We start from the raw sequence: 72089 nt of genomic DNA on the forward strand, positions 1-72089 counted from the left end.
ATTAGTATTTTATTTAGATAGTTTTTTTAGATAGTTTTTTATTATAGTTTTTGATATATGTTAGATTAAAATGTATTATCTATTACTAGTTTATCTAATTTCATGTTAGATTTATTTAATTGGATTTAGTAATTATATATTCTATCTCTATATATATATTATATCTAGAGAGAGATTCTATATGTATACATATGTACTTAATTATTTCTATATGTATATATACATGTACTTATTTTCATGTGTTGAGAGAGAGAGAAAATTGTATCTAGAGAGACATTCTATGTGTATCACATACATATCTAGAGATATAGACATATGCACTTATTTCTATGTGTTGAGAGAGAGAGAAAATATATTGTATCATTCTATGTGTATATATATACATGTACTTATTTCGATGTTTTTGGATCAAAAGTGTTTTTGATTCGATTCCAAAGCCTATACCTTATTATTGTTTATCCTTATGAAATATTATGTGTTATTATATTTAATTGGATTTAGTAATTCTATATGTGTTATCACATGTACTTATGTTATGTACCATAGTAATTCTATCTATGTGTTATCTTGAAGATACAAATGGCTGCTCCGGATGATAACTTGAGTGATGACATAATGGCGGATATTATCAACACCGGCACCAATGTGGATATAGATGACACGAGTCAGTACTTTGCTGATTATGAGGATATCCTGAATATGCCGGTGGTTGAAGATCAACAAATTGTCGCGCAAGAAAATACTGCGAGGTATATTCGATTATCTATCATCTCTTATAGATGCATGCATACGTATATTTGTTGTTAATCGTTGTGTTTCTACTCATGTAGCCGGTCTCTGGATCTACATCAACCACTGACAAAAGTAGGAAAGTCCGAGGGCCAAAAAAGCCATTAGAGGGCCGTTTCATAATATCAGAATTCGACACCGACACTGGCAAACCATTGGGACCACATGCTTAGACATATGTCAATCAATGTGGGTTTATTGTAAGGGATAGGATCCCAGTTAGTGCTCGTGAATGGAAGCAGAAGATATCCGCTCCTAATGTTAGTTTTGTATCTGATCGTGACAAGAACCTAGCTTGGAGAGATATCACTCAGCATTTCACATTACAAGCAGATGATGCTTTGAAGGAGCTAGTGAGGGATTGGACAATGAAGAAGATGGCAACATTGTTCCAGAGTTGGAAGAAGACATTGTATAAAAAGTTTATCTTGAAGAATGCTACGCCGGATTTCAATGCTAAGGCGTTTGTCAAGTTGGAGTCCCATTGGGATACCTTCGTAGAATACAAGACATCTCAAGACAGTGAGGAATGTGTGATGAGGAATCGGCAGAATGCCCGACAGAAGCAATACCATCATCGCATGGGATCAGGTGGTTATAGGAGTGCTATTCCCAAGTGGTAGAACCTAGAAGCAGAGATTACTGCCAAGGGAATCATACCTGAAACAATAGAAAAGAACTGGCCTCAACGCGCGAAGAATTGGTTCTACGCTCATGGGGGAAGCCTAGACCCAGACACTGGCAAGCTAATTTTCGGCCAAAAAATTGAGAGAGCAACACAGAGACTAGCTCGTGCTAGGGAAGAAGCTGATAGTGGTGTTTTCAAGCCCAACAGAGAGAAGGATGAATTGACATATGCCCTAGAGAACCCCGAACACGGTGGTCGAACAAGAGGCTATGGGGCAGTTCTGTGGCTACACGCATTCCCAGCAGACAAGGATACCTACAGAAGCCGCCAGAGAAAGAAGGATGAGGAGGCAGAACGAATTCGTGCATTGGAGCAATTTGTTGATGAGTCACGACAAGCATTGCTTGAATCACGTGAACGAGAAAAATCTCTTGAGGCAAGAATGCAGGAGGAGATCAAGAGGCAAGTGCAGCTAGCAATGAGTCAAATGCAATCGCAATCAACGCCGGGAGTCACCATTAGCCCCGTTGGTCAGATGAAAAGCAGTTGTGCTTCTACAGAGCTGCCAGTTATTCAAGACGACGCTGGGTTGCGCTTCCCTGTTGATGACATTACCGAGCCTCTAACAACATGTGAGCTGCACATTCCAGATGGTAATAATGCATCAATCATGGTGGCTGTCGGGGTTGTATCTCCAATAGACCGAACGAAGACACCAAGAATCCATGGGTCAGTTATTCAACCTGGATATGCTAGCGTCTCGGTCGATAGAGTGCTCAAAGGTTACAGCAATGTTCCTCTTGACATTGAAGGCGGTGATGGGGAGAAGACACTAGGAGAAGCAGAGAAGACATTTATTCAATGGCGCAAATGCTTCATCATCATTCCTGGGGTGCCACCGCTTCCCCTACCTCACCCTAGGTATGAATGAAAGTGAATGAAATATTATTTTCCATTAATTTTCTATTGGCTTCAAAAATAATTGACACACAACTTGTTTTTGTAGCAGGGTCTTCCCCCAACCTAGCCTAATCATTCATTCCCCATCTCATCACAGCGTCGCGGGGGGCGAGACGACTTCATCCCCACGGCGATCGCCAACTCCTACACCGGCCCCATTGCCTCCACAATAATCTCCAACTCCTACACCGGCCCCACCGCCTCCACAACGATCTCCAATGCCTCCACGCCGGTCTCCACCAACACCGCCCACATCGCCTCCACGCTGGTCTCCAACACCGCCCCCACCCCCTCCACAGCGACGCACTACAAAGACGTCTAAGGTCCTGGCGGCAAAGAAGACCCCGAGAAAAAGAGTTATTTCTCAAGAAATTCTTCCTAAAAAGACTGATGAGCAAATAGCAGCTGAAGAAGACAAAAAAGTGAAAGATTTTTTTATAGATACCAAAAACAAGAATCAAGCGAAGCTTAAGGAGAAGCCGTACTTTTACCTACCACGAGAGGTGCTGAGGCAGAAGGTCGATGCTCACAAGAAAAAGATGATTGAACTTTGTAAGCCTTCGCCACTATCAGACTATGACCGCTCCCTCGTGAAGTCACATGATGCAGATAAGAAAAGGAAAAGAGCATCAGGGAAGGATGTCCCACAGCTCGGACAACAGAAGCAGCCAATGCAAAATCTTGTTGTTGCTAATGAATATGGTTCCAACATAGAAGTCTATCGACCAGACAACTCTGGAGAAGTGTCGGTTCAAGCCCTTAATGTTTTTTTTCAAGATACTGGTTTAACCTTGGATCAATTGACGGGCAAAGCTCCAATCCAGAACCTGGAAGTTGATACCTGGAAGACTTATAAATATGGCAAAAGTCTGTACAACCCTGCGGCTCTGAATGAATTGGGTACGCAAATGTACTTGCTCAACAAGTGGTACATGCAGGCGTGTGGCAGGGGTGAGTAGTGGATCTTTGTCAGATTTAGAGACCATCATTACTTCCGTGGCGATGACATCTTACATATTAGTTTCGAAGAATTGCATCAACTATACCACATGGACGCTCTGGACAAATCAATCATTAGCTCCTTTTGTTTGTAAGTGATTCTTACTTTTATTTAATAAACTCACTTCCATGCGTACGTGTATATAATTATCCTCATATGTAACTTATATTTATATACAGATTCCAGATGTCAGAGCTCCAAAGAATACAAGACACCAGTGTTAGCTTCATTGATCCTTATATCGTATTCAAAACCGGTATTATTGTCAAGGAGCGGTGGGTATCTGAAGCACAGGAGAATATCATGATGTTCTTCGTGAAGTAGCACGACAAGACAACAATACTTTTCCCGTACAACTTTGAGTAAGTGTTAATAATAATGTAGTCTACATATTTTATGTAATATCAATACAACTTATATGCATATACGTGTGTGTATAAACCAATGCAGGTTTCACTGGATACTCATTGTCATTGAGTTAAACTCAAGTCGGTTAGTAATCTTTGACTCGTTGAGAAAAGAGCGGGCACTATACCAAGATATGATAGACATTATCCAGGGGTAATTTCGATCTCTCGCGCACAACTATTATTGAATAGACTTTGCCATAATTTATTAACGATCGTACATTATTGGTCGCACGGGGTTTGGAAAGAGTTTATTCGGCAACATCGCAAGGATTGCAAGGCACCACTTAATGTAGTTGAAATACCAGTAAGTTGTACTATATACACTTCCCCACGTGTTTAATTACTATATCGTACTTCAATTTACGTGTGAGATGATGAGAATAATCTTCTTCTCGTATAGTGGTGTTTGCGGCAGGAACCAGGTAATAACTTGTGTGGATACTACGTTTGTGAATTTATTACTGCGCACGTAAGAAGAACTCCTAAAGATGTCCTCAGAGTACGTATATATCAATTTTTTATTTATTTTTAAATGAATATATATATATATGTATTAATACTTTTTCTTTTATTTCAAATGCAAGACTGAATGGTTGAAACGAAGGGTCATGCAAAAAGACCATCTGAAAGCCGTTCAAGAGTCAATAGCAGGATATCTTCTAGAAAAAGTGCTAAATCCCAACGGCGAGTTCTACTTTGATCCTAAGGAATAAATGATGTAAATTAAATGTTTATTGATATCGTTATTTTCGAGAACAAGATTATGAAAGTGTTGTATATATACATATATATATCTATAATATATATAGGTTCATACTTTATTCGAATATAATAATGCTCGAGATGAGAATTAGATGTAATTATATGTGTGCGTGTATTTATATTAGCAGCGTAGAATACGTACATAAAAACATATTATATATTAAACAAATACGTGTAACTGAACTGAAAACAAATTAAACAAAAAAAAGAAAAAGAAAAGGAACCTTTAGTCCCGGTTGGGGTTACCAACCGGGACTAAAGGGTGCGGCCATGTTTGCTCGGCTGGAGGGCCTTTAGTCCTGGTTGGTAACACCAACCGGGACTAAAGGTCCCTCTTTAGTCCCGGCTCGATGACCCGGGACTAAAGGTGGCACCTTTAGTCCCGGGATCGTTGTCCTGGCGCGGTAACCGGGACTAAAGGCCGTTACCGCCCGGGACAACAAGTCCATTCTGTAGTAGTGATCAATGCCTTATTCCCTCTTTACATGGAACATTTGTGTCTCTCGAGTATGCGTTTAGTTAAACTATTGTGGCTTTTGTTGTTGTCCATATCTTAAGAGGCCATGAATCTATATTTTGTTTTTCAAATTTTAATCTTGTTTGTTGCTACAAATTTTTGACCCTCAAGTGTTAGGTTGAAACTCTTGTGCTTGGTGTATCTTTTATCAAATCTCCTTTTGTGTATTCCATTAAAAATAAGGACTTTAGTTTCTAAACTCCACTCTTAAGTATTCAGTTATTTAAAACCTGCACCACATCACTTAAGATCAGTAGTAGAGCTTGAACTAAGATCTTGGATGCGTACTGATGCTAACTTCAAGAGGTTCTTAAAATTTAAGCCTTACAATTATTATTTGCTCCAAAAGAATTTCAAAGGCCAAGTAGATATACTTACATATAGTTTGCAATAACCTCTCCCACTTCTCAAGACATTTAAATTATCTTTTCATGAACTATATGTGTAGTAATTTTTCATTATTGCTACTACACAAATGATTTCGCGAGGCACTACTCATTTATTAATGCAGGCGGGAAGACTGGGCGGCCGCCTCCATTAATCGGTGGCAGGGCTCGTGGCTGAGCGCCCGCGTGTGTTATCCATTAACGGAGGAGGGCAGCTTTAGACATCTACCTCTGTTAATCGAATACCCGAGGTGGGCACCATAAGGCGACTGCCTCCGTTAATGGACTATTAATGGAGGTGGACGACTTCCTCGGTTAACCGATTAACGGAGGCGGTTGAGCTAAGGCGGTCGCCTCCGTTAATGAGCGATTAACAGAGGCGACCGCCCTTATATTGCCTGCCTCCGTTAATCAATGGCTATAAATGCAGCCCCAACCACCCCCACCTTCTTCCTCCACGAGCTCAACCTCTCTATTTGACGTGTTTGAGCTCCAAAACTTCAAAAATTCACCATTTTTTAGAGGGAGGAGTTTTGCTCTTGGATTCCTTGAAGGAGAACAGCACAGGAGGTTGTTATGCACTCCCACATCCTTATTCTGCTCTCTTTTTGAAGATTTGGGTGATCTAGATCTAGATCTAGAACTAGTTCTTCATGGAGGAGAGATAAAACATATCTAGTTCTTGATCTGCTGTAATTTCTTTGTAATACTGATACACTTATGTTTTGTTCACTGCATGTGTAAGGTTCGATGGCATGGAAAGTTCAGAATGGATGTACCAGACATCGAGGCTATCACCGGCCTACATAGGTTAGGTGAAAAAGTTTGTTGACACAGCTCAAAAGCATAGTCTGACTGTGAAGCGGCAGGGAATCATATGTCCGTGTTCTCATAGCAAGAGTAAGCTTGCCCATGAAGGCTGCGTGGTGCAATCTCACAGGATCAGGTTTGGTTTCATCCAGGAATACATGGTCTGGAAGTTTCATGGCGAAGTAGATGCGAGTGGAAGCTGGAGGAAACTCATCGTCGACGACAGTGAATGCAGACCATGCAAGAGAACCCTCATCATCATCAACCGGCGGGCACGGCGTTGCTGGCGACAATGCTGATTTTATCATGATGGATGATTTAGTCCAAGACATGGTCGACGGTGGGGGCGAAGTGGATGGTGAACCCGGCTGTGGTGTAGCCCGAGGATGCGGAGCTTTTTGAGGAATTAATTAACCACCTTGATAATGACCATGTTCTGCTTCGGAGCATGAGGTGGCAAGAGAATTTCTAAGATATGAAGCAGGCGGCAATTGATTCACTCTATAAGGACTGTCAGAAGCAATGGAGGGCGTTGCATTTTGATCTCTAGATGCTAATGTCGAAGGCTCGTTTTGGCTGGTCTTACACTAGCTTCAACGACCTATTACGTATCCTTGGTTCAGTGCTTCCAAAGGATAACAAGGTGCCCAACAATACTTATCAGGCAAAGAAGCTGATCCGACTAGTGACGCTGAATTTTCAAAGGTTCCATGCTTGCGCTAACCACTTTATCCTGTATCAGGGCCAGTATGCGAGCTTGCAGAGCTATCCGCACTATGGCTCGAGTCGATATAAGAGGAATGCCAATTTTCATGTGGATGCAAACGATAAGGGAGCCTCGGGTTTGCTGAAGAAGAAGCTAGCCAAGAAGAGTAGTGCGAAGCAGATCTTGTCTCATGAGGGGAAGAGGGTTACACGCAGAGGAGAATTCCTGCCCTATCGATGTGGTACTTGCTCGTGATCAATCGCATGCATTGTATATTCGAGAACCCCAAGGATGCCTAGCTGATGTCCTAGCATGCATCTGGTGATCGCACGAAGGACGATGGCAAGCTACAACACACTACCAATGCCCTATAGTGGAAGCGTTTTGACGCCACATTCCCAGAGTTTGGCAAGGAGGCGAGGAATGTCAGGTTTACGATGAGTACCGATGGGATGAATCCGCTCGGTGACCCCGACAGTTCGCATAGCACTTGGCCAACCATCCTTAGCATCTACAACCTACCTCGTTGGCTGTGTCAGAAGCGTAGGTATCTTTTGCTAACCATCCTTATTTTCGGACCGAAGCAGCACGACTTTGATATAGATGTGTTCCTAGAGCATGGAGTACATGAAGCTACTATTGGAGAAAGGGGTCGAGATAATGGATGCATCCCAAATAATAAAGAAGCTCACTCTCAAAGCCACCATCTTTGTCACCATCATCGATTTCCCTGGTCTTTTCACTGTTGGGGCAGATCAAAGGGAAGATCGGCTGTGCAATTTGCCTTGATGGTACCTGCTATGCTTACCTTAAGGGATCCAATAAGATGGTGCACATGAGGCACATGCAATTCCTCGCTAGAGGGCATAGGTACTGATCAGGTGTGATGAATAAGTACTTCGACGACAAGGATGAGCCACAAACTGCCGAACCAACGCGGGAAAAGATGAGGTATGGGTAACGGGTGTTTGGCATGGTGAAGGACATAGAGGTCAAGTTTAGAAAGAAGAAGAAAGAGGGGAACACGAGAATGAAGAGAAAGTGGGATAAGATGGAGGAACCACCTGTCATCGTTCCTTTCAAGAAGTCAAGTTTCTTCAAGTAACTGTCGTACTGGAAGGAGCTGGATACGCCCCCATGCTATCGACTGCATGCACTTGGAGAAGAATGTCTTCGAAAGCACGATTCGCGTCTTGCTAGACATCACGGGAAAGATGAAGGATTGATGTCCTTGCCGCCACCAGTTCGGATAAGTCAAAAGGCTACTTTAAGCGTATCACTACTACAGAATGGACCTGTTGTCCCGGGCGGTAACAGCCTTTAGTCCCGGTTACCGCGCCGGGACAACGATCCCGGGACTAAAGGTGGAACCTTCAGTCCCGGGTCATCGAGCCGGGATTAAAGAGGGACCTTTAGTCCCGGTTGGTAACACCAACCGGGACTAAAGGACCTCCAGCCGAGCGAACCTGGCGCACCCTTTAGTCCCGGTTGGGGTTACCAACCGGGACTAATGGTTCACCCTTTAGTCCCGGTTGGTAACCCCAACCGGGACTAACGGTTCCTTTTCTTTTTCTTTTTTTTTGTTTAATTTGTTTTCAGTTCAGTTACACGTATTTGTTTAATATATAATATGTTTTTATGTACGTATTCTACGTTGCTAATATAAATACACGCATGCATATAATTACATCTAATTCACATCTTGAGCATTATTATATTCGAATAAAGTATGAAACTATATATATTATAGATATATATATATATATATGTGTATATACAACACTTTCATAATCTTGTTCTCGAAAATAACGATATCAATAAACATTTAATTTACATCATTTATTCCTTAAGATCAAAGTAGAACTCGCCGTTGGGATTTAGCACTTTTTCTAGAAGATATCCTGCTATTGACTCTTGAACTGCTTTCAGATGGTCTTTTTGCATGACCCTTCGTTTCAACCATTCAGTCTTGCATTTGAAATAAAAGGAAAAGTATTAATACACATATATGTATATATATTCTTTTAAAAATAAATAAATATTGATATATACGTACTCTGAGGACATCTTCAGGAGTTCTTCTTATGTGCGCAGTGATAAATTCACAAACGTAGTATCCACACAAGTTATTACCTGGTTCCTGCCGCAAACACCACTGTACGAGAAGAAGATTATTCTCATCATCTCACACGTAAATTGAAGTACGATATAGTAATTAAACACGTGGGGAAGTGTATATAGTACAACTTACTGGTATTTCAACTACATTAAGTGGTGCCTTGCAATCTTTGCGATGTTGCCGAATAAACTCTTTCCAAACCCTGTGCGACCAATAATGTACGATCGTTAATAAATTATGGCAAAGTCTATTCAATAATAGTTGTGCGCGAGAGATCGAAATTACCCCTGGATAATATCTATCATATCTTGGTATAGTGCCCGTTCTTTTCTCAACGAGTCAAAGATTAGTAACCGACTTGAGTTTAACTCAATGACAATGAGTATCCAGTGAAAACTGCATTGGTTTATACACACACGTACATGCATATAAGTTGTATTGATATTACATAAAATGTGTAGACTACATTATTATTAACACTTACTCAAAGTTGTACGGGAAAAGTATTGTTGTCTTGTCGTGCTGCTTCACGAAGAACTTCATGATATTCCTCTGTGCTTCAGATACCCAGTGGTCCTTGACAATAATATCGGTTTTGAATACGATATAAGGATCAATGAAGCCAACACTGGTGTCTTGTATTCTTTGGAGCTCTGACATCTGGAATCTATATATAAATATAAGTTACATGTGAGGATAATTATATACACGTACGCATGGAAGTGAGTTTATTAAATAAAAGTAAGAATCACTTACAAACAAAAGGAGCTCATGATTGATTTGTCCAGAGCGTCCAAGTGGAATAGTTGATGCAATTCTTCGAAACTAATATGTAAGATGTCATCGCCACGGAAGTAATGATGGTCTCTAAATCTGACAAAGATCCACTGCTCACCCCTGCCACACGCCTGCATGTACCACTTGTTGAGCAAGTACATTTGCGTACCCAATTCATTCAGAGCCGCAGGGTTGTACAGACTTTTGCCATATTTATAAGTCTTCCAGGTATCAACTTCCAGGTTCTGGATTGGAGCTTTGCCCGTCAATTGATCCAAGGTTAAACCAGTATCTTTAAAAAAAGCATTAAGGGCTTGAACCGACACTTCTCCAGAGTTGTCTGGTCGATAGACTTCTATGTTGGAACCATATTCATTAGCAACAACAAGATTTTGCATTGGTTGCTTCTGTTGTCCGAGCTGTGGGACATCCTTCCCTGATGCTCTTTTCCTTTTCTTATCTGCATCATGTGACTTCACGAGGGAGCGGTCATAGTCTGATAGTGGCGAAGGCTTACGAAGTTCAATCAACTTTTTCTTGTGAGCATCGACCTTCTGCCTCAGCACATCTCGTGGTATGTAAAAGTACGGCTTCTCCTTAAGCTTTGCTTGACTCTTGTTTTTGATATCTATAAAAAAATCTTTTACTTTTTTGTCTTCTTCAGCTGCTATTTGCTCATCAGTCTTTTCAGGAAGTATTTCTTGAGAAATAACTCTTTTTCTTGGGGTCTTCTTTGCCGCCGGGACCTTAGACGTCTTTGTAGTGCGTCGCTGTGGAGGGGGTGGGGGCGGTGTTGGAGATTGGCGTGGAGGCGATGAGGCCAGTGTTGGTGGAGACCGGCGTGGAGACGTTGGAGATCGTTGTGGAGGCGGTGGGGCCGGTGTAGGAGTTGGAGATCGTTGTGGAGGCGATGGGGCCGGTGTAGGAGTTGGAGATCGTTGTGGAGGCGATGGGGCCGGTGTAGGAGTTGGCGATCGCCGTGGGGATGAAGTCGTCTCGCCCCCCGCGACGCTGTGATGAGATGGGGAATGAATGATTAGGCTAGGCTGGGGAGAGACCCTGCTATAAAAACAATTTGTGTGTCAATTATTTTTGAAGCCAATAGAAAATTAATGGAAAATAATATTTCATTCACTTTCATTCGTACCTAGGGTGAGGTAGGGGAAGCGGTGGCGCCCCAGGAATGATGATGAAGCGTTTGCGCCATTGAATAAATGTCTTCTCTGTTTCTCCTAGTGTCTTCTCCCCATCACCACCTTCAATGTCAAGAGGAACATTGCTGTAACCTTTGAGCACTCTATCGACCGAGACGCTAGCATATCCAGGTTGAATAACTGATCCATGGATTCTTGGTGTCTTCGTTCGGTCTATTGGAGATACAACCCCGACAGCCACCATGATTGATGCATTACCATCTGGAATGTGCAGCTCACATTTTGTTAGAGGCTCGGTAATGTCATCAACAGGGAAGCGCAACCCAGCGTCGTCTTGAATAACTGGCAGCTCCGTAGAAGCACAACTGCTTTTCATCTGACCAACGGGGCTAATGGTGACTCCCGGCGTTGATTGCGATTGCATTTGACTCATTGCTAGCTGCACTTGCCTCTTGATCTCCTCCTGCATTCTTGCCTCAAGAGATTTTTCTCGTTCACGTGATTCAAGCAATGCTTGTCGTGACTCATCAACAAATTGCTCCAATGCACGAATTCGTTCTGCCTCCTCATCCTTCTTTCTCTGGCGGCTTCTGTAGGTATCCTTGTCTGCTGGGAATGCGTGTAGCCACGGAACCGCCCCATAGCCTCTTGTTCGACCACCGTGTTCGGGATTCTCTAGGGCATATGTCAATTCATCCTTCTCTCTGTTGGGCTTGAAAACACCACTATCAGCTTCTTCCCTAGCACGAGCTAGTCTCTGTGTTGCTCTCTCAATTTTTTGGCCGAAAATTAGCTTGCCAGTGTCTGGGTCTAGGCTTCCCCCATGAGCGTAGAACCAATTCTTCGCGCGTTGAGGCCAGTTCTTTTCTATTGTTTCAGGTATGATTCCCTTGGCAGTAATCTCTGCTTCTAGGTTCTGCCACTTGGGAATAGCACTCCTATAACCACCTGATCCCATGCGATGATGGTATTGCTTCTGTCGGGCATTCTGCCGATTCCTCATCACACGTTCCTCACTGTCTTGAGATGTCTTGTATTCTACGAAGGCATCCCAATGGGACTCCAACTTGACAAACGCCTTAGCATTGAAATTCGGCGTAGCATTCTTCAAGATAAACTTTTTATACAATGTCTTCTTCCAACTCTGGAACAATGTTGCCATCTTCTTCATTGTCCAATCCCTCACTAGCTCCTTCAAAGCATCATCTGCTTGTAATGTGAAATGCTGAGTGATATCTCTCCAAGCTAGGTTCTTATCACGATCAGATACAAAACTAACATTAGGAGCGGATATCTTCTGCTTCCATTCACGAGCACTAACTGGGATCCTATCCCTTACAATGAACCCACATTGATTGACATATGTCTGAGCATGTGGTCCCAATGGTTTGCCGGTGTCGGTGTCGAATTCTGATATTATGAAACGGCCCTCTAATGGCTTTTTTGGCCCTCGGACTTTCCTACTTTTGTCGGTGGTTGATGTAGATCCAGAGACCGGCTACATGAGTAGAAACACAACGATTAACAACAAATATACGTACGCATGCATCTATAAGAGATGATAGATAATCGAATATACCTCGCCAGTATTTTCTTGCGCGACAATTTGTTGATCTTCAACCACCGGCATATTCAGGATATCATCATAATCAGCAAAGTACTGACTCGTGTCATCTACATCCACATTGGTGCCGGCGTTGATAATATCCGCCATTATGTCATCACTCAAGTTATCATCCGGAGCAGCCATTTGTATCTTCAAGATAACACATAGATAGAATTATTATGGTACATAACATAAGTACATGTGATAACACATATAGAATTACTAAATCCAATTAAATATAATAACACATAATATTTCATAAGGATAAACAATAATAAGGTATAGGCTTTGGAATCGAATCAAAAACACTTTCGATCCAAAAACATGGAAATAAGTACATGTATATATATACACATAGAATGATACAATATATTTTCTCTCTCTCTCAACACATAGAAATAAGTGCATATGTCTATATCTCTAGATATGCATGTGATAACACATTGAATGTCTCTCTAGATACAATTTTCTCTCTCTCTCAACACATGAAAATAAGTACATGTATATATACATATAGAAATAATTAAGTACATATGTATACCATATAGAATCTCTCTCTAGATATATATAAGAGATAGAATATATAATTACTAAATCCAATTAAATAAATCCAACATGAAATTAGATAAACTAGTAATAGATAATACATTTTAAAAAATCTAACTAACTAAAAAATTACCTAAAAAACTAACATATATCACCTAACAATCTAACTAACATATATCAATTATCTAATAAATCTAACTAACTAAAAATCTAACTAACATATATCAATTATCTAATAAATCTAACTAACTAAAAAATCTAACTAACATATATCAAAAACTATCTAAAAAACTAACTAAAAAACTAAATAACTACTAAATATTGTTTATTAGTATTATCTAAAAAAACAATGAAAAATCCAACATTATAATCGATCGACGACGGCAGTGAGGCCGGGCGGGCGGGCGAGTTCGACGACGAGGCCGGGCGGGCGGGGCTCGACGACGGTAGACGAGGCCGGGCGGGCGAGGCTCGACGACGGCAGCCGATCGAGAGCGCAGTAGAGATCGAGTTCGACGGCGGTGGGCGCGCGGGAAGCCTCGGCGACGGAGGGTGGGATCGGGTGCAGCGGCGGAGACGGGATGCGGCGCGATGCGGGCCGGGAGAATGGCGCGGCCGGGTGGGGGTAGACGACGACGGCGGCGCGGCAGGACGAGCTCGACGACGGCGGATGGCGCGGCCGAGACGAGATCGAAGATGAACAGAACAGACGTTCGATATATATAGGCCGGGACCCTTTAGTCCCGGCTAGTAACACCAACCGGGACTAAAAACCCTTTAGTCCCGGCTGGTATTACCAGCCGGGACTAAAGGCCGAACCCTTTAGTCCCGGCTCGCCTTACAAGCCGGGACTAAAGGCTTTTAGTCCCGGTTGGTTTGACCAGCCGGGACTAAAGGTATTTTTGGGCGCGCAACGAAATTGCCGCCCACCCTTTAGTCCCGGTTCTTAGTCTGGGCCGGGACTGAAGGCCTAAAAGTTTTGGCAACCCGCCAGCGTAATTGGCCTGGGGTTTTGATTTTGTTTAATACTAGGTTAAACAATTAATTCCATATCAACTTCAATACTTTGCAATATTTATTTTAAAAAATACTATTGATTAACTAATTATTTATTGTAAATAGGAAAATTTTGTAACCTAAAGTTTTTAATTTCTTTTATGAATATAGAATATAAATGTTACTAATACTAAGTATTTTGTTAATGCAAAAATATATTTGTAACTTAAAATTAATAAAACTAATATTATTCGATAGGAAATTTATTATCACATTATTGTAACGTCAATGTTTCAATTTTTTTTCGGTTTTTGACCAAAATTGACAGGAAATTTTTGTTAAACCTATAAAAATAAAGAAAATATAGTATTTTTTGTTGTACAACTTTTTCAAATGAAAAAATGGCCTATATAAGGATTGTTGTTTTTTCAATTCGACCAAAATTAACAAACTTGGTATTCAAAACTTTTCAATTCGAAGTCATTTAGAGTCCATAATACTAGGGACAAAGTGTTGTTTTTTCATTTGACCAAATTTGACTTGGTCAAACTTGCTCAAATGAGACACTAAATGACCTCAGATGAAAAAACTCTGAATACCAAGTTTGATCATCTCAGCAAGATCTACAATTGTTACATAGATCATTTTCCCATTTGAGAAATTTTTATCAAACACTAGTCACAATTTTCCTTATCTCTTATAGACTTCTAAAACTATGTCACACACTTGTGAAAATTGAACTACATTTTGTTCAAGCTTTCTCAAATGAAAAAATGGTCTATATAAGGATTGTAGATATTGATGATATGAACAAACTTGGTATTCAAAACTTTTCAATTTTAGACAATCTAGGGTTCCGAAAACTAGTTTGTAGGCGTTGAAATTTAAAAATCATAAATTTGAACCGTCCAAACTTTCTCAAATGGAAAGTTGACCAAAACAACAATTGTAGATCTTTTTGAGTTTAACAAACTTGGTATTCAAAACTTTTCAATTCGAAGTCATTTAGAGTCCATAATACTAGGGTCAAAGTGTTGTTTTTTCATTTGACCAAATTTGACTTGGTCAAACTTGCTCAAATGAGACACTAAATGACCTCAGATGAAAAAACTCTGAATACCAAGTTTGATCATCTCAGCAAGATCTACAATTGTTACATAGATCATTTTCCCATTTGAGAAATTTTTATCAAACACTAGTCACAATTTTCCTTATCTCTTATAGACTTTCTAAAACTATGTCACACACTTGTGAAAATTGAACTACATTTTATTCAAGCTTTCTCAAATGAAAAAATGGTCTATATAAGGATTGTAGATATTGATGATATGAACAAACTTGGTATTCAAAACTTTTCAATTTTAGACAATCTAGGGTTCCGAAAACATATTACATAATATCCGTCTCTAAAACATAATATATTAAACATGCATCGTTGTATCATGCGGGCACAACAGTGAATTTCTTCTTGACGTATGACCCTTGGTTATGATCTTGTCGTAACCATGGAGTGTCTTCATCATTTAACATGATGCTTGGATCTTTCTTCACTATGAAGGGTGGAATTCGGACATTTCTTTCGTAATCTTCGGACATGTCTGACTTGTCTTCAATTCCTACTATATTTATTTTCCCAGAAAGAATTATGTGGCGCTTTGGCTCATTGATCATTGAGTTGATGTCTTCGTTTTTTCCTCTCTTTGATTTTGTAGACATGTCTTTCACATAGAACACCTGACTCACATCGGCAGCAAGGACGAATGGTTCCTCTTTGTATCCAATATTGTTGAGGTCCACTGTTGTCATTCCATACTCTTTGTCGACTGTTACCCCTCCTCCGGTCAGCTTCACCCATTGGCACCGGAACAAAGGGACTTTAAAATTAGGTGCGTAGTCTAGTTCCCATATCTCTTCTATGCGGCCATAATATGTTTGTATATTCCCATTTGGATCTGTGCCATCTATGCGAACACCACTATTTTGATTGGTGCTCCTTTTATCTTGGGCAACTGTGTAAAATGTATTCCCATTTATCTCGTACCCTTGGTACGTGAGGATATGCCACGATGGCTGCCTAGCCAACAAATACAGTTGCTCATCAATATTGTCATCGCCTTGACATTCTTTTCGCAACCAACCACTGAAACTTTTCATGTGCTGACGCCTAATCCAAGCTTCAGTCTTCCCTAGAAACTTGGATCGTAAGAACTCCTTATGTATCTCGATGTACGGATGCACCAATGACGAGTTCTGAAGAACTGTGTAGTGTGCTTTATTGAAATAATCGTCTTCCATGCCAATATATGTTTTCTTCCCTAAAGTTCCTTTACCACTGAGTCTCCCCTCATGTCGTGATTCGGGAACGCCAATCGGAGCAATGTCAGGAATAAAGTCAACACAGAACTCAATGACCTCCTCTGTTCCATAGCCCTGGGCGATGCTTCCTTCAGGCTTAGAACGGACTTTCACATATTTCTTCAAGACTCCCATAAACCTCTCGAAGGGGAACATGTTATGTAAGAACACAGGTCCAAGAATACTAATCTCCTTCACCAAATGAACTAGGATGTGTGTCATGATATTAAAGAAGGATGGAGGGAACACCAACTCAAAGCTGACAAGACATTGAACCACATCGTTCTGTAGAGTAGCTAGTTCCACTGGATTGATTGCCTTCTGAGAAATTGCATTGAGAAATGCACATAGCTTCACGGTGGCTAGACGTACATGTGGAGGTAGAATTCCTCTTAAAGCAACTGGAAGCAATTGCGTCATAAGCACGTGGCAGTCGTGGGACTTTAAGTTTAGGAATTTTTTATCTGGCACATTTATTATACCCTTTATATTGGAGGAGAATCCCGATGGGACCTTGATGCTGCTTAGACATTCGAACATGCTTGTCCCTCTCTTCTTTGCTAAGCGTGTAGCTAGCAGGACTTAAGTAATGACGTCCATCACCTGTCTTCTCTGGATGAAGGTTGTCTCGTTCTTTCATGCACTGCAAGTCCTGGCGTGCTTCAAGTGAATCCTTTGGCTTCCCGTACACACCCATGAATCCTAACAGGTTCACACAAAGATTCTTTGTCAGGTGCATCACGTCGATTGCGTTGCGGACCTCTAGGACTTGCCAATAGGGTAGCTCCCAAAAGATGGACTTCTTCTTCCACATGGGTGCATGTCCATTAGCATCTTTGGGAACAGATTCACTGCCTTGTCCCTTTCCAAATACTACTTTCACATCCTTGACCATTGCGAGTACATCTTCCCCGGTTCGGTTATGAGGCTTCTTCCGGTGGTCTGGCTTACCTTTAAAATGCTTCCCTTTCTTTCTTACTTGGTGGTTCAAAGGAAGGAATCGACGATGGCCAAGGTACACGACCTTTCGACATCTTTTCAAATATATACTGTCAAGGTCATCAAAACAATGTGTGCATGCATTATATCCTTTGTTTGTCTGACCTGAAAGATTACTTAAAGCAGGCCAATCATTGATGGTTACGAACAACATTGCTCGTAGGTCAAAGTGTTCTTGTTTGTACTCATCCCAGACACGTACACCTGGTTTGTTCCATAAAACTAGAAGTTCTTCAACTAATGGCTTCAGATATACATCAATATCGTTGCCAGGTTGCCTCGGACCTTGGATGAGGATCGGCATCATAATGAACTTCCGCTTCATGCATAACCATGGAGGAAGGTTGTAGATACATAGAGTAACTGGCCAAGTGCTATGACTAGTGCTCTGCTGTCCAAAAGGATTCATACCATCTGTACTTAAGGCGAACCTTAAGTTTCTAACCTCATTTGCAAACTCTGAAAATTCTCTATCTATCGCTCTCCACTGGGACCCATCAGCTGGGTGTCTCAGCATATTGTCTACCTTACGGTCTTCTTTATACCACCGCAACAACTTTGCGTGGTCTTTATTTCTGAACAAACGTTTTAAGCGTGGTATTATAGGAGCATACCACATAACCTTGGCAGGGATTTTCTTTCTAGGACGTTGTTCACCCTCGACGTCACCAGGATCATCGCGCCTGATCTTATACCGCGATGCTTTACATACCGGGCATTCATCCAAATTCTCGTATTCATTGCCATGGTAGAGGATACAGTCATTAGGACATGCATGTATCTTCTGGATTTTTAATCCCAAAGGGCAGACAACCTTTTTTGCTTCGTACGTAGTGGTGGGCAATTCATTTGGCTTCGGAAGCATCTTCTTTATGAGGTTTAATAAATTCCCAAATGCCTTATCGGATACACCATTCTTTGCCTTCCACTGTAGCAATTCCAGTGTTGTACCCAGCTTTTTTTGCCCCTCTTCGGCCATCGGGTATAGCAACTTCCTATGATCCTCAAGCATGCGCTCCAACTTAACTTTCTCTTTTTCACTTTCCCATTCTTGTTGTGCATCACGAATGGCATCGCCAAGAGCATCACCGAGATCATCTTCTACCGCTACCTCTTCTTCATCTCCCCCCATTGTAGTATCATCAAAGGCACCATACTGAGCAATAATGTCATCAATGTCTAAATCTTCTCCTTCACCTTCTTTCATCATGACCCCGCTTTCTCCATGCTTAGTCCAACATATATAGTTTGACATGAAACCTGACTTAAGCAAATGTGAATGAAGACTCATTGAGCTTGAATATTCCTTTAAATTCTTACATAGGGCACATGGACAGCATATGAAACCATCCCGCTTATTTGCCTCGGCCACACCTAAGAAATAGTGCAAGCCCTCTATAAAGTCTTGGGAGCGACGATCGGCATTGTACATCCAATGGCGTGACATAATCTGTATTACACGACAAATTATGAAAACCTTGAACATAATTAAGTATTTTATTACACAACATAAATGACACACACACGGTTGATTAATTAACTAAGCCTGGCTACAACGTAAGCAATCCCAACTATCATTAAACAAACTAAAACTACAATGCACTTCAGTAACATAATTATTTTGTGATCGTACGCAACTAAAACAGACAAATCATTCTTCTGTTGAATATCAATAAGCTTCTCCTGCTGGCTCACTGCCTCATCAGCAGCATCCGCTACCTCAAGCGCACCCAAATTCTGCACGTATGTAGCATAATCTTCCTCCCAGTACCAACCATCGCATCCATTGCCCTCCCACTGAAATTAAAGCCAAAAAATATTTAGTCAAAAATATTCAAGAAAAGCAGGTCAATTAGCCATAATTATAAAATGCGTAAGAAACTCACATCGCGATCCGGGCACTTGTAGAAAACACGACCCTTGTTGGGTCCCTGTCTCTTGACTCGGTACTCCATCACAATCTTCTGCTTACACTTGCCGCAGATAATGAGAGGGAGTTCTGGCCTCAGTCGTTTCGCAACCGAACGAGAGGCCGAGGATCCAGTAACAGTTGTCATCTACTTTCTATACTTATTTTTGCAAACTAGTGTAAATTTCATATTTTCAAATATTCATCAAATTATAGCTCAAAAACATGTTTCAATAAATAACCATCCGTACTAGTTGACCTTGCTTACGTGATCATCTCGACGAGCATTTCTCCACCGGACGGCACCGTACTTGGCCAAGGAAGAGCTCCGATTCTACGAGAAAGGGAACACGGTCTTCCACGACCGTTGCCGCTCTCCCTCGTAGAATCAAAGCTCCTCCTTGACGTCCGTTACCGCTCGGCAGAGAACATGCTCGCCGACATGAACACGGTCCGCAAGTTCAACTAGTGCGGATTTTCTACAATTTTCTAACAATTTTCTAAGTTTTTCATTTCATGGAAAAATTAATTCTAAGATCACGTAAGCCACCGGGGACGAGAATGGCGCGTGCTCCAGCGAGGACGAGCGAGGCGTGATTTTGATGAACTAATTTAACTTTTGTTTATCCAAACATATATGCAAATCATCATGTGATTTTGAGCTAAAAATGACATATAAAATCATAATAAAGTCCAACATATAAAGTTACACATGCATCTACATCGCAAAATGAGATAAGCTACTGATAAAACATAAGAGGATTAAGTTTGTTACCTCCAAAATCGAAGAGCAACACCAATGGAGGGGGAGAGTGCAAGAACAACAGCAAGCTGAAGAACAGAGGCAGTGAGTTTGAATAATGGAATGGCTCGGGCTCGGGGAGGAAGAATTGAGCAGAATTATAGGCCGGGATAATTAGTCCCGGTTAGGGGTCCAAACCGGGACTAAATATTAATCTTTATTCCCGGGGCATAACTCAAACCGGGACTAAAAGCTTTAGTCCCGGCTGGTATTACCAACCTTTAGTCCCGGTTGGTAATACCAGCCGGGACTAAAGATCCCTGCCCCGCGGACGACCGTTGGGCAGGGACCTTTAGTCCCGGTTGGTATTCCTAACCGGGACTAAAGGGTCCTTTAGTCCCGGGGGCAAAAAATGCCGAGGCTAATGCTAAATTGGGACATCGCTCTAAAGTCTGTTCTCTAGTAGTGTATATTTAGCTACTAGGATCACCCCTTTTGATATTTGATGATTTGAAACTTGTATTGTTTGAATGGTGCAGTGAGGGCGTCATGGGCCACTAGATTGCATTTCAAATGTATCCTTAGTCTGGAGCAGCCATTTTTTTGACTCTTTGGATACTCCAAAAGAAGGGTACATGCTAAATTTGCCATTGATTCCTATGGTTTTCGTATAGTGCTTACAGGATGTACTTCGAGATTCCTGAATCCCTCGATTTAAGATCCGAGAAGAAGAATGGCAACAGAATAAAAGTCAGGCACAACTTCTCGGTAGGTATCAAAAGTCGTATGTGCTATTATATCGTGCATGCTCTCTATATGTTCTAATCGATTGTGTATTATATATCATGTAGTGCTTCAACAACCTATAGGTACACTATTACATGGATACTACGTTTGCGAGTACCTCAGACACTAAGGCAAGTTCAGCATCAGCTACAAGGAGCTCATGAATGCATAATGTGGATGGGTTTTAATCTAGCTTTGGCGGGCATGCTTAAGATATGTTTTGAACTTCAAATGATATATGAAAATCTTAAAAGCTTTAGGCTTTGTTTGGCTGCACTCCAACGCATCTCAATCCATATGTATTGGAGTGGATTGAGGTGGAAAATCAACTAATTTTTACTCCAATCTACTTCAAGCACGTAAATTGAGGTGGATATGAAAGCAACCAAACAAGCTCTAATTGCATAATAAAGAGGGGGGAAATCTTTTCTCTAGAAAAGATGGTGGCGGTAGTGTCCATGGTCATGCTGTTGGTGATATGGCAACAGCTGTGGAGCGAGTTAGCAAATGGTTGTGCTCTTGCATTACGCGCCATCTAACAATTGTTAAACGTGGGGGCATGATACTTTTGCATCGCACGAGGATCATGTGGCTCATAGAGTATCTCTAGATAGTAATGATAAGAAAGCTTATCTATGAACGTGGAACCACAATAGAAGAAGATCGTAATGGTGGCTAGGAGCAAGGAGGGTCAGCCAGTCGGCAGCTGAGAAACTCCTATGGGGCCAGGGCAAAGATCTGCATTGTCGCGTGTGGTCCCAAGGATGATGACGACAAGATGAATGGTTGCAACACATAGATTGGCCAGGCAGCGGATTGAGAGCTAGGACCACGAGGGGCGATGGTGGTGGTGGCTCGCATCGCTCGCTTCTTCCCTTCCGCTCGTCTGGATCCACACGCCGTGGATGCCAGATCCGCTGCCTGGGCTTCCCATGCGCCACTGTAGGGAGGACGGCACCACCAGAGATGGTCGCCGCCGCCACCGGTGGAGGGGGGTCGCCACTGTCACCGTCGGGGTGGGGTAGGATGGCCGCGGCCACCGTTAGGGCAGGGGAGGGGGCACTGTTGTGGGAGTGAGGGGCGCCGCCGCTACACTAGCCGTCACGGGTGAAGGAGAGAGGGAGCGCCCAGATGTGTCATTGCTGGTGTACGGGGAGAGGGCCGCGGGGGGCGCCGCCGCCATGTGCATGTCCGGCACTCCGGATGCTCCACCTGGGCTGCCTGTGCGCCACCGCGGGGAGTGCGCCATGGATGCCATCGGGTGGGGAAGAAATGTCGTGGCCGCTGTGGGAGGAAGATCCACCGGAGCAGTCGTCGAGATTGGCGAAGGGGTCAGGATCTCGCCGTCTATTGAGGAGGCTGGGAGGGGCACCACCGCCACCAGCATGGGAGGAGAGAGAAAACAGCTAGAGAGAAATGAGAGGCAACTTGGGTATAAATGAGGGGTAGCATGGTCCAATGATTTGAATTAGCTGGTGGATCCAAACACTCCAGCTAGCTAAACTTTAGCTGAGGTGGATCCAAACAAGCCCTAAAAAGTAACGGCAAGAGAGCTTATCTATGAACGTGGAACGCACAATGCCTGCAAGAGTGCCCTGCATAGCACGATCCGTAGTTGACGGCTTGACACGTTCACACACGTTCCGAGAGAGAGGCCGGCCGGCCGGATGACGATATGATGCGTGCTTCTTTAGTATAATATAAGTACTATATGTTTTTATGAAATAACTTTATTTATCTATGTCTAGCTGATTGCAATATGCCTCTATCTTGCTGACAACGACTTAAACACACCATGAGCTCCATCTCGGCATTAGTTTTTTTAGTCATAGTCCGTGTATTGCTTATAAGATGCATCGGAGTGATGGAACCTTCCTGGGCAAACTAATTCTTTATAGGGTACGAGTTAATCAACCCATGCTCCTGCCTAGAATCTCGTTACATGAGTATTAAAAGTTCAGTGATTAATTTGACTGATTCAGACACTCGACAATCCTATCTAGTTGTCATAAATTAATTTACCATTTATTTTATATGTGTAGGGGTATTATTTTATTATTGGAATAGGGTACATATATTAATACGATTTTAAATGAATTATCAATAGAGTCCGTTTGTTAGGAGAACATTCTTTCTCATAATCTGTCTCAAAATCGATTAAGCAAGAAAAATATATACATATGTGCACTACTACAAAAAGGTCACCACCACTGGTTCGGAACCTTCCACCGCTGCCGGTACTGACCCTCGGCGGTGAACTGTCGACCGTGATAGCCAAGGATATCACTGCCGGTTCAAAACCTATGGTGGTAATCTGCTACCACCAGCCGGTTCACCATTTTATCTACCTGTGACAACGGCTAGGTCATCGTCAGGTTTGAAGTTTGAACCGACGTTGCTGATCATGTACGTTGTTGGTTTATAGCATGAGCCGGTGGTGACGATCATTCGATCACTGCTGGTCGGATGTGCACTCTTGTGGTGGTTAGCGTTTGGTCACCACCAGTCAGTGATTCAACCCGGCGATGATGAACAATTGATCAACATCATATCATGCATTTACCAGGTGGTGATCACTATTAGTTCACCACCAGTAACTAATTTTGGTTCAGCGTCGATGATCTTCTACATCACTGGAATATTATTGCATCTGGCTATGATATTGCATTTTCAAAATATTTATTGAGATGAATCCTAATAGCAAATTCAACAAGCCATACACATATAATCTTTTGGGTTGGGTTGGGCCCGAGGTCTTGGTTTGTTGACCTGGACTGAGAGGCGCCGGCTCGTGGGTATAGCAAGATAGGCCGAATCTGCTCTGGACTGTAACCGGTGGTATTCAAGCCCATTGTTGTTAAACCTAGAAAATCTCAGGGGGTCAAATAGTGATGGGGGAGCTCGTTAACCTCTTGGAGGATCATAAGGTTTGTGTGTAGCATGAGGGTGTTTGACTCAGAGCCTGGATTACATCTTCCGGAGATCGCATAGAATTGTGTGATATGAAGAGTTGAGCTCGACGTGTGATGGGATAGAGTGTCAGGTTTAGTTTCACATCGATAATTCATGGGGGGGGGGGGGGGGGACAACATATATAGTAGGGGTAGCCCTCACCTAGCAAGGCTAGTCTTTTGAGTTAAGTTAGGCCCGAGACCTTGGTTTGTTGTGGGCTCCAGTGAACCTGAGCGTGGGGTTCTCGCTCGTCGGTTTAGCGAGTTAGGCAGATCCGCTGTGCAATCTAACAAATTTAGGGATTGTTTGGATCTTAAGTTTTGTGAAAACCGGAATCCTTAAATCTCATTTTTAGTTTGTTATCTGGAAAACAATGTTTGTTTTCTTCAACTAACTTGGAGACAAGTAAAAACAGTTTCTAGTAAACTCGGAGTACCGAGTTTTACAAGAAACTACTGCTAGATGTTTTTATTTTTATAGAAACCGGAAAGCATAGCCAGTTTCTCCTGCCATAAATCTCACATCTTCATAGTTATTTGATTTAAAGAGAGAAGCATAATATATAAATTAAAAATAACAGAATACCTACTTAAAACAGGTCAACCTAAAATTCATGGTAAAACCTATTTTCTAAAAACAGATTTTAAATGATGATATCTAAACAACCAGTTAACTTGATTGACACGTTTTCATGGCAGAAGGTCCTAAATCATACTACTTCGAAGGTCTTTAATTGCATTCAGTGGCTAAAATTAACCCTACAAATATTGATTTATTGCAGCTGGACGTGGGAAGAAATATATGGTCAATACAAGAGCTCACGTCGTCCTACAAGAGTGCACGTCGTCTTACACTGCTTCTCTGTCTGTACAAGCTAAGTGCCTATATATATACGCTGTTGCTCCATCTCCCATCACACAAAACCACTTCATCCCTATTAAAAGCTGCCAGCTACATTTTGCAACTACAATCTCTTTATTCCCCGCTACTCACAGCTCCATTGTAAAAGCAGATAGCAAAGAAACAATGGCGTCCCAGGCAATGGAGTGCCACCGTGCTGGTGCAGAGGTCTTCACCGGAGACGCCACGTGCAGGAAGAAGTCCGTGGAGCTGCTGGAGGAGCTCGGCCTCCCCAAGGGCCTCCTTCCACTGGAGGACATCCAGGAGTTCGGGTACAACCGCGACTCGGGCTTCATTTGGCTGGTGCAGGGAAAGAAGGGTGGAGCACACCTTCAAGAAAATCATGCAGAAGGTGTCGTACGACACCGAGGTCACGGCGTTCATCGAGAATGGCAGGCTGAGGAAGATCACTGGCATCAAGACCAACGCGATGATGCTGTGGATTAGCATCAATGAGGTGTTCGTCCCAGAGGCCTTGCCGGAGAAGGTCACCTTCAAGTCCGGCAACGGCCTCTCCAGGACCTTCGATGCCGCTGCCTTTGCGCTTGGGGAATGAGGGATCACCAAATGAGGCAGAAAATTATGGGCACATCAAATCCTCAGCCGGTTTAATGCTAAAAACAACCATGCTCCATGATCTTATATGATCCTTTTAAAACAATAATAAATCTGTATAATTGCTTGTTGGCTCTGTATGTTTTTTCTCCTTTTCCCTTTCTTGGAATAATGATGTTCTTTATTAAATATAAACCAAAATGATTGTTTGGCTCTGCTAGTTCAATACTAGCGCCTCCCATGCTACTTCGCTAGCCCACGGACAAGGAAGGTCAAGGCACATACGATGTGTTCCATGCTGGCAAGCGCCCAGCGGGCTACGGCCGCCGCGGCTATGTCTACTACCCGTGGGGAACAACTCATTTGAGACATGTTCCACAAACACGTGTCTCTAATCATACATTACAGTCGCATCTAGAATACATGTCAATAATAAATGGGGTGTCTCCTTTGTACACATAGGATGTAGTGACGATGAGTCTTTCTGCGTTCGGGAATGTTTCATATGATTTCGTTACATCAGACTATGGCCCTCCGGCCTTGCGCTGAGCTCGCCGCCGGTCAATAGAGTCGTGTTGCTGGCATGGCTTGTCTCATACATGCGTGCTTCGGCTAAGGGCACCGACCGAGAGGGCTGGGTCACTCGATGGTGCCACATGCTGCAGCACGCAAGCGCTAGCGAGGGGCCCTACTGTTGTTCATTCACACAATCATAGCATGGACAACACAGAGTTGTTTTGTGTTGATTCAACATATCCACCTCTGCAACTGTTATCAATGATTTAAGACCATCAAAGTGTCATCACAAGACACCATCCGCCGATCCTCCATACTCTAGAATAATTCAAAAACCTAAAAATGAAAGAAATGACTATTCAACAGTATTCAAGCATGAGCAAATAATCCATAGTAAATGAGAGCATGAATAAACAATGTCTACCTCTGATCTCTAAGCATGGCTTCTTCAGAATAAGCTAGAGATGTGTTCTATTAATGATCCATGCAGGTTGTTGATCTTGGCAAGATAGCAGAGGAGTGCTCCTAAATGTAGAAGTGTGTCCATGAGGAATTAGCATTGAGTTAATTAAACATGAGCTTGTCCTACATGTAAGGAGAGAGCAGAAGGGTAGGACAAGAGTACCTATCGATCTCTTGGCATAGAAATTGCAAAAGAGTGTGATGGTGGCTAGGAGCAAGGAGGTTCAGCCACCCTGGCAGCCGAGGAGTTCCCGTGAGGGTAGGGCAAAGATCTGCACTGCCACGTGTGGTCCCAAGGTCGATGACGATGGTATGAATGGTGGCAACACACCGCTCGATTGGCTGGCAGCAGGATCGAGAGCTAGGATCACTGAGAGGGCGATGGTGGCTCCTGTATCAAAGCAGTGCAGCGTGTGTCAGAACAGTGCGGCGCACAATGCCTTCTTACTCCGTTGTGGCCCCACACTACTCCCTGTCATCATACATGCAGGTAGACATCAGAGATTGTGGGTTACAAATCACGTGACTAAGGTGACTTCTTACATCATAGACGCGTCAAGTTAAAATGAGTCTCCGATGACTACGCTAATCATTCAGAGATGCATTGTACTAAACACATCTGTGATGACATATTATCTCACAGGCACGTTTTAATTGGGACGTGTCAGTCTGTCTTGATAGCGGCAGACATTGTATTGAAACGCATGCATATGTGAGGTGCAGTCATCACATACACGTTATGTCTACTGTCCATTTGGAACCACTCATATGAGACATGTTCCATAAACACGTGTCTCTAATCATACACTACAGTCGTGTCTAGAATACATGTCAATAAATGGTGTGTCTCCAATTTCTACCCCAATCTACTGCAACACACGTGAATTGAGGTGGATATGAAAGCAGCCAAACAAGCTCTAATTGCATAATAAAGAGGGGAAATCTTTTCTCTAAAAAAGATGGTGGCGGTGACCATGGCCGCCGTGCCGCTGCTGATATGGCAAGCTGTGGAGCGAGTTAGCAAATGGTTCTGCTCCAGCATTTCACGCCATCTAGCAATAATTAAACGTGGGGGCAGGAAACTTTTGCTTCGCACGAGGATCACGCGGCTCAGAGAGGGGGAAGTGCTTGCAAACCTACCTTGCAATAAAGATGCATCACGGCTCATAGAGGATCTCTAAATAGTAACGGTAAGACAGCTTATCTATGAACGTGGAACGCACAATGCATGCAAGAGTGCCCTGCATAGCACGATCCGTAGTTCACGGCTTGACACGTTCACACACGTTCAGAGAGAGAGGCCAGCCGGCCGGATGACGATATGGTGCGTGCTTTAGTATAATATACTACTATATCTTTTTTGTAATATGAAATAACTTTATTTATCTATGTCTAGCTGATCACAATATGCCTCTATCTTGCTGACAACGACTTAAACTCACCATGAGCTCCATCGGCATTAGTTTTTTAGTCACAGGTCCGTGCATTGCTTATAAGATGCATCGGAGGGATGGAACCTTCCTGGGCAAACTGAATTCTTATGACTGGTTAATCAACCCATACTCCTGCCTAGAATCTTGTTAATTACATGAGTATTAAAAGTTCAGTGGTGATTATGAGACTCGACAATCCTATCTAGTTGTCATAAATTAATTTACCATTTATTTTATATGTGTAGTTGTATTCTATTATTATTGGCATAGGGTGCATATATTAATATGATTTTAAATGAATTATCAATAGGGTTCGTTTGTTAGGAGAACATTCTTTCTCATAATCTTTCTCAAAATCGATTAAGTATGAAAATTTGTATATATGTGCAGTACTACAAAAAGGTCACCACTGCCGGTTTGGAAACCTCCATTGCTGTCAGTACTGACCCTCGGGGGTGAACTGTCGACCGTGATAGCCTTGGATATCACTGCCGGTTCAAAACCGGTGGTGGTAATCTGGTATCTCCGCCGGTTCACCATTTTATCTAGCTGTGACAACGGCTAGGTCATCGTCCGTTTGGAGTTTGAACCGACGTTGCAGATCCTATAATCGTTGTCGCTTTATAGTATGATCCGGTGGTGATGACCATTCGATCACTGCTAGGTTTAATGTGCACTGTTTGGTCACCACCAGTCAGTGGTTCAACCTAGCGATGATGAACAATTGATCAACATTGTATCATTCATTTGGCACTGTGGTGATCGCTATTAGTTCACCACCAGTAAATAATTTTGGTTCAGCGTTGATGACCTTCTATATCGCTGGAATATTATTGCATCCGGCTATGATATTGCATTTTCACAATATTTGTTGAGATGAATCTTAATAGCATATTCAACAAGCCATACACATATAATCTTTTGGGTTGGGTCAGGCACGAGGCCTTGGTTTGTTGACCTGGACTGAGAGACGCCGGCTCGTGGGTATAGCAAGATGGGTTGAAGCTCCGAATTTAACTAGTGGTATTAAAGCCCATGGTCGTTAAACCAAGAAAATCTCAGGTGTCAAATGGTGACGGGGGAGCTCGTTAACCTCTTGGAGGATCACAAGGTTTGTGTGTAACATGCAGCGTTTGACTCAGAGCCTAGGATTACATCTTCTGGAGATCGCACTAGAGTTGTGTGATCTAAAGAGTTGAGCTCAATGTGTGACGGGATAGAGTGTAAGGGTTTAAGTCCCACATCGATAATTGGTGGGGGAGGAACAAAACATACATGGTAGGGGTAGCCCTCACCTAGCAGGCCAGTCTTTTAAGTTGAGTTAAGCTCGAGACCTTGGTTTGTTGTGGGCTCCAGTAAACCGGAGTGTGGGGTGCAGGCTCGTCGGTTTAGCGAGTTAGGCAGATCCGCTACACACTCTAATAACAAATTTAGGGATTGTATGTATCTTATGTTTTGTGAAAACCAGAATCCTTAAATCCCATTTTTATTTTATTATCCAGAAAACCATGTTTGTTTTCTTTATATAACTTGGAGGCAAGTAAAAACAGTTTCTAGTAAACTCGGAATACCGAGTTTTACAGGAAACTAGTGCTAGATGTTTTTATTTTTATAGAAAACGGAAAGCACGGCCTGTTTCTTCCGCCATAAATCTCACATCTTCATTGTTCTGATTTAAGAGAGAAGCCTGTGAGAGTAATTATGATCCAAACACCATAATATACAAATAAAAACTAACAGAATACCTACTTAAAACAGATCTATCCAAAATTCATGGTAAAACCTATTTTCTAAAAACTGATTTTTAATTATGATACCTAAACAGCCACTTAACTTCATTTACACGTTTTCATAGGCAGCAGGTCCTAAATCATACTACTTTGAAGGTCATTAAGGTTGTTGATCTTGGCAAGATAGCAGAGGAGTGCTCCTAAATGTAGAAGCGTGTCCATGAGGAATTAGCATTGAGTTAATTAAACATGAGCTTGTCCTACATGTAAGGAGAGAGCAGAAGGGTAGGACAAGAGTACCTATCGATCTCTTGGCATAGAAATTGCAAAAGAGTGTGATGGTGGCTAGGAGCAAGGAGGTTCAGCCACCCGGCAGCCGAGGAGTTCCCGTGAGGGTAGGGCAAAGATCTGCACTGCCACGTGTGGTCCCAAGGTTGATGACGATGGTATGAATGGTGGCAACACACCGCTCGATTGGCTGGCAGCAGATCGAGAGCTAGGATCATGAGGGGCGATGGTGGCTCCTGTATCAAAGCAGTGCAGCGCGTGTCAGAACAGTGCGGCGCACAATGCCTTCTTACTCGTTGTGGCCCCACACTACTCCCTGTCATCATACATGCAGGTAGACATCAGAGTTGTGGGTTACAAATCACGTGACTAAGGTGACTTCTTACATCATAGACGCGTCAAGTTAAAATGAGTCTCCGATGACTACGCTAATCTTCAGAGATGCATTGTACTAAACACATCTGTGATGACATATTATCTCACAGGCACGTTTTAATTGGGACGTGTCATCTGTCTTCATAGCGGCAGACATTGTATTGAAACACATGCATATGTGAGGTGCAGTCATCACATACACGTTATGTCTACTGTCCATTTGGAACCACTCATATGAGACATGTTCCATAAACACGTGTCTCTAATCATACACTACAGTCGTGTCTAGAATACATGTCAATAAATGGTGTGTCTCCAATTTCTACCCCAATCTACTGCAACACACGTGAATTGAGGCGGATATGAAAGCAGCCAAACAAGCTCTAATTGCATAATAAAGAAGGGGAAATCTTTTCTCTAAAAAAGATGGTGGCGGTGACCATGGCCGCCGTACCGCTGCTGATATGGCAAGCTGTGGAGCGAGTTAGCAAATGGTTCTGCTCCAGCATTTCACGCCATCTTACAATAATTAAACGTGGGGGCAGGAAACTTTTGCTTCGCACGAGGATCACGCGGCTCAGAGAGGGGGAAGTGCTTGCAAACCTACCTTGCAATAAAGATGCATCACGTCTCATAGAGGATCTCTAAATAGTAACGGTAAGACAGCTTATCTATGAACGTGGAACGCACAATGCATGCGCAAGAGTGCCCTGCATAGCACGATCCGTAGTTCACGGCTTGACACGTTCACACACGTTCAGAGAGAGAGGCCAGCCGGCCGGATGACGATATGGTGCGTGCTTTAGTATAATATAACTACTATATCTTTTTTTTGTAATATGAAATAACTTTATTTATCTATGTCTAGCTGATCACAATATGCCTCTATCTTCCTGACAACGACTTAAACTCACCATGAGCTCCATCGGCATTAGTTTTTTAGTCACAGGTCCGTGCATTGCTTATAAGATGCATCGGAGGGATGGAACCTTCCTGGGCAAACGAATTCTTTATGACTGGTTAATCAACCCATACTCCTGCCTAGAATCTTGTTAATTACATGAGTATTAAAAGTTCAGTGGTGATTATGAGACTCGACAATCCTATCTAGTTGTCATAAATTAATTTACCATTTATTTTATATGTGTAGTTGTATTCTATTATTATTGGCATAGGGTGCATATATTAATATGATTTTAAATGAATTATCAATAGGGTTCGTTTGTTAGGAGAACATTCTTTCTCATAATCTTTCTCAAAATCGATTAAGTATGAAAATTTATATATATGTGCAGTACTACAAAAAGGTCACCACTGCCGGTTTGGAAACCTCCATTGCTGTCGGTACTGACCCTCGGGGGTGAACTATCGACCGTGATAGCCTTGGATATCACTGCCAGTTCAAAACCGGTGGTGGTAATCTGGTATCTCCGCCGGTTCACCATTTTATCTAGCGGTGACAACGGCTAGGTCATCGTCCGTTTGGTGATCCTATAATCGTTGTCGCTTTATAGTATGATCCGGTGGTGATGACCATTCGATCACTGCTGGTTTAATGTGCACTGTTTGGTCACCACCAGTCAGTGGTTCAACCTAGCGATGATGAACAATTGATCAACATTGTATCATTCATTTGGCACGTGGTGATCGCTATTAGTTCACCACCAGTAAATAATTTTGGTTCAGCGTTGATGACCTTCTATATCGCTGGAATATTATTGCATCCGGCTATGATATTGCATTTTCACAATATTTGTTGAGATGAATCTTAATAGCATATTCAACAAGCCATACACATATAATCTTTTGGGTTGGGTCAGGCACGAGGCCTTGGTTTGTTGACCTGGACTGAGAGACGCCGGCTCGTGGGTATAGCAAGATGGGTTGAAGCTCCGAATTTAACTAGTGGTATTAAAGCCCATGGTCGTTAAACCAAGAAAATCTCAGGTGTCAAATGTTGACGGGGGAGCTCGTTAACCTCTTGGAGGATCACAAGGTTTGTGTGTAACATGCAGCGTTTGACTCAGAGCCTGGATTACATCTTCTGGAGATCGCACAGAGTTGTGTGATCTAAAGAGTTGAGCTCAATGTGTGACGGGATAGAGTGTCGGGTTTAGTCCCACATCGATAATTGGTGGGGGAGGACAAAACTTACATGGTAGGGGTAGCCCTCACCTAACAGGCCAGTCTTTTAAGTTGAGTTAAGCTCGAGACCTTGGTTTGTTGTGGGCTCCAGTAAACCTGAGTGTGGGGTGCAGGCTCGTTGGTTTAGCGAGTTAGGCAGATCCGCTGCACACTCTAATAACAAATTTAGGGATTGTATGTATCTTATGTTTTGTGAAAACCAGAATCCTTAAATCCCATTTTTATTTTATTATCCAGAAAACCATGTTTGTTTTCTTTATATAACTTGGAGGCAAGTAAAAACAGTTTCTAGTAAACTCGGAATACCGAGTTTTACAAGAAACTAGTGCTAGATGTTTTTATTTTTATAGAAAACAGAAAGCCGCCATAAATCTCACATCTTCATTGTTCTGATTTAAGAGAGAAGCCTGTGAGAGTAATTATGATCCAAACACCATAATATACAAATAAAAACTAACAGAATACCTACTTAAAACAGATCTATCCAAAATTCATGGTAAAACCTATTTTCTAAAAACAGATTTTTAATTATGATACCTAAACAACCACTTAACTTCATTGACACGTTTTCATAGGCAACAGGTCCCAAATCATACTACTTCGAAGGTCATTAGGGCTTGTTTGGCACGGCTCCTCCCGAGGGGCTCCTCCGGAGGAGCCGTAGCCGTTTTGGAGGAGCCACAAATTGTGGCTCCTCCAAAACGGCTCCGGCTCCTCTGTTTTTTACTGAAAAACGGCTCCTCCAAGAAAACGTTTGGCAGGGCTCCTCTGGAGGAGCCGGAGCCGGAGCCGGAGAGGAGCCCTGCCAAACAAGCCCTTAATCGCATTGAGTGGCTAAAATTTACCGTTACAAGTATTGATTTATTGCAGCTGGATGTGATAAGAAATATATGGTCAATACAAGAGCGCACGTCTTCTTACACTGCTTCTCGGTCTGTACAGGCTGCGTGCCTATATATATGCGCTGTTGCTCCATCTCCCATCACACAAAACCACTTCATCCCTATTAAAAGCTGCCAGCTACAATTTGCAACTACAATCTCTTTTATTGCCGGTCGCTACTCACAGCTCCATTTGTAAAATCAGATAGCAAAGAAACAATGGCGTCCCAGGCCATCGAGTGCCACCGTGCTGGTGCAGAGGTCTTCACCGGAGACGCCACGTGCAGGAAGAAGTCCGTGGAGCTGCTGGAGGAGTTTGGCCTCCCCAACGGCATCCTTCCATTGGAGGACATCCAGGAGTTTGGGTACAACCGCCACTCAGGCTTCATCTGGCTGGTGCAGGGGAAGAAGGTGGAGCACACCTTCAAGAAGATCAAGAAGACGGCGTCATACGCCACCGAGGTCACGGCGTTCATCGAGAAGGGCAAGCTGGGGAAGATCACTGGCGTCAAGATTAAGGAGCTGATGCTCTGGATTAGCATCGTCGAGGTGTACGTCCCAGAGGCCTCACCGGAGAAGGTCACGTCCAAGTCCAGCAGTGGCCTGTCCAAGACCTTGGATGCCGCTGCCTTTGCCCTTGGGGAATGAGGGATCACCAAATGTGACAGAAAGTTATGGGCACGTGAAATCCAAAGCCGGTTTAATGCTAAAAACAACCATGCTCCATGATCTTATATGATCCTTTGAAAACAATAAATCTGTATAATTGCTTGTTGGCTCTGTATGTTTTTTCTCCTTTTCCCTTTCTCGGAATAATGATGTTCTTTATTAAATATAAACCAAAAGGATTGTTTGGCTACCCTAATTCAACACTGGTGCCTCCCATGCTACTTCGCTAGCCCACGGACACAGAAGGTCAAGGCACATACAAGGTGTTCCTTGCTGGCCAGCGCCCAGTGGGCTACGGCCGCCGCGCGGCTATGTCTACTGCGCCTGTGGGGGACCACTTATTTGAGACATGTTCCATAAACATGTGTCTCTAATCATACATTACACTCGCGTCTAGAATACATGTCAATAATAAATGGGGTGTCTCCATTGTGCACATCTGACGTAGTGACGATGAGTCAGTTTCTGCTTCGGGAATGTTTCATATGATTTCGTTACAGGAGAGTATGGCCCTATGGCCCTGCGCGAGCTCACCGCCGGTCAATAGAGTCGCGTTGCTGCCATGGCTTGTCTGGTGCATAGGCGCCTTCGGCTAAGGGCACCGACCGAGTGGCTGGTCACTCGATGGTGCCACATGCTGCAGCAAAGAGCGCTAGCGAGGGACCCTACTGCTTTTCATTCACACAATCATAGCATGGACAACACAGAGTTTTTTGTGTTGATTCAACATATCCACCTTTGCAACTGTTGTCAATGATTTGAGACCATCAAAGTATCATCACAAGACAACATCTTCGATCCTCCATACTCTAGAATAATTCAAAAAAATAAAAATGAAAGAAATGACTATTCAACAATATTCAAGCAATTGATGAGCGAATAATCCATAGTAAATGAGTGCATGAATAAACAATGTCTACCTCTGATCTCTAAGCAATCTTCTTCAGAATAAGCTAGAGATGTGTTCTATTAATGATCCATGCAAGTTGTTGATCTTGGCAAGAGAGCAGAAGAGTGCTCCTAAAGGTAGAAGCATGTCCATGATGAATTAACGTTGAGTTAATTAAACATGAGCTTGCCCTACATGTGAGGTGAGAACAGAAGTGTAGGACAAGCGTACTTGTCGATCTGTTAGCACAGAAATAGTAGAAGAGAGTGATGGTTGCCCAGAAACTCCCATGGGGCCATGGCAAAGATCTGCACTACCATATGTGGTCCCAAAGACGCATGAATGGTGGCAATGCACCGATCGGCCAGCAGCGGATCGAGAGTTAGGATCACAAGGGGCGATGGTGGCTCCCTGATCAATGCAGTGCAGCGCGTGAATCGGAACAGTGTGGCACATAATGCCTTCTTACATTAGAAACGCATCACCCTATCATCATACATTCAGGTAGCAGCTACGTTTCTTGCCCGAATGACGGGAGTTTGGTTCCACCTCGCCCGACGCCTTTGGGCCAGCTCCACCTCGCCCGAGGGCTTAGGGATAGACTCCGCCTCGCCCGACCCCCGAGGGCCAGGCTCGGTCTCGCCCAAGGGATAAGGGCCAGCTCCGCCTCGCCCGAGAACTTAGGGATTGACTCCGCCTCGCCCGACCCCCGAGGGACGGGCTCGGTCTCGCCCGAGGGACGCCCACAGCACTGCTTCCTGCTCCGACCCCACGACTCTGACCCCGCAACCGGGGCTCGTGGGAAGCCTGCTCACCGCTCTTCTCCGACCGGCGCACTGAGGGCCGACTGGAGCCATCTGACCGGGGGCTCCCCGTTCGGAGGGAACTAGAAGACGTGCGGAGAAAGGCAAGGCATGGCTCATAAGTCAAAACCACTGAACCAGAGTCCATACCCTGCGCTCTGATAGGAAAAGTACTACCAAGGAACGACAGGATGGGTGCTTTAGACCCTTCCAGGCGTAGCAGAGCCTGAACAGTGTTGTGGGCGCGTGCTCTTCGCCCTACAGAGTTGTAGGCGCCGCCTTCAGCCCTCGGGCACGAAACCCGATGTAGACATAGGACAACCACTACGGTCCAGAAAAAGACTCGCGTCCTCCACAAATGACGGATATGCTATCACCACGATATGGTCCCAAGGGAGCGGCACCCGCTTCATGGCCCCTCAGGTCCACCAGATCAGAGTATTCGCTTCAGCCTCCGGACGCCCCCTCCGATCAAAAGGCTTTGCCCACAGCACTACTTCCTGCTCCGACCCCACGACCGGGGCACGCGGGAAGCCTGCTCACCGCTCTTCTCCGACCGGCGCACTGAGGGCCGACTGGAGCCATCCGACCGGGTGCTCCCTGTTCGGAGGGAACCAGAAGACGTGCGGAGAAAGGCAAGGCATGGCTCATAAGTCAAAACCACTGTACCAGAGTCCATACCCTACGCCCCGACAGGAAAAGTACTGCTAGGGAACGACGGGATGGGTGCTTTAGACCCTTCCAGGCGTAGCAGAGCCTGAACAGTGTTGTGGGCGCATGCTCTTCGCCCTACAGAGTTGTAGGCGCCGCCTTCTGCCCTCGGGCATGAAACCCGATGTAGACATACAACAACCACTACGGTCCAGAAAAAGACTCGCGTCCTCCACAAATGACGGATATGCTATCACCACGATATGGTCCCAAGGGAGCGGCACCCACTTCATGGCCCCTCGGGTCCACCAGATCGGAGTATTCGCTTCAGCCTCTGGACGCCCCCTCCGATCAAAAGGCTTTGCCCACAGCACTGCTTCCTGCTCCGACCTTGCGACCGGGGCTCGCGGGAAGCCTGCTCACCGCTCTTCTCCGACCGACGCACTGAGGGCCGACTGGAGCCATCTGACCGGGGGCTCCCCGTTCGGAGGGAACCAGAAGACGTGCGGAGAAAGGCAAGGCATGGCTCATAAGTCAAAACCACTATACCAGAGTCCATACCCTGCGCGGGGCAGTACTCTGTACCCATCCTGACATTCTACAGTGGCATCGACAATAGTGTAGGCGCTTATCATCCTTTTGCACCCACCAGAATGGACAAGGCTTGGTAGACGTGAACAACAAGGCTAGGTAGCGTACGCATCCAAGCCCTCTCACTTGTAAAGCCGTCCCCTTCATCTATAAAAGGGGATGTGCTTCCTTCGATGGACGGACCGACTCTTGACAAACAACACACATCACACACAGTCAAGCTGCTATCAGGCTCTTGACATCCTTTCGACCCTTCCATCAGAGACTTGGGACTAGTCCCTCTCTCGACCGTTTGTACCCCCTACTACGAACCATTTTTGGTGCTAATAACACGAGCAGCAACAGACTGGACGTAGGGACATTCAGCCCGAACCAGTATAAATCTTGTGTCCATTAGCGCACCATCCGGGCCTAATGCGTATAACTATAAATTTACTTGCCGGTGCTTATTCAAAACATCGACAGTGCTCTTGATAGATATGTTTTGAAAGATTCTCAGTTTACTTCTCAAAATCAAACCCCTGATGCTAATGTTGGCGAGGGTCATGCTGCTGATGGTAGAAACATAGTAGAAGTTGGGGCAGAATTTAACAGTGAAGGTTTTGGACATGTTGATGAAGCACATGCTAGAACTGAAAGTAACAATGACAACAATAGTTCTTTCCAGTCTGACATATATGATCCAAGATATTGGGATTCACTTGATTCTAAAATGATTGATATATTGCTGCAGAAGGGTCCTATAAGAGATTTATCAATTCTTAAAGGTCCCAAAGATAGATTTTCTAGAAGATTTTCTGCAACATTTTATACTAGAGTTCTCGCAAATGGTGAAACTTGTGATAGAGAATGGCTTGTATATTGCAAACCTCTAGATAGAGTATTTTGCTTTTGTTGCAAATTATTGAGAAAGGGGCATGCAAAAGGACAGTTGGCAAATGATGGGTTCAGTGATTGGAATCATTTTGGCACTAGACTTAAAGAGCATGAAACTAGTGCAGAGCATGTCTCGAATATGGCTTCTTGGTATGAGTTGCGCCTCAGGTTGCAGAATGATCAAACAATTGACAGCGTTGCTCAAAGAGAAATCCAAAAGGAAAGGGAGCATTGGAGAAAAGTTTTGTACAGAATTATCTTGATTGTAAAATTTCTTGCATCACATAATCTAGCATTCCGTGGTAGTAATAGCAAGTTATACCAAGATTGCAATGGAAATTTCTTAGGAATGGTTGAATTGCTTGCTGAATTTGACCCTGTTATCCAAGAGCATGTTCGGCGCATCACCAATGATGAAATTCATAAGCACTATCTTGGTCATGGCATCCAGAATGAGTTAATAAGTTTGTTCGCTGATGCAATTAGGAGTGAAATCATTAGAAAGGTAAAACAAGCAAAGTACTTCTCAGTTATACTTGATTGCACTCCTGATGCAAGCCATCAGGAACAAATGTCTTTGATCATAAGGTATGTTGATATGTCCTCAGATTCTATTTGTGTTGAAGAATCCTTTTTAGGATTTTTGGAGGTAAATGATACTAGTGGACAAGGATTGTTTGATGTCTTACAGGATGAATTGAAGAATCTTGACCTTGATATAGACAATGTGAGAGGGCAGGGATATGACAATGGGTCAAATATGAAAGGGAAACATTAAGGGGTACAAAAGAAACTTTTGGATATAAATCCCAGGGCTTTTTATTCAGCTTGTGGCTGTCACGGTCTGAATCTAACATTATGTGATATGGCCAAGTCTTGTGGTAAAGCAAAAGATTTTTTTGGAGTCATACAACGCATCTATATGACATTTGGTAAATCCACTAAGAAATGGCAGATTCTTTTGGATAACATTACAGGATTGACACTCAAGCCATTGTCAACTACTCGTTGGGAGAGTCATGTTGATAGTGTTAAGGCTATAAGGTTCCAGATGCAAGAAATACGGGAGGCCTTGCTGCAAGTGGCTGAAAGTGATGATGATCCATTGTCAAGTAGTGAAGCTAAATCCTTAGTAGACAATGAGCTTGGTAGCTTTGAATTTTTAGTGGCAATACTCATCTAGTATGAACTATTATCCACTGTTAATTTGGTCAGCAAGCAGCTACAAGCAAAGGATATGATTATTGATACTGCCATTGAGAATGTACGAGAGCTAATATCCTTTTTCAAAGAGTACAGAGAAACGGGCTTTTCAAAAGCTTTGCAAGTTGCAACAGAAATTGCACTAGAGATGGAAATTGATCTGATTTTTCACACCAAACGTAAAATCAAAAGGAAAAGACAATTTGGTGAGAGCCCTGATGATGCATCTTCTCCTTCGCAATCTGCAGAAGATTCATTTCGGCGTGATTATTTTATACCTGTTGTTGATCAAGCCATAGTTTCACTTTCTAGGAGATTTGAACAATATGAGGAATTCCAAAATAATTTTGGTTTCCTATTTACTTCAGATAAGTTGCGTTCCTTGGATGATAGAAAATTGCTTTCTTCTTGTGTCAATCTAGAAGCTAAACTTAAAAGTGGAGAACATTTAGATATTGATGGAAGAGAATTATACGTGGAGTTAAAGTTCATTCAAGATCATATTGACAGATCTATGGGCCCTCTTGATATTCTTAATTATTTGAAACAACATGGTTCTTTCCCAAACGCCATTATTGCATACAGAGTTTTGTTAACCATTCCAGTTACCATTGCATCTGCGGAAAGAAGCTTTTCTAAACTCAAGTTATTGAAGTCCTACTTGCGATGTGCAATGACACAAGAAAGACTCAATGGGTTGGCAACAATAGCACTTGAAAATGATATCTTGGAGATGATCAAGTATGAAGATATAATTAAAGACTTCATTTCGAAGAATACTAGGAGAATAATGCTTTTCAGTAGAAACTAGAATGTAAGGTCAGTTTGTTGCTTAAGTACTTTTGTATTGTTTTAGCATCAAGATTTGATATGTTCTAAGTATTGTAAGAACAACGTATATTTAAAACTTTATAATAAAGTAAAATTATGCTTTTGTTATATTATTTTCTTATTGTAGCATCCAGTTTTAAGAACAAAACCAGATACACACCATATGTGAGCCCAGGAAGTCAAATCTCACATATAGCTACAAATAAGGGTAATATCAACAGACAATGCTTAAATACATAACGTATTGGTATAAAGAATATAACCTCAGAGTATAGACAGCGTAAAGACAACTCCGATCTTCAGGCGAAGACTCCAATCCACAGGGACAACTGACTGGTTGATCACAAGCCTAATTCCTCCAAACTCTAGCAATCTGGTACCCATCCGGGATTTTTTCCAAATAATTGAAAATAAAGCAAGTGTAAGTACATGTCGTACTCAACAAATATAACATGGGGTTCATGAGGCTCAAAAGGCTGACATTGGTTTACTGCGATTAGCTTTTAATGAGTCATGATTTTAGTAATTGAGTAGCAACAAGTTCACCTCAAGCCCATAAACACATGATTAGGTAAACATGAATAATGAATAGCATAAATAGTAATCATTAATGAGCATCTTCATTATCCATATCATTAGTGTTCATCATCTATTCCATAAAAGTTCCAAGGCCGCTCGTGACCGTGAGCACGGCTGATATACCAGTTTTACACTCTGCAGAGGTTGTACACTTTCATTGTGAGTCGTGATTTACCCTTTCGCCCGAGGTGATCAGCCTCTTGACCCACTACCAAGGAAGGTCGGCAGGGTTCACTATGAAGCCTTTCAAAGGTTCGTCTAACAAGTTAGGGCCGCTAGGTTTCTGTGGCCTACGAATGTAGAGCTCCCCTTCCGACAGGCACAATGACGCGCAGCCTATACACTGACGGACAGAGGCCGCACTATATCTAACCTGGAACACACCCCTCTTGCGCCATAAAGGTAACCACTAACAAGCTAGAAAAGGTCCTCATACTGAGCTAAAGCCAGAGCCATATAGCCCTCACAGATGTACTGTAAGTCCCGGATGATCACTTACAGATAAGTCCTTAGGGAGAGAAATCTAGAGCACCATAAAACAGCCCAATGCTCTAGCCCCCTAGTTCCATGTTGCTAAAAAGCATCTTTTAGTGTTTATTGCATATTACATTAGTCAAGTTACAAGATCATAGTTGTAGTTGAGCACTAGCATCATACTACCCAATGCAATAATCCAAAGGTATCAAGGTATAAGTGCAAAAGACTAGGATATCCTTAGTGGTAGTCAAGGTAGACACATGCAGTGTGAATTAAGTGATTAAATGTGTATAGAACAACAAGGAAGATCCCATGCTATACTTGCCTTAAAATACCGATCCTTCGGTAAGCTTTAATCTTTAACGTTCTTCTTCTTTTTCTTCTTGATCACCACGTATATCTCACCGACTGGACGAAATCATAAAGCACCACACAAACATCCGTACAATCATACACGAAGCAAACAATAGATCTAAATTAGAACAATACACCAATCATAAAATCAAGATGAAAAGTTTGTAAAACGAATCTACGTCTCGTTACGAACACACAGACGCGAAAAGCACACTAATCGGAAATGCGGTGAAAAAGATACATCTACCGAAAGATTTACTTTATACGCGGAAAAGAAAACTATAGGCTTCATTTATTTAACTATATAAAGTCTTATATAAATTGGATTAAATCAAATTTAGATTTGAATTATAAAACTAAAGTAAAACAAATCACATTTTATTTACAAAACCTAGTTGCATAATTGTTATTTAAGATATGATCTAAACCATGAAATTCCAGAAATAGTGACATGGTAACCACTATTAATAACGCATAGTTTTCGTTGCTATGAATCTAACGCAACTTGAATGGGTCAAAACGGATCTAAAACGCAAAAGATATGAAATAAACAAGATTTTCTTTATTAAAATAATAGATTAAATCTAATCACAAATTTTAAAAGTTAAAAACATACTGAACAGTAGTATGAACATGTAGATTATGAAATTACGAACCTAACGCAATTTGAACGGATCATATCGGAGTTAAAACGGAGAAGTTATGGCTAAAACAAAATCAGTGGCAAATATGTAAATAGCTGAAAACGTATTTTAGACTTAACCGAAACAAAATACGCTTTCAAATGAAGAAAACAAAATCTGAAAACATGTTTTGGACTGCGGGTTTATTTGTCAAAAACAGAGGGACTCTTTAGCAAAAAGAACAGCGAAGGGGTAAGTTCTAATCTGGACCATTGATCTAAAAACGGACGGCTCAGGATGATTACGTATTCCTATTGTATTTCAAGGTTTATTTTTGTAAAGGAAAACGGCCACAATAAAGCATGACGTGGAAGATGAGGTCATCAAGCTAACGAGCAGATCGGCACAGCGTAACGCATATGCACGCTCACGCCGGTGGCATCTACAGCGGCGACCGGAGCAACAGAGATTGAAAAAAAAAAGAAAGAGAGTACTGGGGGCTTCATCACCTACCGCAACAAGGACACCGGACAGGAGAGCAGGCGACGGCGGATTCGATTTTGGGCTTGGGTGCTGCAGCGGGCGAGCAGCGATGGCGTAGGACTCAATTGAGCGGGTCAAGATGCATGGTGATACTCTAGTGAACTTGCGCCGGTTGTAGAGAGAAGAAGAGAGCAGGGGCGGGAAGTGGTACTCACGGCATCGTTACCTCTCGGAGAAGCTCGGCAGGGTGCTCCAAGCGACGACGGAACGGCAAAGCAACGAGGCGAGCTCGGCAAGGCTTGAGGCGAGGGCAGAGCTCCGAAGCCTGGGATAGGAGGCGGCGCTGCATGCACTTGAGGACTCGAGCGGCTCGTCGGCACGAGCACGCTAGGGCATAGACGACGGCTGCGGCTTTCTCCAGGCTTGGTGAGGGACGACACGGCGCGGAGGCTTATATGGGGCGGAGCGACGTGGCGCGCACGGCAGGGGAGGACTCGGGAGCGGCGCAGACACGGATTTGACGAGGGTTCGTCGGTGATACGGAAGGCGGCGGTCGAGTCCATGGCGACGACGACAGTGCCGACACCGAGGGCCCACCTGACAGCGTGCGGAGAGACACGGGTCCAGCGGCAGTGACGGCTCGAGAAAGACGGCGTGTGGGCAGCACGGACTCCAGGCGGCGACAACGAGTCCAAGCAGATAACGAGCTTGTGGAGAGGATGAAGCTGATAGGGCGGCCCCACCTGTCGGCGCAAGAAAGATGAAGGGGACGCGCGGGCGGCTTTCGCTGCTGAGCAGCCGAGCGCGCGGGCTGAGGCGCTGAGCTGCGGCCAGGGCCATGGATTGGGCCATGTGGAGAAACGAAGCTGGGCCTGCGTGGCTGAACGGGCTGGCGCAGTGGGAAGAGGAAAGATGGGCCGCGCGGTTGGAAACGGCCATGGCCACGTGGGACGAGAACGGCCGCGTGCGAGCAGGCCGTCTGGGCCAAAACCGAGAAAAGGAGTATGGAGTTTTCTTGTTCCAAATATCTTTCTATTTTCCTTTCTTAATTCAACCCAGATTTTAAAACATGATCCAAATCGAATTCCGACGTAGTTTCAAGTATACTTTTCAACTCAAATAAAAGTGAGAAATTTTGATAAGTTTTCAAAAATAAATTTTTACAATTTCTTAAAGTCTTTTGTTTTTCTAATTCTCTTCTCTTTCTTTCCTTTTACTTCAAGACCATTTTTAATTTCATTTGCAAAAGCAATTTTAACCATTTTAAATTTTCAATCAAAATCACTCAATCAAATAATCAAATGCACCGACATGTATGCACAAACATGTTGCTAGCTTATGATGAATTTTAATTTAATGAAAAATTTTATTTTCCTATATTTCATGTGCACAAAAATTCACAAATAAATCATTTTGAACCTATTTTAAAAACAGGCAAATTTTAGGGTGTTACACTTATAGATTTTAGGGCCACATCACGAGTTTCATTCAGGGTCTTCCAAATCGTAGGTACGGCCCTGCAGGTAGACATCAGACTCTTTGAGTGGGGATTGCACCTCTGTATCACCGACATCATCTATAGGGATCGAGGAGGAGCAGCATGACTCTCCGTCACCCCTGGTTGAGCGACCACTTCCCATCTTCCCTGTTCGCAGAGGTTTGAGGCCTGATGAAGAACAAGTCCCCCAGGACTTCGCCGCCACATCTGCGAAGGATTGCAGACGCCTGCGCCGGTCTTCTGGTGTTCGTAGCTGAACATCATACGGTAGCTTGCCATGATCATTCCGTGGCACCCTTGCGCAAAAAAAAAAAAAGATCATTCGGAGGGACCGGGTTTGGGCACTCAACCTCTGAGTGGCCCATAATGCCACAAGCAAAACTATAGAAAGGGAGTCATTCATAAAGCACATCAAACCATTTCGGTTCCTCCGCTTTGCTCATCTGAAGAAGGACACCCCGACGGAGAGGTTTGTCGATCTCAACAGCCACCCGGACACGTAAGAATGCTCCACTAGCTTTTCCATCTCCGTCAACATCGATCTTAATCACATTGCCCGCCAAGCCCATGGCACGAATTCCCCGCTACTGGTTCATCCATCCTAGAGGTAGGTTTATAATTCTAGCCCAAAGCTCCATCCGATCAAACACAATTTTAGATGAGCTGGGCCGTTCATCATATTTCTTCAGGATCATGGCATGTCGACCCACCATCCAGGGGGTTCCTGCCATCACCCTCTCCAAGTCCATCTTGCTGCCAAATTCCGCAACAAACATGTTACTCCCCTTATAACCGATCACCTACACCTCCAAGCCGCATGGATTACCCCACGCGGGCTTCATAGCCGCACGAACGGTGTTGACATGGATGATCGCTGGCGATAGGACCTTTCTTATAACCACCCATTCAACCGGCGATGGATCCGCACTCTTGGCATCATAGCAGAAATCCGCGACTGCTTCTTCCTCCTCCGTGAGATTTAACCTCTTCATAAGATCCGCCACATTCTCCTTGGCACCTCCATCATCCCCACCGGAGGCAGAGTGGCCTTCCTTCCTTGCATGTCCAGTCGAAGCCAAGATCCGAACCTGGAGAGGCACACCTGGGTGATCTGTGATCCGAGAGGAGGTAAACACAAAGCGATCCAAACAATAAGACCTAAGCGGTGCAGAAGCCCAAGAGAACACTATGTGGTCGACGGTGCTGGAACGGCTAACCAGTGATATGCGGTGGCCGCCGCTGATGAAGGTCGGTGGGTAGGGCGTGGACGCTGTGATCGGGTGAGCAGCGGTGGTGGCAGCCCTAGGTCACTGGTGAGGTGAGCTAGGGCAGAGAGATCGCTATCGCTATAGAGATCGCCCAGGTGGGAGCACCGGTGTCTTGTGGTGCATTTTTATCTCTTGCCCAAATATGCCTAGAAAGTGTTTTTTTATGCCTCCATGGTTGACTAGTTTGCGGGACAAGCATGCGTGGCCATGACTCAAGAATGTGTTGACTTTTTTATGCCTCCATCGTTAACTAGTCTGCGTGACGAGCATGCATGGCCCATTCCCATTTACACGGTAAATCTTTCATACTTGATATGGGCCTGGGGCTGTAGCTGGAGCCCCGAGCATGGTCCAAATTTTTTTTGGTAATAAATCTCTTCATCTAGCGCCCGTCGAGGCCCAACCAATCAATCAAGCAACCTCCACGTTTCTCCGTTTTTTTTTTTTTTGAGAAACTCCCACGTTTCTCCTCACGCGAGAGACGCGGCCGCGCAATACCGCGAAAGGCCGAACGCCTGACCGTGCCTAAGTGCCACAGTCGGAGGTAAATATCTAAATCCTAATAAATGCATTGCCATTGCAAATTGAACCATTTTATATCATAGGTAAATTGAAAATATGTATTACAAACGTAAAGGTACGTGTGCATATAATTTTTGAGAAATTTTACAGGCCATTCATCGGGCGAGACTGGACGATGGAAAAATAGAAGGTACCCAACTAAAAGTACATGGAGATAATAAATAGATGGAGATAGTAACAAATTAGTTAGGGCTAGTACAAAATATACAGGGCAAGATCTATTATTTATTTTATATTTTTTTTGAATAAGGGTAAATTAGTTGTCATTCAAGGACAAAAATGGGATTTCCTATGACTCTTTTTATTCCCAGAGGTGTAGGTCTTTGGGCAAGGCCGCGTGCACTCGCTCGCCACAAGCAAGAGGCCGACTGTGAACGTGCAGCATCCCCTCGCGAGGCAGACTCCGTCATGTCCTTCTCACTCGGGGACGAGACGTTCACGTCCATTCCGCTGCCGCCCCGTGCCTGCGGCAGGTCGCCGGTAACGTCGTCGGGCTCACGGTTCTCCACGTTGGCGGCCTGGACCTTGTCTCCTTCCACCAACATCGACCGCGTGACATATGGACGCCGGCGTCCGAGGACTTTGCATGGCGTGCGGCTGACGCGCAGAACCGGGCGGGCTCCGGCTGCCGAGATACGCAGCAGTAGCTGTGCTCACAGCTTGCCACCGTCGTCGGTAGTGGCTACAGGCTACTGCGCAGCTATACGAGGAGAACCTTGAGGCCGTTGGCCGGCCGTACGAGGACGTCCTCTTCGCGTCGACTCGTCGTACCTGCAGGCGCTGTCGATGGCTCTGCGCCGGCCGGCTTCCAGCTCGCACGCTCGGGAGGCTCAAGTCCGTCTGCCGTAGATGGCGCCCCGTCATCAAGACCGACCGCTTCGTCTCGGCGCACAACGAGCACCAGCTGCGTCTCGCCGCTTCATCTCCGGCCGTCGTCTCTGCTTGCAGACCGCGTCATCTTCACGTGCTGCCTGCCGCTCGAAGATGAACCCTCTGTGGCACTCCGCTGGTGCTTGGTGGCTTCGCCTTCCGTGATACCGTGCCATGGTCGACCGATCCATGACGTCTAGTTCTAGAAGGGCACACCCTTAATTACTAAAATACCGACTATAATATATTTCTCAATTAATTACTTAGAAAATAGAAAAAGATGAAAATATGTGGGAGGTACCATGGTACTTTTCCAGCCATTGTAAAAGATCTCATATTTTTTTTTTCAAAAAATATACTTTCATGTTTCAGAAAATTTTGAAACAAGTCATATCCATAGTTTACCCACATGGGTACTTTGTTGCAAAAGTTGAGATTCAAACTCATTCTAGAAAAAAAAATCATGCAAAAATGACAAAATGCAGGTGCATATACACTACAAGACAAGATTCTAGAAATTTCGTCTTCTAGTGCACATGGACTCCAATTTTGTTATTTTTGCATGGTTTTTGTCCACATTGAGTTTGAATCTTAACTACGGCAACAAAGTACATATATGGATGCACTATGCATAAAATATTCCAAACCACGGAAGCATGCTTTTCGAAAAAGTTTGCATGTTTGGACCTACCTTCAAGTTAGCACTACATATTTTGTCAGGATGGAAAGATTTTTAGTATAAAAGATGTGTCGAATAGTACTCTGCCAGAATTAACTAAAGAGATATGAGTTGAACAAAAAAGGTCACGACTTAATATGTTTGACAAATTTCCTGATCCATGGATCCAAAAGCCAATTAATCACTTCCATAATGATATTAGGGATGATGTTATCTACAAAATTGAGGTGCATAGGCACTTCCAATAATTTAGAAAGATTTGGTTAGGGCTTGTGTGGAGGAGACTAGTGAGTTAATTAAGAGTGACATAGGAGATCGTTGTTTTCTGGTGCTTGTTGATGAGGCCCATGATATGATGCATCTATTAAGGAACAAATGGCTGTGGTCATGAGGTGTATATCACCTCTTAGGGTTAGTTTGGGACTGCTTGGCTCTAGTTTTTTCAGCTTTGATCCCAACTTGTCTAGCCAAAAAGGCTTATTGATGAGGCTCAAAGGCTGATAGCTCCACCGTAGATTATGACATTTTTTTTCTACCTGTTGGCCAAGCCTGGTCTGACATGTAGACTATGAACTGCATATATTATGGAAAAAACACTTCAGAATCAGTATGATCAATTTTGTGAATTCAGAGCTTTTTGCAGCTCTTAACCAGAGGGACACATTCCGCTTTTGGAGTCAATTGTAGTGTAATGGTGCCTCTAAGTCGTTCATTGCCTTTGTGTGTGCACTGCCCTTAGTCAGCGGCAATTGCTTATGTCTGCCTCTCATGGATGGCCTTTTTTTTTTAGGAATGCTATGTAAACTATAGAACTATAGAGCTTTTCGCCTCTCAGCGACAACTACAGCTGTATATCTGTAAGCACTCTGATTTTGATACGCACTCAATCCTGATGTCTTTCAAGTTCATGTAAAGGCAACTTTGCTGTTCAGTGTGCTGATGGCTCTGTTTTTATGTGTATTTTGTTCTACGTTTTTTATCTGGAAGTTTAATTTCACTGACACGGTTTCGTAGGTAGCAAAAATCACAATAATCAATGGCCTTTACTTGAAGCGGCTAAAATTAACCCTTACAACTTACAAGTATTGATTTATTGCAGTTTGACATAAACAGAAATGGTCAATTCTGCAATTCAGCATGCCAGATTAGAGAGCACACCACAGTGGTACTTGTCAAATTCAACGCCCTTTGGTAACAAAGTCAAACAAAGACTGCACGTCGTGTTTAACTGCTTCTCTGTATATATGTTCTGCATCACACACACACTTCTTCATCACTCTCAAGTCTCAAGAGCGACCAGCCACAATTTACAACTACGCCTCTATCTTGCCAGCCCTGTTCGCAGCTCCATTTGTAAAAACAGATAGAGAACCCATGGCGTCCCAGGCCATTGAGAGCCACCGTGCAGGAGCCCAGGTCTTCACCGGAGATGCCGCGTGCAGGAAGAAGTCCGTGGAGCTGCTGGAGGAGCTCGGCCTCCCCAGGGGCGTCCTTCCAATGGAGGACATCCAGGAGTTCGGGTACAACTGCGACACAGGGTTCATGTGGCTGGTGCAGGGGAAGAAGAAGGTGGAGCACACCTTCAAGAAGATCAAGCAGACGGTGTCGTACGCCGCCGAGGTGACGGCGTTCACCGAGAAAGGCAAGCTGATGAAGATCAACGGCGTGAAGACCAAGGAGCTGATGCTCTGGCTCAGCGTCGTCGAGGTCTATGTCCCGGAGGCCTCGCCAGAGAAGGTCACCTTCAAGACCGGCACCGGCCTCTCCGACACCTTTGATGCTACTGCCTTTGCCCTTGGGGAATGAGGAATCACCAATGAGACATAAATGATGTGATGTGCATGAAAAAGTTAAACAACAGTCTGCTTAAGGCTAAAAAACGTGGTCCATGATCTTATATGATCCTTCCAGAACTACAGTTCTGTATAATTGCTTGTTGGCTTTGTATTTTTTCTCCTTTTCCCTTTTCGGAATGATATTCACTATTAAAAAAACTAAAAGGATTGTTTTGGCTATGCTAATTCAATTGATTTGCATGGCAATTTGTACTTTTACCTTGGAAAACATATACAATTGTTATCGTGAAACAGAATAAGTGATGACGCAAGAAAGCATTCACTTTTAGGTGCCTCCGTATGGTTGACTAGTCTGCGAGACCAGCATGTGTGGCCCATTCCCATTTACACAGTCCATCTTTTATTCTAGATATGGGCCTGGGGCATTCCCGTTTTACACAGTTCATCTTTAATTCTTAATATGGGCCTGGGGCAGGAGCTAGAGCCCAAGCGTTTGTTGAAAACAAATCCTCGGAGCAACACATCAGATATATGGACGACAATTCATTTTTCACCAACAGGCTTGATTGAAACAGTGACAATAGCTGATTACTGACCTCGAGGCAGTTATTATGGAATGATTGTAGCCATTAAAATGCTTACTCTTATTAAAAGCGAAATGAGGAAGGAGAATTCTTCATTACATTTAAAATAATAAATAAAGCTGATGGTTTTCAATGGCTCACTGTATCTGTATATGGTCCAGCGTAAGAACAAAATAAGGAGGCTTTCGTGACAGAATTGGATTATATGTGATGGCTGCGTGATATATGTGATTGTTGTGTGATATGTGATGGTTGTGTGATATATGTATGTGTGGATGCAATAAACAAAAAAATGTAAAAAAAAAAGCAAATTTCCCAGCTATGCCGAGTGCAATGACCAAGACACTCGGCAAAGGTGGATGGCTTTGCCGAGTGTTATGACCATAACACTCGGCAAAGCCATGGAGGCTTTGCCGAGTGTCAACCGGAAGCCCTCGGCAAAGCCTCGCTTCCTTTGCCGAGTGCTAACAGTCAGCCACTCGGCAAAGCCTCCCTGCCTTTGCTGAGTGTCAAATATAGACACTCAGCAAAGCGGCCACCTTTGCCGAGTGTAGTACGAGTGACTCTCGGCAAAGAGAGCGGGCTTTGCCGAGTGCCCCCGTTAGGCACTCGGCAAAGCGACCATAACCGTCATCTGGCGCCGTCAGACAACTTTTCTTTGCCGAGTGGTTTACGGGCACTCGGCAAAGCCTTTGCCGAGTGCCCGACAAAAGACCGTCGGCAAAGAGGCCTTTGCCGTCACCGGCTTTGCCGAGTGGTTTACGGGCACTCGGCAAAGCCTTTGCCGAGTGCCCGACAAAAGACCGTCGGCAAAGAGGCCTTTGCCGTCACCGGCTTTGCCGAGTGATCTTTGCCGACGGTTACACTCGGCAAAGCCTTTGCCAAGTGTATATGGGGATTTGCCGAATGTCACAGGCACTCGGCAAAGAGCCTGAGTCCGGTAGTGGAGGCTGCACATACGACCTTTCTATTTAACGCCATTAATAATGCTTTTTACCTCAGAGAGTTGGTTCTATCTGGCAAGTAATTTACTTTGGCTAACAATGGGCAACAAACTTTTGAGGAAATTAATAGAATTTTAGTCTTGACTCTTGAAAGCTTTGGACTTGAAATTCAATCAAACATGATACAGGCCTTACTAGAGAAATATCTGACCATACCCACACTGTTTTAAGATATTGGGGACTCTTCCACCAGTGGTGCCACTCCAACCTCTAGGTTTGAGTTGGTTGCCTACCAGTGGCGGAGCTCGTTAGTTTTCACGCCTAGGGCCACTAGAAAAGCATGTGCACTATGGCTGCTAGGTCAAAATACCATCCACACGGGATCTAATATTGATATATAACAAATATAGCTCATAAACTCATAAGTTTCATAAGTTTAGATGATATATCTCTATTCCATGCTTAAATCTAGAACATAATTGATGGAAACATAAAAATAATTAGAAAAACTTAACTAATGATGGGTTGGCGTAGGAGCAAGAGAGAGAAAAAGGATTTTAATGTCTTCATTGTGCAGCTCTACAAGAATCGACTAATCAATTAGTCATTCATGGAAGTTTCAGGCCGGAGCACGCGGGCTACGTGCGCTGGCGCAGGGCTAGGACGTTGTCAAGATAGCCATGGATTAGGAACGTTGTCTTTCATGATGTAGCGTACACAAAAACTAACGTCCAGGAGCGGAACTCTTGTATTATAAACTCTTTCTTCTAATACAATGATATGCACACTCGTGCGTATTTGAGAAAAAAAATCATCCAGGCAAGTTTTAGATCGGGAGAAGGGGACCGAAGAATGGGTTATGAGAACCGGAATTTACCATGGCTCAGAAATCAGACTGTCAGATGAGTAGCCTGCACTCGCGCTCGTGCGGCTGGCGGGCCTGGCGCACTGGCCACCACAAACACGATCATGCTGTCATGCAGCTCTGGCGACTAGTCCGGCTTTGGCCTGCACCCTGCGGCTTGCAGCCAGGCACCCAGGCGGGCAACAGCCCAGCCCCAACGCGCCTCCGACGGACAGGTGCTAATCTAGTGACAGCCGACAGGGGTCGAGTTGTTGGCCGACGGATGGCTGCTGCCTGCTTGGTTGACGAGAGGCGGGCAGAGGCGCGGAGCGACGGAGTCAGAGATTGTAGCGCGGCATCAGACGCGGAGACGCGATCGCAGTAGCGCAGACGGACTTGTGGAGTAACTCGGGATCCCTCTCTCGTCTCTGTGCCTAGGCCGGTAGAATTTGGCCCCACACCTAGGACCACTTCGAATTGGGCTAAACATTTACATATGCTATACGAAATATTTTGGCCCACGCCTAGGGCCGTGGCCCTAGTGGCCCAAGGCCCATATCCGCCCCTGTTGCCTACTGAGTGCATCTCCTAGAGTTCCAAAATAAAAGGCTATTGGTAAATCAATGAGTTTTCCAAGTGGCTAAAAAAGTTGGAGCACATTTGTTTGGTTCCTTTAACCATTTCAAAAATCTCATTCCCAAAATATAGAAGATAATTTTGTATCAGGAATCCCAAACTTTTTCTAACACAAAAGCTTTCCGGAAGCTAAAGTAAGTTTTATATCTAACTCCAGGAGCTGATGGATTTTCTTAAAAAATTCTCAGGCATTTTTGTAACATAATAAAAGAGGATTTGATGGTGGTTTTGTCGTTGCTACTTAATTAATTAATTAGACTTTCCCCAGCTCCGGCGTGTGCTGGGCGTGATGGATGTCAAAATCAGTGCTGTAACTGAATGATCTATGGTCTTTTATGCTAATGAAAGGCGGGGGCAGTGGCCCTCGAACTCTAAAAAAAGAGAGGATTTGATGGCTCAATTTAAGGAACTGTATAGCGGAGAACTCCCATTGCAAATGTTAAATTTTAGAACTATAATCTCACTTTTGGATAGCGGTGCCGCACAAAACCAAAAATATAGACCGACCTGTTTGTTGGATATTAGCTTCCAAAATTTTCACCACGGTGGCCACTAATAGGATGACAATATATAGTAGCCCAAAAAGCTATCCGCCCTTCACAAACAAAAAGGTTTCCACTGGGAGCGGCTAAAATATACATTTAGACAAGTATTGATTGCTTTTTTTTTATAGCTGCTAGTACTAGTTCAGTGCAGCTGGATGTGGAGAGAAACGGTCAATTTTGCAGTTCAGCACACCTGAACAGAAAAACACACCACAGTGGACCTTGTCAAATTCTACGCCCTTTGCCAGCAAAGTCAAACATGCCGGAAGAAGTCCGTTGAGCTGCTGGAGGAGCTCGGCCTCCCCAAGGGCCTGCTTCCTATGGAGGGCATCCAGGAGTTCGGGTACAACCGTGACACGGGGTTGATGTGGCTGCTGCAGGGGAAGAAGAAGGTAGAGCACACCTTCAAGAAGATCCAGCAGACCGTGTCGTACGCCGCCAAGGTGACGGCGGTCGCCGAGAAGGGCAAGCTGAAGAAGATCACTGGCGTTAAGACCAAGGAGATGATGCTCTGGCGCATTTTCTTATGTATTAACATTTAGACAAGTATTGCTTGGTTCATTTTCTTATGTATTAGTTCAATGCAGCGGGGATGCGGAGAGAAATGGTCAATTTCGCAGTTCAGCACGCCTGAGTGCCTGACTAGAAAGCACATCACAATGGTCCTTGTCAAATTCAACGCCCCTTGCCAACATAGTCAAACAAGACTGCACGTCGTCTTGCGCTGCTTCTCTGTACAAACTGCCTGCCTATATATGTGCTGTCGTTCCATCTCCCATGACACAAACACTTCATCACTCTCAAAAGCAACCAGCTACATTTCACAATTATACTATCTTTCTTGCAGCTACTCACAACTCCGTTTGTAAACCATGGCGTCCCAGGCCATCGAAAGCCACCGTGCCGCTGCAGTGGTCGTCACTGGAGACGCCGCATGCCGGAAGAAGTCCGTTGAGCTGCTGGAGGAACTCGACCTCCCCAAGGGCCTGCTTCCTATGGAGGACATCCAGGAGTTCGGGTACAACCGTGACACGGGGTTCATGTGGCTGGTGCAGGGGAAGAAGGTGGAACACACCTTCAAGAAGATCAAGCAGACGGTGTCGTACGCCGCCGAGGTCACAGCGTTCGCCGAGAAAGGCAAGCTGAGGAAGATCACCGGCGTCAAGACCAAAGAGCTGATGCTCTGGCTTAGCGTCGTTGAAGTGTACATCCCAGAGACCTCGCCGGAGAAGGTCACCTTCAAGACCGGCACCGGCCTCTCTGACAGCTTCGATGCCGCGGCCTTTGCGCTTGAAGAGTAATTAGTAGTCACTGAAATGGTTGGGTACAAAAGGTGTCAGCTTCCTAATTTATATTTTTTTTTGTGATGAGTTTGTACTCTGGAGTGTGTGCTTTTTTGGTGGCAACTGCAAACGTTCTCTGTGTTTTCTTGATTACGGGATACATTTCGAAAGTACGATACAGAAATGAATAAAAAAATTCTGAGCCTGTCCTCGTATCTGATTTTTTTTTTTTACTTTTAGTGCATTTTGCTTCCACATTTCTAAATATAACGCACAAGGTATAGAAGTTACGCAAATGTAACTCCGCTGTACCATGGTTTGGACATTGGAGAAACAGAGTTTTCATTCCCTGTGTTTGAAAACAATAAAATGCCAAACAAAATGAAAATGTCCTTCGAATTTGAGAGTCGGAGCGAATCAACTTTTCGTGGATTAGAATTCGTTTTTGATGCACTGGCGGTTTCACCAAAACTGAGACACTCGCTGAGTATTATCCTAAGGGCAGGTCCAATGATATGGTTCTTGCATTAATCTGCTTACTCTTCTCATAAGCGAAATAAAGGGAGGAAAATAAGGAGGTTTTCTTGATAGAATTGGCGCATTTATGCACTAAAGAAAATTTACACTATTCTAATCGGTGGTGACTCTTACACTGTATTGGGGCTGCATGAGAAAAATAACTCAAATTATAATGACAGATGGCCTTTCCTATTTAACGTCATTATTCATCCTTTTTACATTAGAGAGTTGGTTCTCTCCGGCACTAATAATCCTCAAACACAAACTTTTGAGAAACTAAATAGCATTTTACTTTTGACGAATTGGGACATTAAATTCAATGGTACCAAGATATAGGCCTTGCACAGAAATATCTGAACATACACCATTATTTCTAATCATATCATATCATTATATCATATCATATACTATTATAAAGTAAAACCCCACTAGTTATTTATCTCAAGAACTTTTTTACTATGATCGGGGAGACGACAGGAAGTGTTAACTGTGTTAATGATTGGTGGGCCTATATGAGGGAAGGCGTTGAGAGGGGAGGCGTTGGATATGTCTATGGTCGGTGGGCCCATATACACCGTAACGCCTCCCAACGCCTCCAAAGTTGAGAGGACTAGGACTCCAAATAAAAGAGTGGCAATTCTTTTTTTATAGTTATTTTTTTTAATAAGGGTAAAACGGTAAATCCATAATTATAAAAATAATGTTTTGAGTAACATAGTTGGGATGTATGATTTAATAACTAGTTAGATGAAAATCTTCTTTTTAATTAAAAAAGAATTTTTTCTAGGTTCCATCGTCGCCACATTCGCGTGCCGCCGTCCGCACGTCCCATTCGATCGCCCAGCATTGATCCACACTCTGACGCCTCCTCGGGCCTGGCCGCCGCGGGGCGCTGCTCTCGTCGTGCTGCATCTGGCTGAGGAAGAGCTGGTAGAGGCTCAGGACGAGTGTGCCGCCATTGTTGTCCAGGACGTAAATTTCGCAGGCCACGGCCGAACGCCGAGCAGCAGCAGCAAGTATTAGGCGCAGCAGGCAGAAGACTACCACCTCGCGCTTCGCCTCTGTTTCTGGGTCTGCACATTGCCCGCCACCCCCCCCCCCCCCCCCCCCCCCCTCTGGTATCATCGATGCCTGAAACATTATCAGTCCTGGTGATATTATGAGTCTTTCTGAACTGTTTTAAACTTTGGATCTCTAAATATCGGTTTACTAAGCTTCTGTTACATGCCACCATCAGTGTTAAATAGTTGGAAGTTATAAACTTCATCTTAGTTGACTGATTATTGTAGTATAAAAAAGACTCAACTCTTGTCCAATGTTTTTTTCAGGATATCCCTCAGGAGCCAATATGTGTGATGGTTTAATAGATAGATTTACTACTGCTCATTCTATTCTCTGAGGATATCGCTGTTGCTTGAAAATCAAGGCAGGGTACTTGCCTTCAACTTGATGAAGGTCACCTCCAATAAAGCGAATTGAGCATTCTTCTGACAAAAAAGCTAGAATGTCAAGTAGATGTGGAGTCCATAGATCTTAATGTCTGAAATGAATTGGAGCAATGTTTACTTTGTTAAATTTGTTTGACTGGTGATACACATTAGGATTACCAAATTGTTCCTGCTTTGTTCTGCCTATGATTGATGGGCGAAATAATAACTTCTGAATTTTGGTGCTTTGTTCAATGATTTTTTTTTGATACATGTTCAATGATTATTTATTCTTGTTTCTCATTCCTTGTACCCACCAAAAGTCCAAAACAGTAAGGTGGTAAATTCTGCTTCACCTGCAGTGCATAAGTGTTGAGTGAGGAATTCACCATCTTTTTTTGTTTTTGTTGGACCTTTTTTTATCAGGCACTCGATGTTGGATTTTTTTAGAGATGATTTTCAGGGAGTGCCATTGGATCTGGCCATCGCTAATGCACACGGGGAACACCATCCTCCAGACTTTGCATTCAGCAGCAAGAATAGGCCATGTGAGGTGGTCACTACACTGTTAAATAAGGATGCAGGGATTGGTTTCAGAACAGATAAGAAGGGACAAACAGCTCTACACATGGCTTCAAAAGGCCAAAAGTTTGGCACAACTTTTATTTTAGTCGATGATCGGCGCCAATTATATGCTTTTAGTCATGGAGAGGAAGGCAACTTATGAATTAAGATAATTCTGAATGCTCTGAACCGACTATTGTTGTCCTCACCATCTCATGTTCTTTGTGTTTTCAGTTTGTACGCTTATCTGAATGTTCTTTGTGTTCTCGATTTTTCTTTTCTTCTCTGCCGATCTGGTATGTACCCATGATTATGGCTGTAACTCTGTTGAGGGACACGTCGTTTAACTGTAATCTTTGAGTTTGTGCGAATCCCCCTTCTCTGTCCAATATGAGGTATCCCTATAAACCCAGAAGTATATGAGCTAAGGCAATCGTGGGTTGGGCATCCTTCAGAGACTAGTGGGCTGTTTCAAAAAAAAAAAAAACTAGACATTATTACATTCGGTCCCTACACTTTTTACGCATTCATTTTCAAGATAACTTAACTAACTTCAAATTCTATATCTATATCTATCTATTCTATACCTACTAGCCACCACGGTTTTAAAAGTCAATCGACCACTCACACGTCTTGGTCCATGTGTTATCAGGTTGAATAATGATTGGTTCAATAATGATAGTTGAGAAGGATAATTTCTAATTGTGTCGTCCTCTCCGCTGATCAGTACTTCCTTTCTGATGACAACAATTTATTTCTTTCATTAGCTTGCGCCTCAGCATTTCCTAACTCTGCTTCGGACTATGGAATGCTTGTGGCAAATGGAACCTATGCACTGACTGCTGGTAACTATGTGGAGTGCAGTTGTGGGCCGGCAAATCTCAAGTAAACTTATAATCCCTTTTGTTCAATGTAGTTTTCTTGCATTTTATTTGTTTCGGACTATAACACCATCGTTTCCTTACCGTTTGTATTGCACACCTTACGAGCTGGAACAGAGGACGAAGCATGAGCGTGATGAAATGGATAGTGTGGTCATGCTTCACCGTGCCGAAATGGACATCAAGCTGCGAGAAGAGCGTGCCGTGCATCCGTGGACCGTGCACTCAAGGAGGAGCCTGAACCTGACAATGGATTCCAAACTTACAATGGCTGTCTAATAGTGCAGAAACCAGCAGCTAAACAGAACCAAAGGAACAAGAAATTTACAATTTTTATAAGAGGCAATGCATAATAGCTATCCTTCTTGTCACTTCCGATATTCAATTTCAGAACTATGTGTGTGGTCACACCATATTTTTTTCGTTACGTACATATTTTTATCGTTAGTTTGGGAGAGGAAAGATAACTCTGAATACTCTAAAGCCGTCTAATTGTTGTCCTCGCCATGGCACAAATTAACAACGAGAATACCGTATTGCAAGAACTGCATCAATAATGCGCCAGTGCAGGTGGATGGGCAAGCGTATGTAGTTATACAGAACATCATGCCTTTGTCTTTCTGTTTGTGCAGGCGAGGTGGGACTATTTCGTACTCAGTTCAACGAATATATGCTAGCTTTTGTCTTGTTATATAAGAGTATGGCATCTGCCTTCCTATTTGCATTGGCAAGGTGGGACTATTCCCTCTTCCTCTAGGAGCAAAGCTGGCACTAGCAGGCAAGATGCGGTGCTGCTGCTTTGCACATTGGGCCGGCCCAAAATTAGATAGCTTTCCGGTGTTCTCCTATTCTCATGATCCAATGGCTGAGAGAAAGATGACTTAATTTGGGCTGAATCTGAGCATCATTTTGAGGCCCAACATAGACACATAGTCTGAAGTTTTTTTTTTAATTTGTATAATAAACTTTGAAAATAATTTTGGAATAGTAAATTATTTCAATTGAACAAGTCACCAAAAACAAAGTTGTACAACTTATCGAGATCTACAACTCTTGAATTTTAAAATATGAGAACTTCGAACAAAGTGGTAGTAGAGATGTTCACAATTGGATACATCTTCATACTCTTCCCATGTAACTATATGAGAAGATGTATCAAATCATGAACGATGTGTGTTGTCACTTTGTTAAAATCATTTGAGTTTTTTTTTATCTAACGATTATGTAACAAAACCATGCAAATTTGTAGATTTTTTTTGACAAAATTTAGAAGTATTACAATTATTTTATGTTAATTTAGGAATAGAAGGATGAATTATTCCTAGCAAAAAAATGTAGAATTTCAATTGAAAATGTATTCAATTGCAAAATTGTAGACCCCAACTTTGATTTAGGTCCTTTCTCCATATGAGTTCGTTTGAACAATTCAAAAATTTGAATTTCAAAATTCAAGAACTTCAAACAGAATTTTGGGGCAGTAAATGATTTCAGATGGAAAAGTCAGCAACACCAAAGTTGTACAACTCATCGAGATCTATAACTTTTTATTTTGGTTATTTCTCCACCCAACTTTGTTTGAACAATTTGAAATTCGAACATAATTTTTTATGTTTTTACCCTGCATACAGACTTTGGAGAGAAAAGAAGTAACAACGCTCTATAAACATCAACTAGGGATTGTCCGAGTGGTAAGCTAACTTGGTTTAGGAGCAGCACCTTGCACAGGTTCAAATCCTTGTGCTCCACATTTTACACGCCAAATTTTGGATGTTTTTTTCTCCTGCATCCAGAGCCTAGAGACTAAAAAGAATAATGACGCCCTAACAGGCCGAGATACATTCTGATATCATTTTTATTTTATTTTATTTTGAAATTTTTGTATATTTATAGGAATTTCAAAAAATCAAGACGTTCAAGTACTGTTGAACAACATTATAGGAATTGCTCGAAACAGATTCATTATCTACTTTGGAAGACAAATTTGAAAAAAACAATGGAAAATAAAAGTATGACCAATTTGTACCTTTTATGAGTTCATTTTTACGGACAAATATTTAGGCTTAATTTGGAAACTCCAATCCCTCCAGCATCCCGACTTTTCCCTGGGTGGGTAATCCATGTGGATATCATTCTAGTTACTATTCTAGTTTTTAGTGGGAGATTTTTCATCCCTGGGTTTTGCTCCCCCCTTCTTCCAAAAGAGCCCTTGTAACACTGAAGCATAGCTTAGTGGTAAATCTTGCAACTTTTGACTGCAGAGGGAATTGGTTCGATCCCTACCACTATGGCCATTTTTTTAAAAATGTCGTTTTTTCCTATTGACTTATTCAAGCATTACTTTTTGATGTTAACAAGTCAATTGCTCACTCACATTTTGTTCGAGTGAACTACTGGTCGCTGTGAGATAGTCAATCGCCCACTCTTAGGTTCGATCCCTACCACTATGGCTATTTTTTAAAATTTTTATTTTTCCTATGGACTTATTTAAGCATCACTTGTCCGTGTTAACGAGTCAATCGCTCACTCTCACATTTTGTCCGAGTGAACTACTATTCCAAAAATACTTGTATATCAATAAGGATACCATAATGAAATATTGGTTTCAGAATCTAAATATTACCAATCTAAATACATCCTTGCCTTCTTAGTAATGGTATGGGAAACATCAATCAAAGCACGTGAGTAGACAGAAAACAAATCCCAAAAATGTTGTCACCGCATATAGAATAGTTAGAAGAAGGGTGCTCACATACTTTTCTAAAAGCCTTAATCAGTTATTGCATCTCTCATTTGAAATGTAAAGTTCCATTTCAGCATGACGGGGAAAAGTTAAAAATAAAACAATCTTCATAAAAAACAATCTTTCATATATGCAGCAGAGAAGCTTCATGTTGTGCATAGCCTTCTGTCATCATTTCACCTCCCTCTTACAGGCAACATTTTGGTCTGTGCAACCATGATGTCTTCCAAACACTGTGATTGCCAATCAGATAAAAAACCCACCAAATGATGTGTGAAAGAGAAAAACAATTGATAATAAATTTTACCACCACAAAATTTGAGTGTAGTTTCCCTCCCGCGGGTGATCCCCGGGCGACCATAGCTGGACATTTTTCGGGTGACCCCCGGCCGACGTGAAAAAAATCTGAGTGTAGTTTACAATGCTACTAACCTCAGTTCATTTGCTCTGCTCCATAGGGTTCCACACCCTCCCCTTGGGCACGTTTCTTCGACCAACTGTGACCTGCACAAAAAGTGCAGCAAGTTTATCTATGTCTATCCATTTTCGATTGTTGTGATAAAAAACATATCATCAAAGCATTGGTAATAATAATAGCCATGATTGGGTTTCTTTTTATTGCTTCTAACAAAAAGAGGAACATATCGATGACTACAATCCTTGTTTGAGCCGTTTGAAAAAAATAACTTTTAAGAGGCAAAAGGTTTGGTGCGGTCAAATGAAAGGGCTCAATTACTTCAAAACAACACATGCCATGTTACCAGCATGAGTCTCCAAGTAACAGGAGGTTGCTATTATTTGCAGCTAAATACTCCGATGGCACCATCACTGATCAAACTATTAATTAGCAACATAGGATATCATGTTTTCCATTTTATATAAATTTGACAAGTTCATTGAGAGCGTTCCATGCAAATCTGTACTTGTAGCGAAATATACAAAGTATCTCCAATCACAACTATGCCTGGATATATGAAATGGAGACTATTAAACAAAACCATTGCTCATCTGTAGCACCATATAGGAAGGAATTTCATATGCTAGTTTGCAACATCCTAGGCTATATACAAATCTGAGTGAGGGAGAGGAAGGCCTCACCTTGATGGGCACTAGGGACATCATAGTCCAGTCAGAAAGCAACCAAGAAATGTTCCAGATGAAGAGACCTGAAAACCAAAAAATATCATATACTAATTTTTCTTGTTGTACATCAACTAAAATTTAGACTGTTCATATCAAAAAAAGGGCTCTTGACTGCAGTCCATTTCTACTCAGCTAGCTCCATCAATATAGTTACAAAGACAGCATCAGAAGTGGTTGCACACTTCCAGTAAACTGCTGCAAATCAACATTCATATGTACCACTTCCAGTAAACTGCTGCAAATCAACATTCATATGTACCTTGTAAGATGAATAAATTAAAACATTTGGTCTCATAATTCTAGGGAATCTTAACATGAAAGCTGTAAAAAGATTCCCTGTTCTTCTCTGCTCCTCAATGTCTGGAATAGTGCGGAGCAATAAAATCAAGCAGCAAACGTAACTTAAATAGCAAGATCATTATGGCAAAATCCTACTGATTGTTCGACTCCTGAGAGCGTCTTCTCCAGCACTGCCTCCTCAAGCCACCGCCTGATGCATACAACACCAAGCAATCAGAACTGAATCAGAACTCAAACACATTTCTCACCAAAATCAGAAAAGCAACAATGAGGAAAAGCATACATGAGCCTCTGCCATAATGACACGTTCCTGCGTCCAGGCATGTCGAGATCGTGAAACTCACGTAGCTTCTTTGCAATCAGCGCGGATATATCCAGGTCGCATAGATCTGCCATGGAGAGTGTCTGACAAAGCGAGGACGTGAGCAACGCGAGAATGAGCCATGACAATAGCCAATTCCCCATTGGATTCGAGCAGACGCATTAGGATGCATAGCCAATTCCCCATTGGATTCGAGCAGACGCATTAGGATGCATTCAGTCACGACAAGCAGAGATTGATTTATCAAAGCCGAACTAAAGTCACTATAGGAACAATGAGACTAGCTATGTTCAGTATACAAAGCAGACAGGAACATGAATGTGATTTAGCACCCTGTCTGTCATTGCAAAAGTGTCTGAGCACTGTTCCATGCATCCCCAAACAAACATAAGAATATAAGAAACCACCCTCTGTCATTCGAGAAATCACCTGTGTCTCCCAAACAAAAAAAGGGGAAATGGTGTTCTTGCCCTTATGCAGGAGTCCAATTGTGATTTTGCCCTTGTTTTTTCAACTTTGTGATTTTGCCCTTGCTATTTTGAATTGAATCATCCGTTTGCCCCTGGTTTGGATGCCGTCAGATGGTCATGGAATAAATGAATTAAAAAAATTCAAAATCTGAAAAAACAAAGGCAAAAAGACCAAAGTGCCCCTTATCCTTATATTCAGCCTCCATAAGGAAACTGTGCCTTTCTCACGGGCCGGCTGCATCGACCGGGGCGTCGGGGGCATCCGGCGATGGCGTTGGCAGCGCATCGCATGCGGTGCAAGGCGTGCGAGGGCCGCAGGGCTTGGCATGCGACGCGCGGCGCGGGGGCTTTGGGCGTGCGGCGCTCGGGCGCGGACGTGCGGTGGCCGGCGTACGGTGGCATGCGGCGGCTCTCATCCGGTCCTCGTCCTTCCAAATCTCGAAGGCCGGCAGGCCGCTGCGGGGCGGCATCGCGTTGGGCGGCCGACAGCGGGTGGCTAGTTGCGCTGCGCGCCTGCACTTGGCCGCTGGCCCGCATGCGGCTGGTCAGGGCGTCCGGCATCAGGCTGGACTGCGGGAGGCATGGTCGGGGGGGCTCACGACGCGGCGGGCGCGGCAAGGTGGGCGCTATGGTGGGTACGACGGCCGCGTCAGGGGCGCGGCTGGGCGGGCCCTGCGGCCGTGCGAGCTCGTGGCGCGGCGGGTGCCGCTGGGCGAGCGTCGCGGCATGGCCGGCGGGCGCGCAGGCACGCAGCTCCCTCTCTCACCTCTGCCTCTCGCCACCGCTTTGCTTGCTCGCTCTCCTTCTCCGCCCTCGCCGAAGCCGCCACCGTCGCTGCGCTCTTCCTCTCCTCTACCCTCTCTCCCTCTCTGCTCCACCCCACCGGACCGACGCCGGCGCACAGCTGCTCCGCTGGCTCTCTCTCTGCCTTGCTCCCTCCTCTCTCCCTTTCCTCTCTCCCTCTCTCTCACACTTTCTCTCTGCCTCTCCCGCGATCGAGCCAACAGGGGGATGAGGACGGACCGAGGCCGTTCGCCCCAGGCCACGTCGCCTTGGCCAATGGACGGGCGACACCTCACCTTACTGGTCCCTCTTGTCATTGGTATAGAGACCCACCCCCTCTCTCTTTCTCTCTCTGTAGACCCGGTCTTCGTAGACCAAAGGGAGAAAGAGGATAGGTCTATAGATCGGTGCACAGGCACAGTGCCGGTCAGCTCTGACTGGCCACACGCGTCAGACTCTAAAGCCGCAGGGAAAATGCTATGTGCACACAGGGAAAAAAGTCTAATTCTAAATCAGGGCAAAATCACAATTAGGCATAAAAACAATGGGCAAAATCACATGGGCATTCATGTCTTTTGTACAAAGTTTAACACCATTAGGGGTGGATGACAGAGCATGGGCAAACTGGTGCTCCGTGAATGGCACAGTAGGGGTAAATTCACAAAGTCAAAAAAATAGGGGCAAAATCAAAATTTCGATACAAGGGTACAAACGCAAGAGCCCCCCCAAAAAAAGCTAGAAATAGAAAAAAACTATGATTAAGCACGAGGAACAGATATATGATTGTTAATCATTGCAAAAATAGACAGATCAGCAGATACTAATTACTTTCATACACTGCTGTAAAACACAGTAGTTCCAGGAACAAAAATAGAGCAATCTATGACCTGAATTTTATATTGAGCATGGTGATGGCCACCTGCACTAGAAAATAACTTGTGGCATGAAATAATCACCTACCATATGCAATGAAAGGTCTTATCTCAAAATTTTTCATTTTGACAATACTATGTGGCTGCTACATGTAAGGTAGACTACATCTTACCCTCAATGTTGCAGTCTTGCAAGGTGCGAACTGCAGCAGCAAACAACATGGCGAGCAGCTATTGCTGTACAACCCTTCACAATCATGGCACTCAGATCTGTAATATTGGGACAATGGGTTCAGAAAAAGGATGCGAAGCACTGAACCAAATTACATTGGGCATGTTTTCAGGATTTGTGGTCAAATCCACCAGGCCACTGGAACCAATGGACATCAACTTACTACAGAACTACATTAGATGCATCATCCGCTAATTTCTCTAAAGGTTAATCACTAAAGCTTCTAGTACTGAACCACAAAAATAAAATAGCAGATCTGTGGGCTTTTAGATATACACATAACAATACTTAAATTAGCCCTGCACACAATAAGAGAAGAACGAGATTAATTCTAATCGGTACCTTCCGGAGGGTTGTTGCGAGCTTGCCGCAGGAGAAGGGACGGAGGTAGAGGCCGGCTCTTTGTCGATGTAGACAGAGCCGGAGAAGGATGCCGGTTGAGGGAGATAGATTGGAGGAAGTCGTTGTCCTCGTCGTCGTCCTGGATCTCTAGTGGCAGGAACTTGTCGTCGTCTTCGTTGCCGTCCTCGTTTCTGGCGAGTTCGATGGTGAAATAATTCCAGCGGGGGCGAGGGCAGGGCGGTGGCGTGCGAGGAAGAGAGCGAGAGGACGAGGGCGAGGGCACGAAGGCAGTTCCGGTTGGCGTGGGGTGACCGGGTGAACCCTTGGCTGGCGCGACGCCCGTGCGAGGGCGGCGGCGGCTAGGAGAGACCAGCGAGTTCGGCGTGTGTCACGTGTGGGGGGGGGGGGGGGGGGGGCGTGCAAAATGACCATAATGTCCTTTAAAGAATAAATCAATAAAAATAGCTATTTTAGGTAGACATAAGAAAGCGTCAGCAAGCGTTATGAAGCATTTCCAACAGGGCTCTTATCTCAATATGTAAGCTGTCTAACTAGACAATGCACTATCACATACAACTAGGCGATGCTTCTCTGTACAAGCTGCCTGCCTATATATGTGCTGTTGTTCCATCTCCCATCACACAAACACTTCAACACTCTCAAAAGCAACCAGCTACATTTCACAAGTACACTCTCTTTCTTGCAGCTACTCACAACTCTATTTGTTAACCATGGCGTCCCAGGCCATCGAAAGCCACCGTGCCGGTGCAGTGGTCGTCACTGGAGATGCTGCATGCAGGAAGAAGTCCGTTGAGCTGCTGGAGGAGCTCGGCCTCCCCAAGGGCCTGCTTCCTATGGAGGACATCCAGGAGTTCGGGTACAATCGTGACACGGGGTTCATGTGGCTGGTTCAGGGGAAGAAGAAGGTGGAGCACACCTTCAAGAAGATCAAGCAGACGGTGTCGTACGCCGTTGAGGTGACGGCGTTCGCCGAGAAAGGCAAGCTGAGGAAGATCACCAGTGTGAAGACCAAGGAGCTGATGCTCTGGCTCAGCGTCGTCGAGGTTTATGTCCCGGAGGACTCGCCGGAGAAGGTCGCCTTCAAGACTGGCACCGGCCTCGCAGACAGCTTCGATGCTGCTGCCTTTGCTCTTGGGGAATAAGGGGTCACCAGATGAGACAGAAAATGATGGGCATGTTAAAACCTCAGTATGCTTAGTGCTAAAAAAACATACTGCATGAGCTCTGTGTTTTTAAATCTAAAATCTGTATTATTGCTTGTTTGACTCATATTTTGTAATCCCTCTTCCTTTTCAGATATGAATAAATGATGTGTTATTTTTAATAATTTATATAAAACCAAAAAGGGTTGTTTTGGCTCCGGTCATTCATTTGATTTGCATGACAATTTGAATGACCAGCCTCACGTTGTTGAGGATGACAAACATCAATCCGTGAGTCGCTCTGTGTCACTGTTGAAAGCAAACTCTGCACAGGGTCCCAATTTCTCTGGTAGAAGTATGCAGAGCTTGGGACAAGTACGCGAGGCGCTTGATGTATTGAGCACCATGATTAAAGACGTGGATGTACTGGTTTTCTTCATGATTTACGGCCGGCCTTATAGCAAGCATCTCCTGCTGGCTAATTGCTTGTTTGGCCGTCAGGTGGAAACAGAATATGCCCTCAATTTCCTGTTGCACACACATTCTCATGGTGCTGGAGAACTGGAGGTCCTGCCTATTGGTCCTGGCAGAGTCGGTAGCACCCTTGACGCTCATATCTGCAAAGATGAAAGTCCACACCAAAAGCGGAATCTGCTTGTCGCAGTCATGAGATGGAACAAATTGTCAGCTTGTAGTTCCGAGCAGAGCCTTATGCTTCACCGGTGACTGAACCCCACTGAGCTTAAACCTGATGTCATGTCACGAGGAGAGTGTGTAAAGCTCTATACCACAGATTGTGACGTTTGTCTGAAAGTCCAACTAACTGAACATTACTCTGAAACTCTGAATCAAACTTGACTCTTAAACTCTGAAACAGACTCTGAAACTAGACTCTGAAACGACAGGCTCTGAAACTAGACTCTGAAAGCTAACTGGACTTAACTGAATGAAGCGAATGCCCAACGGTGAGCAGTGAGCCAGTGAGCACCTGGAAGATGCAACAGGCTCTATGCTAACAGCTCTACCACAGATTGTAACGTTTTTCTACGTGTTGGTGAAGCTCTGCTCTGCCATGCAGCCCCTTGGGTGCAGATTATGGAAAAGCACTGCCATTCCATTCAGAATCAGTATCACCGGTTCTGAGAATTCAGATCTTGTTCTTGCTGTGAAAGCAGACGAAAAAGTTTGACAGCCCAGATATTTATATTTCCATATACGACAATTTTGCAATGCTCATCATAATCGGCCGTATCCGGCACAAATTGTTACAGAGATGGAAAGTCTGAAACCTGCACTGTGATCAGTGAACGTTCTGTCATTCCACAACACATGGTCAGGCAGTTGTGGTGTGCTGTGTGGGACTTCCGTCAGTCAGATGCTGCTGGCATTTCTCTGACACGGTAAGACTTGGTCAGTTTTTTCGATGTTTCATTAAGAAGAAGCTAGAAGGTTTATACGCCCAACATCACATCACGGCGAGGTGCCATGAGCGATGGGGTTGAACACGAACATAAGGCACCGCTGGGCAGTGGAACACTCGCTGTTGTAACTAACTAAGAAACTAAAAGTGCGACCTAAGAGCTTGCGACGTTGAGGGAATCTGTGCTCAAGATGCCTGCGTCGCCGCCTGCCTCCGGCGAGCACCACGCATGGGGAAGAGTTCCCGCATTGCGGCGCGCTTGGATGAAGACAGCGGCGGCTCCTGGAACGTCTCGTGGAAACGAGTGGCGATGGAGGCGTCGTGTGTCAGATGTTGAACAAGTTATAATTTATTTCCTTCATCCCTGGACTTGGTCCGTGACTTTGTGCGTCAGATATGGCTACCTCTGAATTCAAGTTCTTGGATTCCAGGTACAAGCTTTCTTCAGGATGTCTATATAAACTGCAGTACTGCATCCCAGATGTCATATTCATCCACAAACTTGTTTATTTGGACACAAACTCCGACCCAATGGCATCCCAAGTACAAAGCCACAGGGCAGGAGCATAGGTTGTCCATGGAGATGCCATCTGTAGGAAAAAGTCCATGGAGCTTCTGGAGGAGCTCGGCCTCCCCAAGGGCCTCCTTCCAACGGAGGACATCCAGGACTTCGGGTACAACAGTGACACTGGCTTCATGTGGCTGGTGCAGGGGAAGAAGAAAGTCGAGCACAACTTCAAGAAGATCAAGCAGACTGTATCCTATGCCAATGAAGTCATGGCGTTCGCAGAGAAAGGCAAGCTGAGAAAGATCACTGGCGTGAAGACCAAGGAGCTAATGCTCTGGCTCAGCGTCGTCGAGGTCTATACTCCTGAGACCTCGTCGGAGAAGGTCACCTTCAAGACTGGCACTAGCCTCTCTGATACCTTTGATGCTGCCTTTGCGCTTGGAGAGGGATGACTAGTCAATGAAATGGTTGGGTACAAAAGATGTCAAGTGCATAATCTATCTTTTGCATTGTAAACTTCCATGCATCTATCATGTATCTTGTGACGACTTTGTACTTTGGAGTATGTGTTTGTTTTTGTGGCAACTGCAAATGTTCTCTATAGTTTCTTGATTCCGAGATATATTTTTTAATGTGACCTACAGAAAAGCATTAAAAATAAAAAATTCAGAGGCAGTCCTCGTAGCTCATTTTTTTACTACATTTTAGTTTGACATTTACAAATATAATGGATATATATGGTTAGGAATTACAGAAATGCAACTCTACTGTACCTTGGTTTGGAGAAGAAGATTTTTCATTACCTATGTTCGAAAATAATAAATTGTCAAACAAAATGACAAAATCCTTTGAATTTGTGTCGGAGTGAATCAAGCTTTTGTTAGAAAAATGGACGGCAATTCGTTTTTCACCCACGTGCTTGATGAAAACTGATACACTCGCTTATTACTATCCTTGATCAGGCAGATCTGATGGTATGATTCTAGGCATTAATCTGCTTACTCTTGTCATAAGCAAAATAAAGGAAGGAGAATTCTTCATTACATTTAAAATAAGAAATAAAGCTGATGGCTTTCAGTGGCTCCTTGTATCTGAATATGGTGCAGCATAAGAAGCAAATAAGGAGGCTTGCCTTCTTGATAGACTTGGCCCATTTATGCACTAAAGAAAATTTACCTATTCTAATAGTTGGTGACTCTAACATCATAATGGGGCTGCATGAGAAAAAAAAACTCAAATTATAATGACATACGGGCTTTCCTATGCAATCTAGGCTTACCCCATATTTGACTTGTTCGGCTTCTTTTTTCAGTTGGAACAGTGTTTTTCTCTCATAACAATTCAACCAGAACAGTATTTTCAGCCAGTTTCAGCCAAAATTCTAGCGGCCAAACGGGGCCTGTCAGACAGAACGACTTATCTCTCCAGTCACTGATCTGAGCCATCCGATTCCTATTCAACCGTGACCAAAGAAGACTCTGGAAACACACGCTCTTTTCCCTGTAACCAGGCCCATATCAGCCCAATAGCTAGCGATCTCCCTCCCTCATTCGTTCTCTCTCGCGCTCGCCATGACCGGCCGCTGCACACCGCGGGATGTCGCCCCTGCGCCAGATCCCGCCCATCCAAGCTCGCCCTCGCTGATTTTTTTTTAATTTTAACCGTTTTTTAATATAATTTTAAATCTAACGCTGTCAAATTTTTTTTAAAAAAACTAACACTTTTGGCTACGCCTATTTTCGTGGCGCGGCCAAATACCTGTGCCGCGCCATGCACGCTGGCGCGGCAGAGGACTGACATGGCGAGGGCCGGCCTGGGGGACCGATGACGTGGCACGTCCTGCCGCGTCACCGACCTTGGCGCGGCAGTGCCGCGCCCTGATCCGTGGCGCGGCAGGACCAAATATACCGTCCGAGCAGGTACACCACCTGGCCGCTGCGCCTGTCGCCCGCCCGGGGTACCTGGCTGGTTGAATCGAAACGCGTCGCGCCTGTATTTTGTTGAGTTTTTTTCACGGCCGAATAGAGAATTTGATAAGCCAATGATTAGTTTTTCGTCTTTCATAATACGGTTATTAACTAATCGATTACGAAAAAACGTCACCGGCCTCCAGATACACCGGGACTGCTGGTTCTCGAAGTAGTTGGTACTTAATCTCGCCGATAGTGCTACCGCGACTCAAAGAAACGAATAAGAAGCAAGTTGACAAGCTGCCACATAACATATTCATTGTTTTGACATAAGTTAGAGATAACATAACCAAAAAACCCCGCAAGTTTCGGATGCCAATATTCGTTTGACCTAACATACTAAGACCTAGGAGTGTAAGGATCTCTCGGACGCCTCTGTCTCTTCGGATTTGTTGGCAACACATTGGGAGTGTAGCCAACGTCGGTATGGTCGCGCCGATGGTGCGTACGGCTCGTACCCTGCAGGTATATGATACGCACGATTACTTATAATTCTTTATGATCGTTAGTTCATGTAGCCTACGTATTGAAACAAACTATCTTTGTTAGTACCTGTGAGGCTCCTTGGGTGCCAAGCGGGGCACCACCTAGCTGAGACATGCCGATCTCGTCCTGCGGCCATTCGTCCCACTGGTCGTGCTGTCCGCGGAAGCCCGGGGGTTCGTCGTCGTCGTCGTCCTCCTCCTCCTCGTCCTCGATTGCAGGGTCCTTCCCAGCGCTATGATATGGTGGTGTACGCACCGCGGAAGTGGCACCTGTCATCGGCTGAGAAGAGCCGGCTGATGTCCTCAAAGAGGCTGAAGACGTGCCACCCGACCGCACCAGGAGTGGCGGTTCCTCATAAGGAGTGTCCATGCAGCTCAGCTTCTGAGCTAGCTTCCTGCAACTCTTCTCCACCTTCTGCATAAATAGACGTTAAAATTAGTTCATTACCCAAACACATATGCACTAAAGAAATATTTTCGAAATGTACAAGTTTATGTTTACCTCCACAAAAGCCGCGAGAACGCCTGGCCCCTGCCCTCTAGACTCGTGAAGCCGAAACGCTGCTTCGTTGGACATCCTTGACAATTGTGTCGTCTGGGTAGAGAAACGTGGTTGGACAGTTTTAGTACACATACTTAATACCAAAAGGATAACAAATTGTACCATTTAAGTATCTTACCACGTATTTTTGAAGCGGGGCTCTCTGTAGCTATGTGTCCTCCCTAGTGGTAACGTCGTACACATCTTCGATGACATCTTCCTTCGAGTCCTCGTCAATCGCCACGTCAGTGTATGGGGGCTTGATATGTGTCCATGTAGACATGTGAAGCCACCGTAGGTACTCGTCGAAGGTGTGCTGGTCGTGTGGAGGACCCGCAAGGACCGCATGTGGTACCTTGGTCTGCCACAAATGGATGTACGATCTGTGTGTCACGCGTCAGTCCTTGGTCTTGTACCTCTTTCTGCGGTCAAACCTGCAACAAAACGATGTTCGTTGTACCAAACACACCTATGAATTATAGCATTGTTATTAATCGATAACGCACCCGTGCAATTCTTGATTGGTGGAGTAAAGCGGTGGTGGACAGCATGACATTCTTCCAAACTGTCTGCAGACCCGGATGGGCAAGTGAATCTCGACCATATGGAAGAAAATAAGAGGGACATCGCAGCGATACTCGTGTGACTCGTCCCTATTGACAGGACTGAGATAGTCCTGGAGCTCTGGAGAATCCCAAGGACACCAATGCACCTGAAATTTCGTAATTGAGTTAGGCTGTGATATAGTGTACATCGAAGAAGACACAGGTATGATAGTAAAGAGAGCGTAACCTGGTGTTGTGTCAGGACGTCGAGACCGTCCGTGTACTCCCTGTACTTGTGCCACGCATTCCCTCTAACTAACTGTGCTTCCGTCCAGATATACAGAGCTGTAGGGAGTGTATCATGTCCGTTCCATAGTTGCATTGAAAACGATATTGAATTAGCAAAAAAATCTCATCATATCTAACTGCCTGCAATAATATAATGAACCGAAGTACTTACCGGTAAACCATTATTAAGGGGCCTCCCAACGGGCAATCATTCCCAACATCAAACCTGGAGTAGGTAGGAGCAACCGCCAAGGTTCGCATGTTCTGAGGTGCGATGGCAGGCAACGCATAGCTGTCGATACGTCCATGCCAGGACTGCGCTGCCCCAGCTGTACCCCGCTATGTTCTCCCACGGCTGGTGAAGTATGTCAAGAAAGATCTAGCTGATGGTGTTGCCCGAGGCGTCTGGAAAGAGGAAAGCACCAAGAAAGTACCAAAGCCACACTCGAGCGAACCTGTCGATCTGAGCCTCCTCAGTTTGTGGGTCCAAGTACTCAAAGCGCTCCGTGATCTAGGACGACGAAACACCAGAACTTTTCCTGTAATTGATCAAAGAAAATTAGACCCGATGCCAGCTGTAAAGCAATGCAAGTATTAAATAGGCTTAATGTCTCACTTATTTTCTTGGAGGCCTCATCGTTCGATGGAAGAAAACCAGAAAACTGTGCCACCAGCTCCCTCCAGTGATCGTTGTCAACTATCCCTGTCACTGGAAGTCCCCCCAACCGAAGGCCTAAAATAGCCTTCACGTCCTGCAACGTCAAGGTCATCTCGCCACAAGGTAGGTGGAACATGTGGGTCTCAGGCCTCCACCTGTTATAA

General features: G+C 44.0%; 5 protein-coding genes and 2 pseudogenes across 5 annotated transcripts; all 7 read left to right on the forward strand.

Annotated features, from left to right (window-relative positions):
- The first annotated feature begins 24935 nt into the window (after positions 1–24935).
- On the forward strand, positions 24936–25365 carry LOC136544973 (uncharacterized; annotated as a pseudogene).
- An 8048-nt stretch (positions 25366–33413) lies between these two features.
- Positions 33414–33842, forward strand: LOC136544974 (uncharacterized). The gene has a single exon (XM_066537029.1). It carries the CDS (start codon positions 33414–33416, stop codon positions 33840–33842), a length of 429 nt encoding a protein of 142 aa, XP_066393126.1.
- Positions 33843–37211: 3369 nt separating this feature from the next.
- LOC136543147 (uncharacterized) lies at positions 37212–39687 on the forward strand (annotated as a pseudogene).
- Positions 39688–48494: 8807 nt separating this feature from the next.
- Positions 48495–48926, forward strand: LOC136544975 (uncharacterized). The gene has a single exon (XM_066537030.1). It carries the CDS (start codon positions 48495–48497, stop codon positions 48924–48926), a length of 432 nt encoding a protein of 143 aa, XP_066393127.1.
- Positions 48927–53287: 4361 nt separating this feature from the next.
- Positions 53288–53902, forward strand: LOC136544977 (uncharacterized protein At5g01610-like). Its single transcript, XM_066537031.1, has one exon. The coding sequence runs from the start codon at positions 53342–53344 to the stop codon at positions 53768–53770; it is 429 nt and encodes a 142-aa protein (XP_066393128.1). The 5' UTR covers positions 53288–53341; the 3' UTR covers positions 53771–53902.
- Positions 53903–65078: 11176 nt separating this feature from the next.
- LOC136544978 (uncharacterized) lies at positions 65079–65510 on the forward strand. Its single transcript, XM_066537032.1, has one exon. The coding sequence runs from the start codon at positions 65079–65081 to the stop codon at positions 65508–65510; it is 432 nt and encodes a 143-aa protein (XP_066393129.1).
- Positions 65511–67536: 2026 nt separating this feature from the next.
- LOC136543148 (uncharacterized protein At5g01610-like) lies at positions 67537–67890 on the forward strand. Its single transcript, XM_066535686.1, has one exon. The coding sequence runs from the start codon at positions 67537–67539 to the stop codon at positions 67888–67890; it is 354 nt and encodes a 117-aa protein (XP_066391783.1).
- Positions 67891–72089: the final 4199 nt, after the last annotated feature.

The sequence above is a fragment of the Miscanthus floridulus genome, chromosome 3, assembly GCF_019320115.1.
Source record: "Miscanthus floridulus cultivar M001 chromosome 3, ASM1932011v1, whole genome shotgun sequence".
Classification (NCBI taxonomy): Eukaryota; Viridiplantae; Streptophyta; class Magnoliopsida; order Poales; family Poaceae; genus Miscanthus; species Miscanthus floridulus.

Coding starts and splice junctions, on each gene's coding strand:
- LOC136544974 (XM_066537029.1), top strand. CDS start 33,414: ATGGCGTCCCAGGCCATCGAGTGCCACCGTGCTGGTGCAGAGGTCTTC.
- LOC136544975 (XM_066537030.1), top strand. CDS start 48,495: ATGGCGTCCCAGGCCATTGAGAGCCACCGTGCAGGAGCCCAGGTCTTC.
- LOC136544977 (XM_066537031.1), top strand. CDS start 53,342: ATGGCGTCCCAGGCCATCGAAAGCCACCGTGCCGCTGCAGTGGTCGTC.
- LOC136544978 (XM_066537032.1), top strand. CDS start 65,079: ATGGCGTCCCAGGCCATCGAAAGCCACCGTGCCGGTGCAGTGGTCGTC.
- LOC136543148 (XM_066535686.1), top strand. CDS start 67,537: ATGGAGCTTCTGGAGGAGCTCGGCCTCCCCAAGGGCCTCCTTCCAACG.